This window comes from Rhamphochromis longiceps, linkage group LG19 (genome assembly GCF_057381845.1).
Source record: "Rhamphochromis longiceps isolate RC_006_pf linkage group LG19, R_longiceps_female_GT1.1, whole genome shotgun sequence".
Classification (NCBI taxonomy): domain Eukaryota; kingdom Metazoa; phylum Chordata; class Actinopteri; order Cichliformes; family Cichlidae; genus Rhamphochromis; species Rhamphochromis longiceps.
The window spans coordinates 25,116,095-25,187,496 of record NC_140575.1 but is presented as its reverse complement, the minus strand read 5'-3'; the positions used below and the strand labels follow the sequence as shown (position 1 = coordinate 25,187,496).

General features: G+C 40.5%; 2 protein-coding genes and 1 long non-coding RNA gene across 7 annotated transcripts; 1 reads left to right on the top strand and 2 right to left on the bottom strand.

Moving 5' to 3' along the window:
- Positions 1-5,713: 5,713 nt before the first annotated feature.
- LOC146646862 (uncharacterized) lies at positions 5,714-7,183 on the top strand. The gene is made up of 2 exons (XR_014908901.1): positions 5,714-6,039; positions 6,665-7,183. It is a non-coding gene; the product is annotated as an uncharacterized LOC146646862 (long non-coding RNA).
- Positions 7,184-11,451: 4,268 nt separating this feature from the next.
- On the bottom strand, positions 11,452-48,399 carry fermt2 (FERM domain containing kindlin 2). 4 transcript variants are annotated; one of them, XM_085390537.1, is made up of 17 exons: positions 48,156-48,399; positions 46,834-46,991; positions 33,953-34,186; positions 27,882-28,010; positions 24,586-24,618; positions 22,753-22,978; positions 22,521-22,623; positions 22,053-22,160; positions 19,977-20,111; positions 19,381-19,430; positions 18,695-18,819; positions 18,409-18,515; positions 18,112-18,327; positions 15,748-15,768; positions 14,399-14,523; positions 14,121-14,262; positions 11,452-13,756 (listed from the first exon to the last, which is right to left on the bottom strand). In XM_085390537.1, the coding sequence occupies exons 2-17, from the start codon at positions 46,988-46,990 to the stop codon at positions 13,583-13,585; spliced, it is 2,085 nt and encodes a 694-aa protein (XP_085246663.1). In that variant the 5' UTR covers position 46,991; positions 48,156-48,399; the 3' UTR covers positions 11,452-13,582. The 4 variants fall into 4 exon arrangements, with proteins under 4 accessions (XP_085246663.1, XP_085246664.1, XP_085246665.1 ...); XM_085390538.1 differs by lacking the exon at positions 15,748-15,768 and having other exon boundaries at positions 48,156-48,397; XM_085390539.1 differs by lacking the exon at positions 24,586-24,618 and having other exon boundaries at positions 48,156-48,396.
- Positions 48,400-51,071: 2,672 nt separating this feature from the next.
- On the bottom strand, positions 51,072-71,251 carry ddhd1a (DDHD domain containing 1a). 2 transcript variants are annotated; one of them, XM_085391168.1, is made up of 14 exons: positions 70,019-71,251; positions 68,591-68,767; positions 64,935-65,036; positions 61,832-61,960; positions 60,672-60,819; positions 58,450-58,559; positions 58,222-58,328; positions 57,873-58,135; positions 56,958-57,033; positions 56,577-56,726; positions 55,752-55,816; positions 55,479-55,651; positions 54,607-54,804; positions 51,072-53,711 (listed from the first exon to the last, which is right to left on the bottom strand). In XM_085391168.1, exons 1-14 carry the CDS (start codon positions 70,662-70,664, stop codon positions 53,527-53,529), a joined length of 2,529 nt encoding a protein of 842 aa, XP_085247294.1. In that variant the 5' UTR covers positions 70,665-71,251; the 3' UTR covers positions 51,072-53,526. The 2 variants fall into 2 exon arrangements, with proteins under 2 accessions (XP_085247294.1, XP_085247295.1); XM_085391169.1 differs by lacking the exon at positions 64,935-65,036.
- Between the last annotated feature and the right edge of the window lie 151 nt (positions 71,252-71,402).

Genomic DNA, 71,402 nt, shown 5'->3' with positions numbered 1-71,402 from the left:
TGGGAGCCACTGAGACTTTGGAACAAACACAGATCTATTAACAAACAAGCAATAAAAAATAAGGGCGAAATTGAAGGAGAACGCACCAGTGAGGTCTTTAAAAGTTATGGCTGTATAGGCTGTTTTAATGCTATTGATGCACAGGGATCGATTTATAGACACCTGATTTTTTTTTTTCAAAGGAATAGGTCATAATGCAATAAAAAGTGCTGTCGGATTGCTCTAAACTGCACATTCCCCCATTAGATTACTTCTGTTTTTTTCCTTGTTAGACAAGTCAGCAGACCTGAATAGATGTACTCTCATTATGCCTCAGGCAACCATAAGTTCTCCTACTGCCATGCAAAGTGACCTGACACTTGTCTTTTTGTTCCATATGTGCTCCCTGACCAAAACTCTGTTTTAAATTGCATGATTTAGCCACACAAAATACATTTTTGAGAGAGAGGTGATGCAAATTACCCAATTAAGTGCAACAGTGCTTAAAGCCAAAAGATCCCTGAGGGAGAAGGGAATTACTTTAAAGACTCTCACAGCAAATAGCCTGACAGCAGACTTAGGCTGAACTGTTACGTGAGCTGAAATACACAACATCTGTATCTTTAGCTATGGTTTCTAACCCTTATTGCTTACACTTGTTTGTACGCATGACCATGCAATCCTGCAGAAAGTGATGAAGCAAGCGTCTTGGCTCACCACAGGCCCATCTCATCTCAATAAACAGCATGTGACATGACCTCATCTGCTTAGAGGACACCCTCTGGATTGGCTCTGAGACTTTAATGACACACTTATATTTCTGCAAATGCATGTGAGGTGTCCTGGAATTCAAAGCAAGGCTAACAAGTTGGTGGTCAAAGGTTCACAGTGCTCATCCAACACATGAGACATAGGAATGCCTAATTTTGGTCATGGAAGGGGACTGCTTTCTGGTTTCCATCAAAACCAGAACAGGTTAAAGCAGTGATGGTATGATTGTGTAAACCAAGACCTGACCAGTGCCATTTGAATTTATGAGTAACAAAGAAAATAGGGAGGATTTAGGAAACTTATTGAATTAACTTTTTAGCCTTGGAAACAAAAGAACATGTGTTCATAAAGTCTTTAAAGTCAGGTTAGCAGCACCAGAGTGTAATGGATGACATCAAGATAAGATTCTTGGCACTCATTAGTGTTTAGCCCAGACTGAGCCTTTTCCATGGAAATATCTACACTGAACTGTCCAAGATAATGGCAATAACATATGTGAGGTTTGTCAAGGGTGGAATTCCTGTCATCTAATATGTGAAATGGAACGGTGAAGCTCACTGACTGACTGTGTGTACGCTGAAGATACTATAAGGAAATTGAAAGGGTTTGGAAAGTGTCGTGTTTTCAATAAAACATCCGTAGTAGTTAGCAAGCTTCTTTATTTTAACGTGGCTCACATCCATGTACGTAAACATAACCTGCCGCTGCTTCTACGACACAGTATATATCACAATTTGGTTAGACAGCCCCCTAGTGGTGAAGCTGAACTACCCACATAACTCCTATCAACACATCCCCTTTTCTTTAGATGTTATCTGCTGAACAACACTATGGAAACATACCTAACATTGCATAGCTTGAATAACATCACAAACACTTGTGACAGTGTAAACTACGGAACACACAATAATGCAGAAAGTTCCTTTTTGATATATGCATATATATCTAGCTATATATGTATACACCAACATATACATATATATATATGCTTAAAGGTTTAGTCTATCAGGTGGCTTGATAGAGCGTGCTGATCTTCTGACAATGGGTGACTGGTCTCTTTGCTCCACACTGTCCTTCACGGGTGTTGTTGGTTCAGGTGGTGTGTTGTTGTCATCACACTGTTCTTCCGATGGTCCCATTGTCTTTTGAGTGTACAGTAAACTCCTCCGATTTCTCCTTAATATCAGTCCATCTTCAGTTTTCACATTGTACGATCTTGGGTTTACCTCCTCCAGTACAGTTGCTCTCTTTTCCCAGATGTTTGCATCTTCCACTCTGACTGCTTCATTGGGTGCGAGTGGTTTTAGACTTTTTGAGGACTTGTCAAAGTTGACCTTTTGTCTCTTCTGCAACTGTTTCATTTTGTCTCTCACTTGTTTATGTTTCCTGGTTGTTGTGTAAGGAAGAGTGGTCCGTAGTTTTCTTCCCATTAATATTTCTGCTGGTGACTTGCCATGCTCCAGTGGTGATGCTCTGTAGCTCAGTAGTGCCAAATAAGGATCTGCCTTACCATCTTGTGCTTTCTTTAGTAACTGTTTCACAATGTGCACACCTTTCTCTGCTTTCCCATTGGACTGTGGATGCAGGGGGCTTGAGGTCACATGTTTAAAGTCATATTCCTGAGCAAATAGTTGGAATTCTCTACAACTATAGCAAGGTCCATTGTCACTATGAACAATCTGTGGTATCCCATGTCTAGCAAATATTGATTTCATGTGCGTTATGACACAAGTAGCTGACATGTTGGACAATAATGCCATCTCTGGATAGTTTGACAAGTAATCAATAACCAGCAGGTAGTTTTTTCCTCCTAGGTGGAAAATGTCTGTTCCGACTTTCTGCCATGGTTCCTCCGGTATGTCTGTTATGGTCAGAGGCTCTTTTGGTTGTTTTGCCTGGTGTTTGATACACGTATCACAAGTGGAAACCATTTGCTCAATGTCTGCATTTATACCTGGCCAATAGACTGCTGTTCTGGCTCTCCGTTTGCATTTCTCTATGCCTAGATGTCCCTCATGCAGTCTTTTCAGGATGTCTCCTCTCAGTGAGTGTGGAATTACTACTCTGTTTTGTCTTAGCAGAAGTCCATTCACAACACTTAGTTCTGCTCTTATGTTGTAGTATGTTTTGCATTCACCTCTTGGCCATTTCCCATTCAACAGTGTTATAACTCTTTGCAGACTAGAGTCCTTTTGTGTTTCAGCCTTGATCTGATGTGATTTTCTGTCTGACACAGGAAGTGACTCTGCTACCAGGTTTACATGTATATTTACATCCATCTCTGTGGAGCTTTGCTCTTTGTTTGGGGTTGTGGCCCTAGAGAGTGCATCTGCTAACACAATGTGTTTACCTGGTGTGTAGATCAAGTTGAAATCATAGCGCTGTAGTTTCATCATCAATCTTTGAATGCGTGGAGACATTTCACTTAAGTTTTTCTTGATTATGGCTATCAATGGCTTGTGGTCAGTCTCTGCCACAAATGTTGGCAAACCATAGACATAGGTGTGGAACTTTTCAAATCCAAAAACAAGCCCCAATGTCTCTTTTTCTATTTGGGCGTAGTGAGATTCTGTCTCTGTCATTGCTCTTGAGGCATATGCCACTGGCCTCCAGTGGTCTCCATAAGCCTGCAACAACACTGCGCCGATCCCGGCCTTCGATGCATCTGTTGACACTTTTGTTTTTCTTTTTGGATCAAAATACGCCAAAACTGGCTCTGTTGTAAGTGTCTTTTTCAGTTGTTGCCACTCGTTTTCCAGTTCTTCATTCCATCTGAACTCGCAGCTATTGTGTAGAAGCTGTCTCAGGTGCACTGTTTTGGCCGCCAGGCTTGGGATGAATTTTCCAATAAAGTTAACCATTCCCAGGATTCTCAACACACCTTTTTTATCTTCAGGACGTGGCATTTCCAGTATAGCTCGTAGCTTTTCCTTGTCCGGCTCGATGCCTTCGGCTGTCAGCTTGTCACCGAGAAAGGTAATGTCACCCACGCCAAACTGACATTTTACTCTGTTCAGTTTAAGTCCATAACGTTTCACCCTTTCCAAAACCTTTACTAGTCTCTCATTGTGCTGCTGTAGTGTGGATCCCCACAAAATGATGTCGTCCATATAAACTCTGACTCCCTCGATTCCCTCGATCATATGCTCCATGGTCCTGTGGAATATCTCAGGAGCTGAAGAAATTCCAAAAGGCATTCTCAAGAAGCAGTAACGCCCAAATGGCGTGTTGAACGTGCAGTATTTTGTACTGTCCTCATGAAGCTTGAGTTGCCAAAATCCTTGGGACGCATCTAGTTTGCTAAAAAATTTTGCACCAGCCATTTCACTTGTTATTTCTTCTCTTGTAGGTATCTGGTAATGCTCTCTTTGTATGTTAGCATTTAAGTCTTTCGGATCCATGCAGACTCTAAGAGCGCCGGTTGGTTTTTTAATGCACACCATGGAGTTAACCCATTCAGTAGGTTCTTCAACTTTTCTTATGACTTCCAGTGCCTCCATCCGCTCTAGTTCCTCTTTAAGCTTGTCTTTAAGAGCAGCTGGAACACGTCGAGGTGCATGAACCACAGGCTGAGCTCCTTCTTTCAGCTTTATCTTGTAGGTGAGGGGTAAGACTCCAAACCCCTTGAATATGTCTGGGTACAGATCCACGATTTCTTTCACACTTTTGGGCTCAGAGCTGTTTATACTGTATACCCGTCTGACTAGGCCGAGTCTCTCACATGCTTTATCTCCCAACAGAGATTCATGTCCCTCTGGCACAATGATAAACATCAGACTGTGATATTTTCCTTTTACTTGTACCCGGAGCCTGCATTTACCTTTGGTTTTGATTGGTTCTCCATTATATGCTTGGAGTAAACTGTTATTTTGGAATATGTGTGGTTTCGTTTTCATCGCTTTCACATCCAGCTCATTCACCAGATTAGCCTTGGCTCCTGTGTCCAGTTTGAAAGTTACCAGGGCTCCGTTCACTGGTAACATCTCTGTCCATTTGTCCTGCTTCACTGTACTGACTGCAGGTTGGTCCATGGGTGTATCTTGCTGCATTACCATTCCCACAAAAAACGTGACACTGAGAGCAGTTTCTTCTACTGTGTGTACTCTTTCTTTTTGTTTATTCTTTGAAAAACATTGCTTGGCAAAATGGTTTTGTCCATTGCATTTTTTGCATATTTTACCATAAGCTGGGCATTGTTTCCTTCCATGTTTTGTGCCACATCTTTTGCACAAGAAAGTGTCTTTTGATTCTTTCTGTTCTTTTTTGTACGTGCGCCCTGCCTGCCGTGTATTAACTGCAGCTACAGCTGTGCTTTCCGTGTCTGTTTCCCTCGGCGACCTGCTGAAGGTTTTTGCATGTTGTATGGCGAGCTCGCTGGCATGACATACTTTCACAGCACTTGCTAAAGTCAGATCCGCCTCTCTCAGAAGCCTCTCTCTTATCTTTATATCTTTTATTCCAAATACGATCTGATCTCTTATCATAGATTCTTGCAGCTGTCCAAAATTGCATGTTCTTGCCTTTAACTTGAGGTCAGTCAGAAACGTATCAAAACTCTCTGAAGGTTGTTGTATACGTGACCGAAAGACGTACCTCTCAAATGTTTCATTCTTTTTGGGCGAACAGTGTTCATCAAACTTTCTCACTACTTCGTCAAACTTTTCTTTGTCTTCTGCAGTTGCGAACACAAACGTGTTATATACTTCCACCGCTTGTGGACCTGCTACGGTAAGAAGCAGTGCAATCTTCCGTGTATCAGGCTTACTATCTAGGCCGACAGCTTGCAGGTATAGCATAAACCGCTGTTTAAAAGTTCGCCACTCACAGTCCACATTTCCGTTCCAGTTGACGGCATCTGGTGGCTTAACACTGTCCATGATGACCTGCTTTACTACCCCACTCCTGGTACCATGTCGTGTTTTCAATAAAACATCCGTAGTAGTTAGCAAGCTTCTTTATAGGGCTTCGGAGTTGACGTCACGCCGCAATGCATTGTGGGAGCGCGGCGGCATTTTCGGGGTCTACGAATCAAATCAAACACACTGTGTTGGAACGACGATTACAAGATGCTTAAAAGCAGCTTAAAAGAGAATGGACTGTATAGAGACCGATTGCGTCCAGAGGCGAAGCGGCGGTACTTGCAGAAAATAGCGTGCATTGGAAATGTGGACCCGTATGAAATACGGCCGTGGAGTAGAAACCCTGAAGACCAACCGCTATTGACGTAGCCTGATATATTTCATACCTTATCTGTGGAGTCAGCGCGTACAAGTCGTCATTCAATCAAAGGTAAGTCAGCTCGAGTACAGCGAGTGAAATGCGTTTGATTTCCCTGCAAACATTCAGATTACTGCAGCATAAATTCATTCATGAGGGGAAATTACAGTGAGAACATGTGGAGACTGTTAGGTGGATAACATAGTTCAGTGCATTGATGAGACACTGTCCTGAAGGATTTAGTTATTCTCTATGGTTAAAGAAATTGCAATGATTTATTAATGTTTATTATAAATAATTCTAATTATACATCTTGCTTCCATATTTGTATCTTGTGTCACTAAAAATACATTTTATTTTAGTTTTATACTTTGATTAATGACCTGCAGAATCTCCTTAACATATTAAGTGATTCATAATTGTCACTTTATGCTTTCTCCATCTCTAAAGTGATGACATCCTTGCATTACATACTTTAGGTTCATTTTCTGCAGAAAGGTTTCTGACAGAACAGACAGATTTAGACTATAACATGCAGCGTTCTATAGATGGACACATAAAGAAATGAAAAATTACATGTATGTGCTAACTTTCTTGACACTTTGTTACATTTATGATAAAGTAGATTAAACACATTTGTGTCGGCCTTGGCTCATAGTTCTTGTCTTTAAATGAACTTTGTCTGTGTGTGTTTCAGGTGCTGCACTCTAAGACTGAATGAACCAGCATTGCAGCCATGGGTCACTGTGAGCATCACAGGGAAGGTTGAAGCCGCCCACTGCAGCTGTATGGCCGGAGTCGCAGAGACCTGCACCCACGTCGCTGCTCTTCTGTCTAAAGTAGACGGAACAGTGTTGATCCGTGGCACAAGGACTGTTACAGATGAACCTGCATACTGGGTTTTGCCTGGTAATAATACCAAGATACACCCAGAGGTTGGCCATAAGATAGACGACTTCTCTTCAGCTGCCCAAAAAAAGGCTCTTGATCAAAACATACACAGACCATCTGTAGTGACAGGTAAAAGGAGCCGTCCTCAAAAAAGAAAAACCCCACCTGCTACTGTGGAGGAGTTGTCACTGCTATAATGCCATCATGTTTTATCTAGGGGTCTAGATGTATGCCTGTAGTGCACTGCTGTGTAAATAATTTGCATTTACTGAATATGTACTGACTGAGTCCCACTGTTCAAAAGTTGAATAAAGAAACTAAATTATTTTGCCTTTTTTTTTTTTTATTAAAACCACTTTATAGAACATCACATCAGTAACAGTGTAGAATCCATGTCATTTACAGTTTACAAATGACAAAATGTTTACACCAAATCATGAGTGTTTACATGATATCACCCACTACTAACATTATTTACTGTATCTTTTGAAAAAATAACAGCACAAGACTTAAGAACATTTAACAGGAGCAGGTTTCATTCTTCTCTGGTTTTATTATCACACTGTTCACCAAACGCAGCAAACCTTCACCATCTTATCCAGGAGGGTCACCTCTTCACCCTCACATGGAAGAAGTAATCTGATTGGCATGGTGGTTTGTTTGAAGCAGGTCCCTCGTGTAGCGCTGGAAACCAGTCATGATGTTTCATCCATTTCATCGGCTGGTTTGCTGCAATAATGCCAAATAATTAGCAACTCTATAAATAGACGGTAGTTCTGCAAAATCACTCAGTAGGATGTTTGTTCTAATTTGCTATGAGCTCAGAGTGCATCGAAAATGAAACTAATAGGCTATAAAGAGAGATATGAACATATTTAGAACTTACCGGAATGAAAATGTCTGGAGCACCAACAGATATTTGGAGATGGAAGAGAGCTGCACGTCAGCTCATCTCACAGCTGCTATCCAGGCTAGACGCCTTCGTTTGGTAACATCGATACACGAGCTGCCTCATGTTGCTTCCAGGTTGGGAAAGCATAAAAAGACAATCCAACCTTATTCCCGTGCCGGTCGTAAGATCGAACATTGCAGCCGAGCACACAGCAAGTACGAACCATGGCTATGCTATCGCTCCTAGCTTAGACCCCCAAAATGGTGAATCGGGCCAAAATCCTTTCCACGCCCACCCCCGTGACATCACGCTCCGAAGCCCTATTTTAACGTGGCTCACATCCATGTACGTAAACATAACCTGCCGCTGCTTCTACGACACAGTATATATCACAATTTGGTTAGACAGCCCCCTAGTGGTGAAGCTGAACTACCCACATAACTCCTATCAACACAGAAAGAATGATGAATCTGACATTATTTTCTTTTCATAACGAGTAGGATCTCAACTTCCAAAATTAATTGGCTTGCACAAAGAAACACTCAAATAATGCTGGAGACAAACTAGACTTTCAGGGATTATAGTCATTTGTTGTTGATTTACAAACCTAAATAAATAAGGCGATTAATTATGCTTAAAACTTTTTAAAAATTAGGTTTTGACATGAGTTGAAACATAAGAAATATATTTGTTTGCTGCTGGAGAACAAAATGGAGAAGAATTTAGGAGAATGCCAAGATTGTTTCATCATAAATCCAATGGAAATCTACTCAAGTTTTTACTTCATTGTGGCTCTTGATGGTAAAAAAGGGTAACTAAAACCATTAAGACACGGTGACTATAAAAGTCACAACAAAAAAAGCAAAATATTACAGTCAGGACCAATCCAAAATATTGGAGTACCAACCATTAGAACAGCATCGCCATCCCGAAAATCAGTTTTCGCTCTCATTATATTTACCGCTAGTAGTTGAATCGCCACACATTTTCCCCTGAAAATGACATTTTAACAGCAGGTGCCAGGAGTTTGAGGAAGATAATAAAAATATTGATCTAGATAAAAACTGGTTTGAAAAGCAAAAAAAAAAAATCTGCACATCTGCCGGCATCGCTCACATTATCTGTGGCACACTGCTCACTGCAGGCAAAGAGGGTAAATGTCAGAAAGGGTTTCCTAGAGAGAGAGAGAGCTCCATGACATTAACAATGACTTTAACTGGCTGTGAACTACAGGAAAGCGGAGCAGAACTTCCTTGTAATTGAATTATACAGCCAGGAAGCTGCTGCATTGAATGACAACAGGTGCTACTTTGCTCTCTGTATTGTGCTGCTTCTTTTATGTGTTTACTTCCTGCAAAATGCAAAAAAATGTTTGTGAGAAGCATATAGTCTATAAATGTCACCTTTAGGTCTCCTGCAACATATTCTTCTCTCACATCAAGGCAGTCTAGATGTTCAAAGAACTCCACGTCATTGGCTGGAGCCGTTATTGTGACGTCTTTACTTCCAGTGCACGCTTTGAACACAATAGGGCAAGATCCCACTGGAGTATAGGCTATATAACATCAGAGAGCTTTAGAAGAATAGCCACATTTATGCTTCCATATCTAGATCCAGTTGCCAAATGAAACTTGATTTGTTGACCGCATCAAATGGTTTCTTGGAAGTTATCGCTGCCCAACTTTCCAGTTTAACTGTTGGATTGTGACACATTTTTCAGCAAGAACAAGATGTTCTTGGAGGATTTATTATTCCCGCTGTCATGCTGCACACCTCATCTGATCGCACAAATGACCGCAGGGCTGTTAAAATACACTGTAAGATTATTAAATGAAATGTGGGAGGATAGGAGTTGAGGACTCAACGCCAATGCTGGAGAGTCTTCTTCTTCTTCTTTTTTTTAAAGGGATCATTAAAGCTGAAATCTCAGCAACCAGAGAAAAAAAATTTACTGTACTTTTTGTGAAACACATTTTTAAGGTTTCCAAGACTAAACTTCAGATGTACAACCTTCTCTATATTTTTTAACATAAGCATTGGCAGTGAGTCTATGGCCCAAAGTTTTCCACATACAAAAGTTAGTTATGGAGTTCCACAGGGTTCTATAGTAGGGCCAGTATTTTTCAACAATTAACTTAAAAAAAAAAAAAGAATATATTCATAATGATCACTGGATTTTTAAAGCAGTTTTTAATTACCACACCTAATTCTAATCATAAAATCATAATTTCATCCAACCCTGTGCTCACAGTCCCTGTCATCTTTACAGTCTCCATCAAATATCATGGTAGGAGCTCCCTGTTTAATACCTCCATCGCCCAGCATCTCTGCAGGTGACAGACATACACCGTACCCACTATAGAGGAATGGGCAAAAGCTTGCAAATAGGCAGACTGTCTGCAGGCGTTCTCTGATCTAATCTCCTCCACAATCTGGCATTTGGCTTCTGCTGGGATGCCAGGTATACCATTCAGATGTAGGCAAAAGCAGCTCTTTTTGGTTAAGAATGCACCCAGCACTGGACTGCAGGAGAAACATGGGCAGTACAGATGGCTGTAGACTGCCCTCTGGTGGAGAAATATAATCAGTACACTTGTATATGACGCTGCAACTCAAGTAGTGTTTGTTGGGTATATTATTCGGCAACTGGAAATTGTATCCTCATCACAAGGTTCAGTTTTTGTTTATGTTTCAATGGGAAACTCCGTAAGTATAATCTTTCTCAACTTCACTTAATGTATAAAAGCTTCTTTGTCTTGCAGTCTCAGCTGACTGTTCTGTCTAGTAGCTGGTGTTTTGCGCCTCTGGTATTCTTGCCAATCCCCGCTCATGTATTGACCCATGTGCCTGTTCATCTTAGCCGATATGATGCCTGACATGTACTACATTCCATGTAGTACTGAGGCAGGTTATTGGTCGGTAGTTGGATGGGACCGGTCCCTTCTTGGGGTCCTTGGGGATCAGGACCGTCCGACCTTCGGTTAGCCATTCCGGGTATCTCTCGTCAACTAGCAGCTGGTTCATTTGTGCTGCCAGACGCTCGTGGAGTGCAGTCAGCTTCTTCAGCCAATAGGCGTGAACTATGTCGGGGCCTGGTTCATGCTCTTCATACTAGAGACCCTTGCTTGGATGTCTGCCACCGTGATGGTTACTGGACCCTGTTCAGGGGGAGGAGGTTGCTATGGTCTGCCCTCAGATCCACTTGCCAACTTCTAGCCAAGCATCTCACTGCTGCCGTATTGTAGATCAGTGTCGGTAAGCGTGGCTGTAGATATCATCCGTAGTGCTGCATTAACATTATCGAGCAGACCTTCTGAGGCCACTTCTGCTACACTGCAGTAGTGATGTCGCGGTGGGAAAGCTCCACTTTACACAGTCTGCATTTGTTTACTGTGAAATGTTTTCACTTTTTAAAAAACCTGTTTCCATTTCCTTCCTTCTTCGTTTTGCCGTTCGCGCTAGTTTCTTCTTTGTAGTATTGAGTGCAGTCTTAGCAGAATATAGCTTACTGCAGTGTACTGCAAGTACAAGAAACACACTTGTGGGGTTTTTGTTTTTTTAGAATAGGACGTGTGGACAATAAAATTCCGCGTCGTCGATTATAACGACGAATTGTTGCAGCCTTAATGTCATATTTTACTTTTGTGCAAATGTTATATTGTAATGGCAAATTATGTCAAATCAAGGACAGATACAGGTAATTAAATAAAAATTATTTTATTCATTTTTTTTAAATAAATGCATTTTTACAGTCAGAAAACAGAACAGCAGGACATGCACTGCTACTCTTGACACTGAAGGCAAACAAAAAGTCAGAGAAATTAAAAATTAACAGAACAGTTTTCGCTTACCTCTGTTCTTTTTTTCTTTTTTTTTGCTGATTTGTCTCTCCTTCATATGGACATTATTTAATTGCACACTTCAATTGTGTCAAATACCAGACAAATAGTAAGTAGTGAAGTAACCTAAAATGGCATAGAGTCAAACTTGCAGCAAAAAAAGCACATCAATGACAATGTCAGTTCTTTTTTTAAATGAGCTAAAAATGACAGAGCTACAAATGGAAATGTAGAAGAGAAAGCAGAAATGGGGGGAGACAGGGCACAGTGAAAAAGGCTTGTGTATCTGTATTTTAGAAAAATATATATACTCAACAGAACTTCTTAACCAAACCTGGAGTTTGAGACTAGTGTTATCTTCATATATATTCACATATATCTTCATCTGAAACTCAGTAAGACTACAACATGAGCAGGCACATTTACTACACGTGTTGACAGATGGCTTACCTGCAAACCCCCAAAATGCAGAAAAACAAAACAAAACTGTACAATTCTATAAAAATGTTTGTGTTTTTTTTACATTAGTTACAAAAAAAATACTTCATTTACTGATCCTTCATACTGAGGACAGAACAAAAAAAGTTTGCATATTTATTTTTTAAACTCTGTGACCTTTTGCTGGTGTGTACTGATAATAACGATAACAACAACAACAATAATAATAATAGTAATAATACTATATGGTGTGACAAACAAAACAGCGTTAATGTAAAAGCCAGTACAAGGGATATGTGATAATGTCCCTCCTGTTATGTAGTGTACATGCACTACGCTATGAGACATCAGTGGTTTCAGATCTGAGGATGCCGTTCAAAGCTGACCTAAAACTGTGGTCAGAAGAAGAGCCATAAACAGATGTGTTAATGCTCTCTGGCATAAAATCTGTGCACTTTAAGCTTTGTCTAAACAGAAGACTGCTTACAGTTTGGAAAATATAAAAAGACATCATGTTTTAAAGGCATGTTAATTACCTTAGTTGAACATTCTAACTGAAAATTTTTACACCTTACTTTAAAAAAAAACTAGTAGGCGGTTGTAGTCAGCGCTACACTCTATCAACATTTCTGCAGCAAGGACATTTACATCAGCCGGAAACCAGATAACTCAAACCCACTTGATGCTCATGCTGTTGCACTGAACTGTAGTGTGCTCTCATTTTTAGCGGTCTATTAAATACAGAGTACATCTCACAATGTCAAACCTGTCAGCTAAAACATAATCAACAGAGAGACTCAACAGGAAGGACACAAGTTGTGAGGCAACGACAGAAATCAGAAGCAAAAAAATAAACGGAAAGTTCAGGACAGCTTATTCATAAACAGGACTATATACTGCACAAGTGCACTTACACGTGACTTCAAAGAAAAACCTTTCACAGAGTGGACAGGATGGACATGCAGATCTGATCGACTGACCTCTGCTGTTATAGATACTCTTGATAACCACCTTTTAGGATGAGTAACTGTAGGTCCCTGAGGCACTACAATTACATTTTTATCTACGTTGTTATGTCAGCCTCTTTAGTCCAGTTCCAAAAGAGAGAGAAAAAAGGAAAGTGAAAAAGAATAAGTGGGGAAAAAAGATTCTTTGGGATTTATTCTGATGTTTGAATGGTGTTAAAGGGTCGTCATGGACGTAAGTTGGTGGCCAGTCCAGGAGGAGAGGAGACAGGTGGTTGTAGGACAACAGACAAACTTAGCTTTCTGCTCAACCACTGGAGTTCATCTGAACTGCATCCACCACAATATTAGTGTTGCAACAAATGACCTTGTCAGCATTAATGCAAAAAAACCTCCAAAAAACTATGACCTTAAAAATAGCGTCAACCATGGCAATAGTCATGCTGCTCTGGGCTTTTCAGCGCAGACCTAAACAATTAAAAAGAAAAAGTAAAATAAATTCATATATTGAGGTTTCCCCCCCGACCTCCAGCCACTCCCCCTCCTGGCCCCTGACCTACAATCATTGAACCCTGGCAGCCTGGAACAGCTCAGACCCAGCCGCTTGTCAGCTTATAGAACATTTCCTCATCTAGAGACTCATTCTGGTCCTTGGCACGCGTGGACAGGAAGATGTAGCCACCAATGAACTCGTGGACCACCTTACAGTCCACTTCGGCGCAGATGAATGAAAGACTCGGCTCGTCTGCAAATTCCACAGTCACCTGTGCACACAGAGCACGTCACATCAGTCACATCAGTCGTTTTTTGGCTGACATAGTCGTTTTATATGTGTGATCAGCTAAGCTAACATCACAACAAGCAATGCAAAGAACTTTCACTGTTGACTTCCACCCTTTTTACTAGATTAATAGATCAACAAATTCAAGTCATTCACTTAATTATCAAACACAATTAAACAAACCAGCAAAATAAATCCAAGAAGGTTAAAAGGAAGCTAAATTTGCCTCTTCTGTTTTATAACACTGTGTTAATTTTGTATCTGATTGAATCAGTGTGCCTGTCATGTTCCAATAATGTTTTTAAGAAGGTAATACTAAAGGTAAAGCAGTTATGTGGGTTTCCTACCATCTTGATCTCCCAGTTGACGTTCCACTGTTTCATGTTACTAAAGCGCCATGTCTTGATGGCATCTCCGGTGCTGGCGTCCATCCGGATCAAACGATTATAAGTGATACCGATCAGCTCCTCCCGCTTTCCACCCTGGAACCTGCAAAGAAGAAAAGAGTTAGAATCTATTGTGGAATGAAAGTGTGTTGATACAATGACTAAATATGTGACTGTCAGTATGTATGATGAGTTTTTTTGGATGAAGACACATCTTTAGTCAGTTGTTACAAACATACTTTGCAAGGAAATGAGTGATCCCAAACTCAGGAAGGGACTGCCATGCCTGGATAAAGCGCATCTTGGCCTCAATGAGACTCATTTGGGCCACATTCTGGTGGGCTTCAAGAATCCGGGCTGAAATCTGACAGAAACAAAACCGCACTCATTACACACATGACTTTTTTTTTTTTTTTTAATGTATTTTTTATTTACTCCCACCATTTAAAGTATTCACGAACATACACACTAATGACTGTAAACAAATGCATCCCACACACCACACTCTAACAACCCAATGCACCAATTTAACACACGCTTAAAGTGTAAACAAGCTGTGGTTAACCCCATAAAGCTTTCAGAGCAGGGTGTCAATAACCAGTGAACGTTCACAGTGAATGTCTACTACGTACAGCTAGAAAACAATTATGAATCCGAGTCTGCTTTAGAACCCAGACTGAGGTTAATGAGCCAACTTAAGGAAGCTTTCAGGGTGAACTGTGTGAATTGGCATGCATGTATTCACACATGTGTGCCTCCCTCCAGTGGTGCTACATGATTCTTAAGGCTGTAACCTAAACCTTACCATGAGCACAGGAGCAGAAAGTCAAAATGACCACATAGCCCAAAACAAGGATTCTACCATTTCTGTCAGTACACTTAGAGAATGAGTAGTAAACTCCCCTAAAGATAAGTAATCCATCATGGACTGATCATTTTATACATTAAAAAGGTTGCAGTGAAGCTGCCTGAACATCACAGCTTCTCTAATGCACTTGAAAAGCTTTAGTGGTCTCTGCCGGACTGCATTACAATAAAATACGTAAATTAGATTTACCGTGATGGATCACTTATCTTCAGCAGTCTGGGCTCTGCTTTACATATATTAGAAATACATGAACTAAAATAAGCATCTAACTAAAGGCTAAACATATTATTAAAAAAAAAGAAAGAATAAAATACATTAAACTATTCATCAGTCTAAAAACATTTTCACAAGGGTCTGCTCTATTACATCAGTGAGGCTAACGTTAAATGCTGCATATGGACTGTGTGTTAAATGAGCTAAAACATGCAAAAGACCTGCATGGTCCATTTGTTTCACTCAGTCTGTATATTTATAGCCCCACACCACACAGATGCTCACTTGATACAATTATGTGTTACTTTCTTATCTTGTACACCCCAAAGAACACTGTTAGAGTTAATAACAAGTGACATACAGAAACTATACCATCTACTATGGCGGCCACTATGACTTGCTATAGTTATTGTTAGGTTTGATAACCCAGATACATAAATTGTTCAGAGTTCAAACAATCATGCAAGTATCTAAAGCTTAAAACAGCAGCCAGTGGACACAACTTACCAAGTCCCTGATATAGCCTGGCTGAGGAGGAGAGGTAGGTATGGGAAGATAGATGGGAATGAAGGAGATGCATACAGATAGAAGGAATACAACGTTTGGACAAAGAGAAGAAGACAGTAAGATCACTGTTGAGAGAGGAAAGATAAAAAAAAACAACAACAACAATGCAGGACATGACTGTAATAACAGAAAGCGGGGAGGAAGGCTGTGGAGCTAAAGGGGCATGCAGCGTTCAGCCAGGAGGAGGAAAGTACAGCTGCAATCAAGGAAATCACACATTTTCACATAAAGGAAGTGGGCAGTGTAACTGCAGATTTTAGGTCAGATCATGCCTGCCTGTTCTTTGTAAACACAATGAGCCATTAAAAAAACAAACCAAAAAACCCTGAAGTCAGTTTCTATGTAATATCTTTGTCAGCCACAAGATGGCGATGTGTGACAGCAGCAGTGAAAGGTGTTGGGCTTCTCCAAGCTGCAGGTCTTTATTTTCTGTTTAAAATAAACCCATTTATCCAGAAACCACCCTGACTCACGTAATCACAAAACTCCTGTGTGCGTGTATCTGGCTGGAGATGCAGCACAGAAGTCTACTCTGACAAATCTTGCAACAGGAAGTCCAGTTTAAGGGAGGTGGGGAGGGGCTGCAGCTGGCCAAAGAGTTAATGGGCTTATCCCAGACAGTTTTCCCGCGCAACATTCCCAAGCATGGCTCATTTCCGGATGTCCCACGCCCACTACATATATGTGTGTGTGTGTGTGTGTGTGTGTGTGTGTGTGTGTGTGTGTGTGTGTGTGTGTGTGTGTGTGAACAAGGGACTGTACACCATTACGCTTTAATGTTATGCCCAGGGAGATCATCTATTAGACTGTGTTTGAGTGCGAGACTGGATCTGTGCCAGAAAGGACCACAGACAGACACACATCCTGTGCTATTACTACTAATACTCAAAAAACAAAAAGGGGAAAAAAACCTTCCTATTTAAGCTAGCCCCAGTTCCATGCAATTATTTTGCTACAGAGTGTTTCTTTTCTGTAACCCCCCCCCCCCCAACAAAAAAAAAACCCTTATCTATTTCTACACCCCTTTTTTGTCACTGGCCACAACTGCAGCTCTGATTAAGTTATACAGCAAGCATGTAAGAAAAATGTAAAGAACTCTAAAATAGTGCAGGAAAAGATGAGCCAAAGTGAGCTAGGACTCTTCTCTGTCTCTCAGTGACATCAGGTAAACTGTAGGTTGGGCAGTGACACACATTTATGGCATTTTTACCTGACACTAAATCAACTCTTTGATTTTATTTTTTTTATCAGTAGGTTTTGTTATAGATGTGGAAGTAATTTCATATGGGTGACCCCAAATATATTTAAGGGATTTCCTGACTAAACTAAGAAGATAGCGAGTCAGGCTCAAATAGAAAGACAGAACTGAAACTTTAAATTTGAGCTGTTGTAATTTGGGATTAACTGCTGACTTTTAGTACTGCTGTGTGTTTGATCTCTTAACATGCACATTTCCTCTATGAAAGGAGCATTAAAGAGAAACACTGCTTTGTACTGTGGTAACCTATAGGAAGTTTGCAGCACAGACTAACAAAGTCTAACTTCTCCTAGAGTGTCAATAATTTCTATTTCAACTGCTTTTAATAACATTCCTGGTTTCCTATGGTTCAAACCTGCCTAGATCCTTTCCTGTTCTACGTCCATTTTTACCCCTTTATTCCCTCATTTCTTTGAGCAATTTTTTTCCAGACATCAATGATACTTAAAGTTATGCTTCAGATAATATTTGAGTCGTCACCTGCTGTACCAGCAGCAGCTTCCCAACATCATTCTAGCCTCCTAGCACCACTGTATTTTCCTACTACGATAAGAACAAATCCAGATTGAGTGAATAAGCTCCCTCACCCATCCCTGACCATGGCAGCTGTGTACTCAGCTGTTCCAGGGTACACAAACACACAAATCTACATAACACTTGAGAACATTCATCGTTAATGATTAAATGTTACACCAGATTATAACGAGGTCCATAATAACGGGTTTTCTGATCCATTGCATCTGATATGTATCCATATGACTCTCTGCTCTTTAAGTCCTTTTGTCTACAATCACAGAGCTGAGAACGTGGTGGGTAGAAATGTAGAGAGGAGGAGTAGAGGAACAGGTATTTAAACAACTCAGATGTTAGGAGGACCCCACCTGGAATGAATCAGATGCTTTTCAACCTTTCAACCATGTAATCAGCTTTTCTAAAAACACACACTAGACTAGATGATAACCCTTTTTTTCCCCTTACCAAACATTTCTACCATTTTAACCTCCACATTGCTGTAAACAGATCCTAACCTGGACTACATGGCTTACCTGTTTGTTCTTGTACTTCTTCAGGTAGCGCGGAGACACCAGGCATTCTGGGTTGATATCAGTAGCAACTGGTTCAATGGGTAGGTCAGGGTTCATGTGCTGCATCTTAAGGAAGGACAGAATGTTCTGGACCTCCAGGTTGTATGAGCTATCCGCCATGGTCTTCCCCTTGGAGGCCAAGCGGCATGCAGCCATCCAGTGGGCGTACTGTTTCTCCTGGAGATGAAAAGTCATAATTAACCAACTCTAAAAAGGAATAAGACAGCGCATTAAAGGGTGTACCAACTTCAGCCTCACCGTGTCACACCGAAGCCAGATCTCATTCATGCCATCAGCCACAGGGATTAGCAACTTGATGTTGAATTTCTGACCAGAGATGTTAACATCTGGCGTTACCTCACAGCCTACAAATAGAAAAGCATGGTGCAGGCAGGAAAAAGAGGTCAAGTGTCAGAGCCTGTTCTTTAGACATGCAACCTCAGATTTTTTTTATTTGCAGGGAAAAAATAAATGGGCATGACATTGAGGGTTTTTTTTTTGTGTGTGTGTGTGTACTCTTATGCAACTAGGGATGTCTCTGCACCTCTAAGATTCATTTGATGGGAAGGTGTCCCATGTGCCTCCTCTTTACTCTTGTAACAGGAAATTGTGATATCCTTGAATGTGCACCAGTACTGCTTGTAGCCCTTCAACGTCAGTTTCTTGGGTCTAGAGAGAAAAAAAGCAGAAGACATGTCAGAGTTCAGGTGGGAGAAAAAAAGAAAAAAGGAAAAAACAACCATTTTCTTTATTGGTGGTGAGGAGGAACAGCGGGGGAGGGGAGATCATAAGTACAAAGGAGGGGAAGGAAAAGAAGTAGAGCTTCTCAAGTGCAAAGTCAGCGAGATGAATAGGAAAGAAGCCAGCACTGTGGAAAACCATTAAAAGAGGAAATGCCTCTTGATATCATACCCCCCATTTTATGAGACAACCACCCAAGGGGCCACCTGCCTGTCAGCAAAAGCTTCAAGCCAAAAATGAATATGATTCGAAAGCTTGGTCCAACTATAATCACTCTAGATTTTTTGCCAAAGAATATTTGCAGGCTGAGCTTTCAGGTTGCCTTTTAAGCTCATAAAAAAATAGAAAAACAGGCTTACTTGGCCAGAGAATGGTCCCGCCATAGTCAACAGCTTTTGGATAAAATGTAATCTTGCATAGACTAACATGCAGTGTTTAGTGGATTTGCTAATAGTAAAGGTGCATTTAACCTCATGGCACTGGACTTACTTGAAGACTTTAACATAGTCTGCTAGCTCAGGAATAGATGTGATGTCACCCTAGGAGAAAGGGGAAAGCTATTGTTAAAATAAGCCTGGAACACTTTAACATACATACATATATGTGAATAAAAGGAAAGAAAAAAAGGGAAAGGATTAAACACAAAACAATGACCTCACACTTGACTTTGTACATTTTCAATGTCATTGCTCAGCACAGTAAGCTGGCTTCTTATGTAATATCTCAGAGGTCAGTTTCCTCTGATAAGCTAAATACATGTTTCAAGAAGTTGTTGTAACAGTAGAGACATATTTTCAGTGGGGCCTTAGAACCCCCAGCTCTTTGTTAGATGCAGAGCTTTTGAATAACTGTGAAATTTTGCACTTCCAGCAAACTGTAGTGCATTGCATTGTCTTTGTGTGTTTCCTGTCATGTTTATGAGTGCTGATGAAAGGAGACTTCGTCACAAGTAGAAACAAAAGCACCTAACTGATGCCAAGATTTCACAATTGGGAAAAACAAATTCACATAATGACGCCCATTTGGACAAAAAGGATGCAGGCAAGCCCAGTGCACACTCAAGCACCAGTGGTTTTGTCTCATACCAGTGTGTTGGAAGTCTTCCCTCCCTCCAAGGTAATCTCCAGATCTGACAGGGCTGCATCCACTTCATCCACCTCCTTCTCACTATTATTCATGTGGTTGTCTGATGACATGATTGACAGCTTGTTGATGTGGTACTGAGAATGAAACAAAGAGCGATGCTCTGGTTAAAAGCATGAAACCTGCAATCTATTACTAAAGTGTCCATTCCCTTAAAGCTTCCAGGTCTAAAATAAAACACTTGAGACACGGGGATTTAAAGAAAGTGTGAGGTGGAGATAGACTGTTAGCAGCTTGTTATCTGTTGCACCAACATGGTCAACAGTATTGCTTTTTTCTATAAAGTTTTGCTGTGTGCTACCGGTGCATAAACGCTCCAGCTACATCTTATAAAAAGGAAAAACAATCTGTGATAATTGCCATATAAATACTTTAAGATGTGATGGCATTTGTGTTAGCAAGTGCAGCCAGCATACACCACTGAGTTTACCAGCTATGCCGTTTTTTTTGGAAGAAGCTGAAGATAAAGAAGAGAAGTGTGCTAAAGTTACTGGTAAAGATTCACTGAGGTCAGGCTGTTATAGGCAATGAAATTGTTTTTACCAAGTGTATACTGAATGTAGGACTGGTGCAAGACTGTAGTAAGAGATTGTTCTCTATTACAAACCCCCCACAAACAAACCCATCAGTGAGTCACAGATACCAAATTTAGCTTGTAGATAAATGGTATTTATAATGTCACCCCATCAGCAACCCCCACCAATATATGAATGAACAGCTGTCAAGAAAGTGAGCGATACAATGCAGCGTTTGATAGAGATTTAGCTGATTTAGCTAGGATTTAGCTGGCTAAGGCTTCATATTGTAGGACAAAGAGCTTGCCATGATGTCCAATCCTCTGGCTCATCTTTAAAAAATGCAACTCTGTGAAGGAGTGTTTCCCATTTTTCTGTTTGTTTGTGTGATCATCAGAGTTACTTCTTTATCTGCTGAAGTACTGACTACAACCTGTGTCCCAAGTCCATGACTATGAGGTCAATCACTAATCTTGACCACTGATTACCTCATATTTGAGAACTACCATAGTGATACATCCGGGTGACAGCATGCTAAGTCCAGCCAGCTGCATACCAGAGTTGGACAATCATTGCTCTTTATTTAGACCTTAGTATCTGTCAACAGTGAAACCTAAGCTAAAAGCCAAGACTGAAACGCAGTAGTAGCTACTAAAGTGCTAAAAGATAGGCAGCAACAGTCTACCTACCGGCCCAAACACCCAACTTAGATTAGCATCTCTCCCAGTGCAGTGTAAGAAGAAACCAGTGAAGTGTAATTACAACTGGTCAGACGAAACAAACCTAACACCTCAGAGTGAAAGAGTGGGAAAAGGAATGTGAACAGGTCTACAAGACCTTGTCTTTCTGGGGTGGGTGGTCTGAGGTATGGGGTCCTGTGCTCCAAGATGCCCTATAATTACCCTCAGGGTGAAGACAGGGTGGCGTCCTCAGGTCTTGGCACCCACAGTTTATGGGGGTCAGAAATAGAAGGAACACCACCCCAATGGTACATGAGGAAACCTAGGGGTGTAAAAGAGCTTCAAATCTGTACATCACTCCCATTCGAGCCAATATCCATTCTAGCGACTGTCATTTCTACTGATCTACTTTGAACTTGTCTCAAAACCCAATAATCCAATGCCACCAGTGCCTTTAAAGTCCACCCAGACCAAAATTGTGTTTCTGTTTTACCGAGAGTCACGTAATAATTCTTGGGTTCAAACTGTTTGACGAGTACACTTCTGTAATAAGAACCTCTCTTTAAATCTAAAAGCCTATTTACTTTGTTATTAGTATGAACTAAATAGGAAACAATACACAATAATCAAGATTTAGCCTGCATGCTGCAACAGGGCTTTCAGCATTACAGCTTCACTCTGAGCTGCAATCCTATCCAATTCATTACCTTGAAGCTGAGAAGAAAGCGTGCCTTCCACCCAATAAAAAAAGGTCAGCGTTTCTTTAAATTTCATACCTTGCCAACTTAAACTGTATCAGTACGCAAACACTCAACCTTCTTACCTGGAGGGCAGCAAACATCATCATTTCCTCCTCTGTGCATTCAATTTCCTCCAGGAGAATGGCCCACTTGGCCTGTTCATAGAGCTGGTTCACTCGAATGGCATCATACTGTGGGCACATCAAACCATATTATTGAGCAAACTGGACAACTTTGAATACAGTGATGTCAAAGGTAAAGGTTGTATGAGATTAATGATACAAAAGTATCAAATAACTAGTCTTTCAAACGCCCCATTCAGGTCATCGGTACCAGATATAGAACGTAAGCTCTACAGGCCAGTGTTAAACAAATATTTTTACCCAAATCATGGCAACTAATGGCTGGATGTATCCCTGCTTACTTTATGATTATAATAACTTATATCTGGTGCTTTTAGGTTATGATGATACAGAGCTATTCGGCATGGCAGGGTCTCAATAATTATCTCAACTGACTACAATGTGCTGTGCTTTTTCTGTATGATTTACCTTTGGATTGAGGTCAAAGAAGCTGTGATATTTAAACCTCAGCAGCAGCACCTCATTCTCCTTTACATCCTGCTCCATGAGAGACCTGGACGAGTCCAGCCACCTGTACAAACAGGGATTACAGCTAATTAGAATATGTTATTTTTTCACACAACATGAAAGCAGTCTCTTGTAAATGTTGTCTGTTAACGACCTTTTTTTTAACTAAACCACTAGGCAAAGTTTAACTCACCCCTGATTGATTTTGGCTTTGTCCAGCAGGGACTGGGGCTTGTACAGTTTGACCAGAATGTCTGGTGAGGAGATTGGCTGGCTCACAGCAAGGATGCTGGGATTGCCCTCTGACAGGGGACTGTCTCCGAACCAGGCGGAAGTTGGTGACAAAGGGCTGCCGTCCCTTGAGTCATAGGTGGGGGTCATGGTCTTACTGTATAAGCCTGGACTAGAGTAGATGCTCCCTGAAAAAAGATAACCATCAGTTACCGTATTCCCTTGCGGAGCCAGAAATACAAACCTAACACAAAAAACTTCCAAATACTGACACTCACAATCAAGTTAAGTACACATAAGTCACTAACACAGCATTGAGGGGGAAGAGTGAAGACTTCTCAGCACACGCAAATGCAGCCTAGCCTGACCAGTTAGTGGTCAAAAACACCATGTGACTACCAGCACAAACTTTGCAGATGAGTGACTTCAACACCACCCTCCTGCTGATGGTGGGGTAGATGTTGATCAGCATGCAGGTGATGCACAACATGATCAGGTTTACCCATTTACTTACAGACCAAAAGAAAAACCAGCAGGAATGCACTGCACACAGCAAACTACAGCACAATTTACCCACGAGAAAGAGAGAGAGTACAAAAATATTGGAGGAGAATACATTGAATATCTTTTAAACATGTTAAAGGAATATAACTAAATAAAAAAAAACCTTTGATAAACTAAGTGTCTAAGCAACTTAAATGCTGAGTTATATGTATATTTGGTCTGCAGTGTTTTAATTTGGGAGTCTGGCTACAAACAAAAGCCCCCAAAGTGAAGTTATTTGCATTTCCTGTTAGTCCAAGTTCCAAAGTATTTTCATTCCCCTCCATTCCAACTCTCCCTCTGTAGGGTCAAGCAACACTGGCTAAACCATTAAACCCCTTCTGAAATGAGGAAGTGGGCTTGGTTTCTGTATGTGAGTGTGCATGTGGATGTTTATGTTTGCAAACTGAGGTCATGAGAACATGTTGCTGGCTATGGCCTCCCCTTCCTTGTGGGGGAGGGTGATCAGTGGTTCTTTCAAGGTTTTCCTCCCAATGCAAAGTTCATCAGGTCAAGAAGACTTATCCTATCACCCGTAGGGTCCCCTGGGGAATGCCAAATATCTAGGGAAAGTGTGTATAAATTGAAAGCTGGAGTTCCATTAATAACACAAAGGAGCCTCCTCCATCCTGTTTATTGAATCTCAAATGCTGGTGCAAAAACAAAGAATGCTAACATGACTTTACTCCCTAATACTCCCACACTAGTGATTCATAGAGGGCTTAGATGGAAGGAGCAGGACCACCATCAGCTGTTGAGACTACAAGTAAACCATGGGATGGTGGTCAATAAATGAACTGTCATGGATTTGGTTTTTACAGCGCTCCTGTGTGGGCTGCTATTTGAAGCATGCAGATAGGATTATAAGCATGTGATTTTAATTCTGAACACAAGTTTATGGGTAAAAACACAAATGTCCTACATATAACTTGCCCGATAACAACCATCTCATATCTGCATACTCAAGCAAGTGATTGGCTATCCTGCAGGCACAGTGAGCAGGCCCCTGGAGTAGCTTTAAGAAAAGTGAGCAATGAGCTAATTGCTAAAAGGGCGCAAAGCCTTTGTCATGACACCACCCGAATCAGCTGACTTCCTTAGGAGGACCAGTCAGGTGACTCGGTTGCTAGTCTCAAATGCTACATATGTCATGTGACCTTAACACACCAGCTGTGGGGTGTAGAGAGGAATAAGGAGGCAATGCTGAGGAAGCAGTGCTGAAAAGAAAGGACAGAGGAAGGGGAAAGCTTACCTTTCACAGGTCCGATGTATATTATCTCAGAGGCTAGGATGAAAAGAGAAAGAGTAAGAAAAAGAAAGACAGGAAAATGTAGAGGGAAGGAAACGGGTAGAAATCAACTCAAGTGGACAGATTTAAGACACAGAAAACTCTACAGGCATAGAAGGAAACAGAGGAAAAAAGACAACAGTTGAGGAATACAAGAATGGGGTATATCTTTGGCATTTCCACAGACACTGCCAACTGCTAGCCTCAGAGTGGATGACTCAGTTTACCCTCTTCACAGAGGGAGATCGCCCTGGCATGACTAGTGAAGTTCTGCAGTTTCCATCCACCCATTCATAACCATCCAACGCAGCATGACTGATTGAAAACCCAGGCAAGGCGTTGGTCAGAATGACCCAGCCTTGCATGTATAAAGTGCAGCACATTTTTACAAAGTAAAGGCCGTTCGAGGTCTGTCATTCTCAACACTGACAAGACAGACGATTACAAACAGCGGGCATGCCAAGGCGTAGCCGCTCCACTGGGAGCTGCTGAACTGGCATCACAGGCAGCGTCGTGTCTATGTTCGTGTAACAACAACAGCTGAGGATGGTTTTTCTACCAAAAATGACCAATTACGTGAGGCAGGTCAAATGAGTGTGGAGACATTTCCTAAATAGTAATTTTAAATATAGAGATTGAGGTTTTGGAAAAAGATTGCCAGTCTACAAGTGGAAATAAATGGTCATGTACCCATTATGGACTTGTTGTTTAGACAAACACCCATTTCATTTGCTTCTGAGATCAGTGTGGAGCTCACTGTACAGTACACATAGGCTATTTTGCATGTGTTTAGGTACTCTATAGGCACACATTTCTTGTATGTATTTCTTTTACCGTTCTCGGCAGTAATAAATCAGTTAAAAAGACATTGAGAAAAAGGCAAAATGATCTGTTTAAAGCTTGAGTATCTCCAAAACATTCAATCGGACTCAAATACTTCAGAAAAGTGTTAAAATAACTGTCGCGTTCTTATGAATGGTATTATAATCAAATGTGTTGTTTTATCAGCTTATTGAGAAAATATAATAATCGCATTTAAAAAGGTGGATTGTGAAAAGACTAATAAAACTGTTGCATATTAATTTCCTGTAGATTGAATAATTGGTTAACTAAGTATTGCAGTTCTAAATGTGATAAAGGTCGTTCTGTGGTACTGATTGCATCTTTTCAAAGCCTTGTGATTTCTATCAGGAGATCTGGGCCAAGAGGCCAGCCCTTCCTCACGAGGGGACGGAATAACATCTTACAACTTGGCCATAAAATGTACTTTGACTGTAGCATGTGATCTGCGATCTGATGTGTGTGTGTGCGCTCACACACACACACACACACACACACACACACACACACACACACACACACACACACACACACACACACACACACACACACACACACACACACACACACACACACACACACACACACACACGGAGACTGGTGACAGTAAACAGATTCTCCACATTCCTACCGAAACTCTGTTTCTCCTCACCACCTAATACTCTGACCACATTCACCCACTGGGAACAAAATGTATCTAAACCAAAGGCGTAGAGGAGTGTGTAGCACACCCCTTAAAATGTGGTGATGCAACTCTGGGCATGGTCGATGTGTTGGGAAGTAACTGCTTTTTGCAGTTTCAATCACTCATTACGTTTAAATATATGAGTGAATAAATACACCGTTCACTCTGATCCACATAGGTTTGTAATGATACTAGAATTTTAAACTTGATACAAAGTAATGCTCAATAGCATTCTTAGTACCATGGGAGGAAAATAAAATAAGACACATGACTCTTTTCTACAAGATAAGAACTAAACCAACAATAACATCAATGTTATTTTATATATTTAACAATATCTTATATCATTTTAAGCAGTGCAAAATTTGAGGTTGTCTGATGTAGTGCTGTGCATCTGGTGAGTTGGCACCATCCTTTCATTGTTGATCAAATCGTACTGTTAGGGGGTAGAGCAACACACTTTTTAGACACAAATAATTGTGCTAATCTAACACAATTTACACAGCCTATTAATGTCGGGCAGGTACTGATAACGATTCCTGCCTAGTTCCACCATTAGCATCATCATTAGCACCTTAATGATAACTTAACAGCAGGCTAATGTAGCTACCAGGTAAATGCTAATAGTTAAACAGCAAACTTTTATGAGTCCAGTAGCCAGGTTAATGTTTCTGATAACCGTTTAAAATGTCTTGAAATTCCTTGAAGTGTTGTCCAGTGTTGAACTTACTGTTCATGTGTTCAACTAGTGAGGGGAGGGGCTGTGTGCCTGCCTATCTGCAGCAGTGCTTTTTGAAGGTCTGTGTCAACTAGAGGAGGCAAAGACAGCACTGCCGGGTTGAGTATCTAATCTGAGAGCCATTTTTAGTATCAAATAGTATCCGAGTATCAATTTTTTTGACAACCCTAGATCCAAATCTGTATTTCAGGAGAATTTGTTTTTCACAATGAGTGTTCAGGCTGCTATCCCTGCAACTGGTGAGTCTATATAGTCATTCAGTGCACACAGAGCTGACTCTGCAGAGCAGAAAAGACTAATCGCACAAAGAGTCTCATTCACCCTGTCTGATGGTGTTAGCAGTTCTGCTTAATGCTAACTCTGTGACAGCAGTCTGTTTTGTTCTGCTCCTCCCTGCTCAGATGGTTGTAAGTCTCCCATCAGGAGGGAGGAGGGTCAGTATGACTGCACTCCTGTAGCCTGGTTTGGGTTTAAAATGGCAGCGTGACCAACTATGTGTGGAATCTCAGCCATTTTTAGTCCTCCCTGCCAAGGAATTGAGAGCGAGGGCTGTAGATCCCATGCAGGCCTCAAACTCACACATTCATATTTGGTCACGAGAAGCAGGGCGCACCAAACTCGGGTCATCTTAGTGTTTTGGGTGGGTGTTTTTTTTTTTTTTTTTTTTAAATCGCAAGTGCATGAAATACAAAAAAGAATCTAAGAAGCTTCATGGGGCCAGCACAACCTGCCATACAACCTGCTGTCCCAGGAAAATAGGAGCAATTGTTTTTCACAACAAAAGAAAGTGAAAATTCTTCCTGATTACCTAAGAACAGATCAGAATGTAAAAACCTAAATGGTTAGGTTTATACAAACTTTCAACTCATGGGTTGGGAATATGAACTCAAAAATACCCTGGCTTTATTCATCAAGAAATATTTTTGTTCCTAACAACTCCAAACTCAGTTGGAGTTCTTTAGGAAACATTGTTAACGAGCCATAGAAGCAGCTCACCTGATCCAGGTGTTAACATCGGACCCTCCAGTTCCAGATCATCTTCTTCTGTCTCCTCCAACTTTTTCTTCTTCTTTTTGGGATCACGGGGCTTGCGCAGTAGAGATAACTCCTCTGGGTGGCGGATATCTTTTGGGGAGAAACATTAAGAAGATCCATTCAATGTCACATAAGCATAAACCTTGACTAGCAACAAAGCCATTTGGACACAAAGACAGACAGGCTTGGATGTCATAGAGTCCCCAAAACCATACAGTAATTTGTGTTTTTTCAACTATAGGCTTGAAATAAAACCACATGACCTCAATGACTTTAAGCTGTATAGTAGGTGAAAATAGGGACACTAAACCAACCCAAATCTCAAAAAAAAAAAAAAAAGGTGAGAGGCAGATGGGGGGGGGGGGAAGAAGGACAAAAAAGCAAAGGGAAACAGATGCAGACAGCTGTGCACATAAAGGGTGGAATACTGTAAATCCCTTTTCTCAGGGCTCTAACAAATCTTGCTTTAACTTTAATCCCCAGCTGAGACTGAGCAGACATCCTCCATCGCCCTCCTACTCCTCTTCCTTAGACAATTCCTCCAACACACATTAATAACACAATTCAGCCGACATTGGAGAATAGTAAGGTAGCGTTACTTTTACCCCCCTGCCCGCCAAAAACCCTCCCAAAACTATTCACAACAAACAGGTAATAAAGATGAAATGAACCAAACTGTAACTGCATGTATGCAAATGGAAGAGAAGTGTGCAAGATCCAACTCGGACAGTAAGACACCCGCCATATTGAATATAATGACTAAAACAGAGCAGTCTTTATTCCCTGGCTTCTCGCTCTTTTCCCTCCTTCCCTTGGGCCTGGAGGCCAGGGAACCATCACTCAGCAGCAGCAGAAATGATGTTTTAGGATGGCTTGGGGCGGTTCTGATATAGGCGGTGAGACGGCCAGAATGTGTCAGGACTAGAATAGATGGAGCTCGGCTAGAAGCAACGCACATCTGGACCCACAGCTGGACTTGGTTTTCTCGAGGATTCCATATTAACTGACGAGCACGCAGATACTTGAGAGCAATATTTCATATTTTTATGTAATCAAGTGCATAGCTATCCATTTTCTCATATCTATTGAATCAAATCATTTTTTTCAAGTAACTGAAGAAGGTGTTGTGGAAAGCACAGGCAGAAGGGTTGAGAGAACGTCTTGGCTTGATGTGCAAGCTTGTTTGGTTTGTGTAACTAAAGCAAAAGCATTCCAGGAGTTTTAAGAACTACCAGATGGGAGCTCACCCTTTCTCTGCCTCCCTCCTCCCCCATTCTCACTCTGCTGTAACAGACGAGCACAGTCCCCGTGCCCTTATACAGCCATGTGAGTTCCAGGCCTGCTGCTGCGCTTTAGCCCCCGAGGAGGCAAATATACACAGTAAAGTGTGTATCAAACGGCAAGTAGATGGATAGGACTGTGTCTTTTTGTGAGACATTGCAGAACCATGTGGCATTTAATTACAACCTAACTCTGTTTAATTGTTATGAGCCTATCATCAACACTGGGAACTTTTCCATATTATAAATATTAGCATGACAAACTCTGGGGGAGATAATGCATCTGATGTAATCGATCTCTATTATTTCAATGAAATGAGTTAACGCCATGTTTTTCAATTGTTTACACTACTTTGAGTTTGTTGTCAAAACCAGACAGCTCAAAAACTTCATTTAATTAAGAACTATAAACATGTACACGTATGCAGCAGTGTATCTGATTTCTGGAAAAATCTGTGGCTGCTTAATAACGTGCAAATTTGTTCCACTAAAATGCACCGACATCCAGAAAAATTATCTACTCAGGAGATCATTTATGCTGCTCGTATGCATGATTACATTCTTTAGGTCACTACCCACCACAGTTAGTGGCCATAGGTGGTAGGAATGTAGATTATCTCCATAACTGTTGAAACTACATCAATCACCCTGCTGATCTTCTGCTCAGCTCTCCTCGTACTTGGCAACCAGGCTTCAAGACAGCTAAATGCCTCCATTTAAAGAAATACTTCACTCTTAACTCAGAGCAGGCAGTACACCCTTTTCTGGCTGACAACCATGGTCTTGGAAATGCCAATTCTCATCCCGGGCAAGTGTTGTAGTTAATTTTTTGCTGACATATTCATACTCCTACGCTCACCACTTTTGGCTGGTGTCAGGAGGAGGAAAGAGGAGGAGGGTGATGGTCAGAATGCTTACAAAGGCTTGGTGGATTTTCATTTGCAGAAATGACACCTAGACAATAAGATCCCAATCTTCTGTCCTGCTGACTTGTGGCAGTAACCAGGCCTGAAGCCAGAGGAAAAGGATTGACTGGGAGCCAGCAGCGCATGCAAGATTTACTCTTTGGAACAGATGATTCACTGCAGTGAGTAAGACCAGCCGCAGAAGAATCACAAACATCATCACAGTCTAATTTTACAGCACTTAAGTTTGCCGTATAAACTGATATAGACCTACATGGGCAAAAAATTACAAAGGAATCATCTGGTTCCTGTGTTTCCCTTGCATACTCCTAAATGTTAAGAATAGGTGGTCTAGTTCCCACATATAGGCTTTACTTGGGCGGGCTGCCCAGGTATGTTAACAACAGGCCTAGGATATTTGGCGACTCGTTTTTTTTTTTTTTTTTTAGTTCTGTTCTTTTTAGCTGCTCACCACCAAGCCGGGCCCTTTGCTTCACATGCTACCAGTCTGGTGCTGTAGCGGTCCTCCATATAAAATATGGAAAACCTTTCCCAGTGGAAAGGACTACAAGTGGCGAGGATAGTCCTTCAGCTCAGAAGATCTACTGAGCGCTGAAGGGCACTTCAAACCTGCACCTGTAACAGGTGGAGTGGAGAACTGGTTCATGCAGCTCCAAGCCAAGCTCACATGAGTTTCAGAACAGGCTCTGCTGTCACCACACATGGAAGCTAGATGTTGCAGTTGAGTCACAGGTCTAAAGACTCACACACACACACACACACACACCATTTGCATTATATGTTTCAAGAATTGAGCTGATTACACATAAAGGAATGATAAACTTTTGGTGTTTATATTAAGTCAAATCATACTACGAGTTCATTCAGTTCTTAAAATGGCACAAGTCTCTTGTACTATTTTTCACTCTGGCTTTGACAATCTATACCAAACGGCCTTAGTGGCTTGGGAAGAGTGACAGTTCTCTTTCTCTGTCAGACACAAGGCTAAATATGTGCTAAAAGGCAACTCAGAAAGGATAATGATGCACTTACATTTAGGAGATGGAGCTGAGGCCAAACCACAGTACTCCTGTGTTATGACAACAGTTGAGAGCACATTTGGGCCCAGTCAAGCAGGCCACAGGTTGATGGGTCATAACTCTGCTGGACCAAAATGACAGAGCTAAGGTCCATACAAAAATCAGAAAGGTTTCTTGAGGACAAAGTGGTGGGACCAAAAAATTACAGATGTCTGCTTCAAAGTCACTCTTCATGTGAGGTGCTACTGACAAATTACTCATGAATCTGTTTTGCCAGACATTATTTAATGGCTCACTGTAACATTTCATTACTGTTGCGGCCTATTAGCCATTCCATAGAAAACCCTCTGTGTTGGTTTTCAAGCGCACAGTAGTTTAAAAGAGCTTGCACAGTTGCTCTGAGTGCAGCAGCTTGACTCTTGTTAGTCTGAAATGACGCTTTTCTAAGGGAGGCAGCAGATTTGCACCACCTCAGGCTCCAATGTCCCCAGTCATGTGTTAGTCAGTTATGAAGAGTACATTCTGTCTGCTGGCTCACAGAACAAATGGTGTTAGAGGGTGTGTGTGTGTGTGTGTGGGTGGGTGGGCTGAATATATATTTAGTCAATATGAGAAACCAGGTTGTGAAGATGGCACAGTGAGCAAAAGGAGGAGCTGGAATTTTGGTGGGGTGCAAAGCAGCTTGCAGGAAAGGCAGCTAACAACAGTACACCCTACTGTGGGATGACATTAGCTGATCCATCAGGATTGGGGAGTGAGTTGGATTTCATGACTTGTCTGAACTTTAATTACACAATATACCGAAGTTATTGGTTGCATCATTAAGCAAATGAAGATTCAACAATTTCTTCTGTTCTCTAAAACTTTAAGCTGAGTATCTTTTGGTGTGAATTGGGCCAGGAAATTGTGACAGAAGTTTTCCCTGTAGCATTGTAGTTGCATTTCTTCACAAAACAGAAGACATTACAAAAAGTGGAAAAAATATAATTTTGGAGAACTCTGAATTGTTTACAGAGTTCAAAATTGTTATCTTTAAACTAATTGTGGAAAATCCCAAATGCCTCTTTTTCCTATCAACTAAGCAGTAGAGGACACGATGTAAGGTCAAAACAGGAGTGGAACTGAGTGATTTTTGTGTATTACAGTACATCAGCCTTTTGCTGAGCCCTCTTCTCTTTTCCAGTCTTACCAGATGGAGTGCATTTGTCAAGAACAAGCTGCTTTGGACATGGGAGAAGTATGTAATGACAATGAGAGTGTTATGTTGATTTCTTATGCTGGATGTTCACTGACAGAATTCAATTGCTCTAGCGAGACTAAAAACCAGACAAAACATTAGTTTGGAGGAAAGAATAATGTTTGTTAATACTGCAAAGTAAAAGACTGTTGCATGAGGTAGTTGTAAAACTGTTTTCTCTTTCTGTTTTGCAGACTTGCACAAGTAACCCAATGACTGAAGAACTAAACACGAGAACTAGATCTGGTCTTAAAGCCAAGCTCATCATCACTGGAAAAAAAGAAGAATCAAATCTGGTTTCCGTCTTTCACTATACCTGCTCCTCCCTTTCTGCTGTCTGAAACAAAGGCCAGCTGGACAGGCCTCCACTCTTCCTGTCCACTCGTATTCACTATGCAGCTCACAGGCAGGCAGGAGAAACTATGCAGAGGAAACTGTCAAATTGAAAGCTGCCCAAATAACAAAAAATGCTTCCAGGTCACTGCAACTGTAAACTGTCATACATCTACAGCAAAAGGAAAAAAAACATCCCCACTCTCTATTTTTGAAAATAAAATCTTGCAACTTGCAAAGTCAGCTAAAATAAGTTTTTCTAAAATGTATGCTTATGTAAATGTGAATATAACAGATGTCTCTGCCCCGTATTTTCAAAAAAAGCTTCTTTGTATATTTACACTAAATAAAATGCTCTGCAGAAACTAAACTAAAAGCTAAGTCAAGCGATACCAAAAGGAGACCCTGTCACTGGAGCCCCGGATCCTACTTGCCGAACACAGTTCAGTGACCAGGACACAACAGGTGTGTTATGATCCTGTCTAAGGATACACGTGCGTGGGAGTTTTTTCAAACCTTCAAACTGTACTGTAGATAGTGATTGAGAGGCAGAGGCAAGGGGCAAGGATTGAGATCTGAGCTGAAGAAAAGTGGATGTTAGTAGGTCAGGGGTTGTTGGAGTCCAGCATGTGACCTCAGTCATCTTTGGCAGATCAGCAGATATCTATAGTGTGTGCGTGTGACCTTTAGGCATTAGTTACGCCATGGAGGACACTTAAATTAGAACTGATGTTATAAGAAGGAGACTGTGACCAACAGTAGGAGTCATTTCTGTGTACCTTGTTGCACACCTTTGTTTCTGAGACAGATAAATAATCTCTGTTTACGAAACATTATTGTGAGACTGATTGGAGCCCAGGTTTCAAGGACATGACTTTAGATTGGGCTGAAAGTCAGGAGACACCACTTTGGCTCTGTGAGCTTAGACTGTGTTTAATAAACACAACAAATTGCCAGGGATAAAAACAAAGAGGGAGGAAGGGCATGATTAGCTATGTTTGATGTCGAGCATTTTAGACCTTTTCCAAAAATACTATCACCACAGGAAGTTTCCAGTTAAACAGGGTGTGCATAAGTAAACTGCATGCCCCATTTTGCAAGTGAAACAATTTCAAATACATAACTACTTGCCAACAACACCTCATCTCACACTGGCTTCATGAGAACTTTTCACATGTCCACTTAAAATAAAACTGTTCATTCTATTCCTCTGAAAAGGAGTCGATCGTTCACTCACTGAAAGTTTTGCAGATGTCCGACACGGCCTTGAAGACCCGGTCAGAGAAGTTGACCTTGACTTTCATGTGCTTCATGTTGGGGAGCTGGAGCCGTAGCAGTTTGTGCTGCGGCGTAAAGAGCAGCCTGGCGTCAGCTTGGATGCCGTACTTATCCAACGTCCAGTGGGTTTTTAACAGCCATGTCTTCTTCTTCTCCCACCAGAGAGCATGGTCCGACCAGTCCCTCTTTACATCTAAGAGAAGGCAGAAAAAGATGGAGAAGTTACAGTGATCAATATGTAAACTGAAAAGCTGCAAAGAAAACTAAGCAAAGAACGGAGCATTTATATTGCTGTATGGTAGAACACTGTATAACACTCTACTGATAACCCAACCAAGTATATCCCCTCCCAGCTGGAGGTCACACTTGATTGAAAAGGGGCACCAGCACATTATTGCAGAGATGGTGAAGTCAAAGACAGAGGAGGGGGGGAAAAGACTGAATGTGTGAAAGACGTGGCTGTTTGTGTGACGCTGAGGGAATATCAGGTTCATACCGCCCTCTTTGTTCCAGAGTCACACCGTGATCCCTTTAAAGCAGACGCACCCAAAGGCACCCAAAACCCTGCATTGCTTCCAGGCTTTTGCTCTGCAGGGGATCACCAACAATAGCGACTGACCTGTAGTCTCATGGTGTATGTGTCTCACTTCAAGGGGAAGGTGAAAACCACAGGGATTTGAGGGAACTCAAAGCATCTGTTTTGCAGATCACCTGGTTCTCGTCTGTATGTGAGCAGCTCAGCAATGTGCTGAAGCTCTATTTGAATTGCAAATCAAAGTGGTGAGCAAAACCGAATATTCACAGACATAGTGGTAGCTCTGTTAAAACCATTGTTCTCATGTATTAATGCGATTCATCAGTGACTGGGATACATTCACAAATTAGCCACGCAAGTTAAGCGGTTAGCTCAAAGGCTCATAACTTTACACGGTGTTTAAAATACCAACCGGCTATTTATGTACCCCACACTGTGCACGTGTTCCTTTATGATCAAGAGTAAAATTTAACAGTCTTGTTAGCAGACTGATAGTTGAGATGACGTGAATAAGCCTGAAGTTTTTTTTTGACTACTTTCAGATGTCCCCCGAGTAGTGATGTCATTATCCCGACATTATTTCAGGAAGGCATTTCCCAGATCGGTCTCATTTCCTCCACCCACATACCTCTTCACTGTTTCTCCAGCTTATTCTCAGTCTCACTCTGAGTCTCTCTATGCTCTTAGTGAGTCATTGCCCAGACAGAGACGTCAGTTTGCTCAGTCACCGTTTAATCAAATCATTCGATACTGATACTGCGGGGTCAGTGAGGGTGTTTGAAAAAGGTCTGTATGCTCGTCAACAACCTATTGTCAGACAGACGTTTGATATCCCTACAAAGATAAGAAACCAATAGTCAGATCACAGGAATATAGTGCAAATACAGTATATTGGCACATCATGATTCAGGTTTCAGTTAGAAAATACAAAAGCTCAGTAAAGTTTACATATGCAGACTAAGGGAAAGGTTTTACCACAAAATACCCCTATGAAGCTTCCAATTGTGCTATTTAATCTCAACTAACTCTAATTCAATGAATTATCGAGTCTGTACATTAATGGAAAAAAATATGTGCTTTCTTCCTCATTAAGGACACCGACCTAGTTTGCATTCAAGGCTGGTAGCACAGGAGAGAATACGTTGTCAGCTCATTACATCTTCTGCTGTTATGACACGAGGAAGGACACAGGTAATAATGCACAAACTGGAGCCATAATGGATTGCAATTACCTTCAAGTACACTGTGAGCAAGCAGCAGTTACACACAGAACAGCGCAAAACCTCACATCCATTTTCCCTTTATAATGTTGATGTTTGCTGGTAATTCATTCTATAAATTGAAAAGTACATCAAAGTGAAAGACTGCAAAGATGATCTTGAATGTTTCTCTTTGCGACCTTCTCTGTCAGTCAAACAGTTTGGTGCCACCATGGTGGGCTTTTGTTTCCATGTGCTGCTGTTGTTTTCCACGACCTTTACATACAGGCATCTATACACACTGTTGACACACTCCTGCGGACTCTGCCTAAAAGCTGAATGAATGGGATTAGTGGGTGAGGAAGTGAAACAACAGATTGTCTCTCCTTAGACCAAGGAAGCAAGACTGCTGAGATGTGAGTAAAGCAAACTGGGCTGAGGAAAGGATTACAAGAGATGGGGAGAACAAGTTTAAGGAAAAGAGTGGCCACCAGCATGTCAATGCAGATGGCATTGTGAAAGCCTAGGGCTCTGTGAATTCTCCTGGGGAGGGGTTGTTTGTCAGGCTGTTGGCACTGTTTACTCCAGTGGGCAAACACTTGGTACTTGAGTGAAAACATTCCAGGCTTTCTGAAGCCCTGTGAGAGTTGCTTTAGCAGCATGGGGTCTAGCTGTCATCAAGCAGTTCTGATGCCTCAGCTGTGCAGATAACAACTTCATATGCTACCTTTAGAGAAACTGCTCCCTTAAGTCTTCTACAGCTATTAAAGGCTGAAATAATGAGAGGGAGCACAGAGAGAAAATCTGAAAATAATCCTGAATGTATTTTCATAACTCTGCTCACAGTTTTTCCTCTTTCAACCTTGTAATTTCTGGTGTCTGGGAGCCCTGCAGAACAACTAGCATTAACGTTTGGCACTCAGGTCTTCACCACAGACCACATTCTATAGAAATATCCTTATACTCGGCATGCATGACCACCATACAATCTGTGGCAAGACATGAGTGCACTTTTTGGCTGGTCTCAGCTACCCTCAAGAAGCTCTCTACGGCCCCTGCTTCTGTTTCTTTGTTGCCATCTTATGCCAAAACCTTCCTGGACACGACTTTACCGTCTCGTTGCTTGTATCATTACGCAGTGGGTCGATGTGTCGTGATTGGATAAGGGCAGCTCGGGCAGGCCTCCATTGGACTCTTAAAGCTGTAACATGGTAACTCAATCCACAGATAGAGGGAGGGCCAATGGCATCTACCAGCTAAAAATGCAGTCTGCCAAGCCTGACGTAATACAGCAGCCAGAGGAATGGGGGGCCTAAGTAATTGGCTGCATTAAATGTGGACCCACAGCGCCTTAACAGAATGATGTGTGTGTGTGTGTGTGTGTGTGTGTGTGTGTGTGTGTGTGCGCGCGCGCGCACGTGCGCATGTGTACAGCTTGAATGACATGAGGAGGGGAAAGAGAATGGGAAAACCGTGTTTTATGACCTCTGCAGGATATGACAGATGATACAGAGTATGTGTGAGGAGGTGTGGGTATTAGTCTAGGGGAGGGTGGTCTTCTTATGCATGCACTAACTAAATTAGCTCCCTGTGTTATGTGCGTGTTCATGATTTAACAAGCGAAATTAATTCATAAATTGTGCCCAACCAACTTCTTTCCCCATTCGTCACCCTTACTGCCGTAGCTTTCAACCAAGACCACTTCCTCTGCTTTGTGCACCAGATACCACAACCAGAATTACTGGTTTAGAAAAAGAAGAGGACGGATTAATAATGCCATTGTTTTAGGAGGCATTTAGCAAAAAAGACAACAGACAGACAATGCTAAAATTGTACTCTAAAGGGCTTGAACTGCCACTCCCTTCTACATCCTGCCTCTTCATCCATTTTCTTTTAGTCAGCATCGGTGCAGTTTATATTAAGTGACTGTGTGTAGAGAGCCCGTCTGTGAGGGGGAGAGGACGGGACAACAGAGAAAAGCATGAGAAAAAGGGAATGAGAGAAAGGTCATGGAAAGGAGGAGTGGAAGAGGATGAGCAGAGGACGGGGAGGAGCTCTGTCTAGGGACACAATGTGAGAGGACAAGTGATAGGAAGCATCAGGAAGAGGAATTTCAAAATGAAGGTCTATCTGTGAAAAACACTAAATATACAGAAACATCTTCAATTGTCCTCATGCCTCCAAAAACTAAAACATTCATGTTTGCATCTGTTGCAGAACAATGTCATAAGCTCATAAATAAATCTTATCTGATCAATGGAAACCAATTCTCAATTGGAATAATGCTTCTATATTTCTAAAATGTACAGAATGACGACAAAAAAAACAACCAGCAGTTCTGCAATCATGTGACCATGTTTTCAGCTAACAGTTATATTTATTTTCTGAACTAATCAGCTAGTCTTTAAAATGTCACAAAGTGTCTCTCTCAGTTTCTTGAAGCTCAACCTGAAATGATGAAACGGCCAATTTTCTTCCATTAACAAACCAATTTACCAACAAATAAGACTGAAAAGAGCAGGAAAAGCCCACAAAGGACGGAATTTTAAAAACATAAATGATCTGAAAATAGCTGATTATTTTTCTATTGATCACTAGATGAACAACCTATTACCTAATTGTTGCAGCTCTACAGTAGATGGGACGCCAACAACAACAACAAAAAAAACACACAAGTCATTCTTAGATGTGGTCTCTGTGGACTCAGTGACTCATGCCCTCTCTTTATTGGGTTTCAACCAGCACAGTGACAGTCAGCTGTTGCCTAAAGCAAAATCCAGGCTCATTTCTAGCTTCACTGATGGAGATGATTTAAGAGAAGACATGGTTACAGCTCTAGACTATTTCTTGTGTTAGCAAAGAACAAAATGATTGTGGCTATCACAACAAATCTGTTAGCTGTCAGTGATATCCAAAGCCACGCAGTGCAAGATTGTATCTTTTTTTTTTTAAGCTGCTGATAAAAATTAGCTCGGTCATGCAGTTTCCTTGGTGACTTCTGGCTGACGCCACGGGGAAGTGGTGCAGGGTGACAATTTGTTTTCATACACAACAAAGACAGTGCAGCAGGTTCGTCAGCCTTATATCTCACACACACACCCACACTTTCTCCCCCTGTACAAAGAGAAAGCCCTTCTAAATATATTCCACATCTAAAGCAGGGTGAAGGTTGGTATTGACAAGCAAAGATACAGCCAACAACTGCAATGCACTAAAATAGAGTTACAGCAAATGGCTTTTAGGTTCTTTGTAGCTCGTACGGTCACGCTGGATAGCATCAACATCAGATAGCCAACATGTGCACAACAGGTTAAAAAGAGAGGTGATGACAGTATCTGTATGCAGGGCATTAGACAAAGTCACGGTGGATTGTATTTAAAGATCAAAGCGATACAATGAATTCAGCAGCTGGTGTTAAAGACAATGTATGGAGTTGTAAACAGTGTTAATCACTACACATCAGAAGACAGCCACACGATGCACATGTTCCATGTGATACACAACTAAGAAAAGTGTAAAGTTAATAAGACAAACATGCAGTGTTAATCCCTTTGCTATTCACAAAGCAACACTGTTAAAACTGCAGTGCTTTCCATTGACAGGCTAAGTTAAATTAGCTGAGATTACTTCAGCCTCTTTTGTTACGTAACACAGAATTCTTCCAATACCTCAAACATGCCATTTATCAAAGGAAAGAAATATGCAATACACACAGTGCCCAAAAACCATTTAAGTGCATTCTGATGTATTTTGGAATTTATAAATCCCCCCAACACACACACCCAGCCTAGAAGACTCCTATTTACACAACAACACTCGAAACTATACCATTACTGACGTCATCTTCATGACGGTTTCACCACGCCTTTAAAGGTCTTTAGTCTTTTGTCTTCCCACCTACATCACATGCTACAAACTACATCTTTTCAAGCATAAACAGGCCCTCTGGGTTTTCACATTAGGCTGGTATATACTTGAACGCTTGTGTACAAGGTACAGAGGTAATCTGGTTGGTTGTTTGGTCAACACCCTTTCATTCAACCAAAATTGCTAGACAATAACAAGTTTTACTTTAAAAAGGAGGAAAATGACCACAACAGTGGCCTTTAAGAACTGGTCTGTAATCACCGAAGGAAAAAGATCTACCCTGCATTTTCATGGCTGCTAGCTTTATTAAGGTTTACATTTACTGAACTCTTTTTTTATCGTTGGCTTAAAGTTTAATTGGCAGTGACACTGTCTAAAAGAACAGTACAGTAACTTGTCTCTGTTAACATGTTTTACCAGTGTTGGTGCAGAACACTTTGGACTTTCCATCTATCCATGGAAACTTACCCCACTTAGGGTCGTGGGTGTGAACACATCACAGTAATAATACTTTTATAATGAAACAGCCACAGATTCATGAGCCCCAGCATTTGTCAGCAGCAGCTAAAACCAGACCAAGCTGGTCTCTCCTGCAAACAGGAAACTGGCCGCGTCTGTTGTTATGATTTCAGTTGAAAATAACAAGTTCAAATAAGATTTCAGATACGATTTCAGCCAGGATAGTTTTTTTGCTTCAGTTAACCTTTGATTATATATAGACATGAATAGCACACCCAAGTACTTACTCCTATTGTACTTCTTTGAAGTACACTGCCTGCAGCGCGTGTGAACCATTACACAATCTATAGAAAAGACCCCAGAGTCGCATATAATTGGCAGGCATCACGGTCAGGTCTACTGATGGGAAGGATGGTGGTTCAATACCTGGCTTCGCCAACCTTAAAGTTGAAGAATCCTTGGGCGATATTGAGCCACAAATTGCCTCCAATGAAATAAAAGTGTGTGAATGTTAAGCAGCAATTATACTATCTGTGTCTGTAAGATCTTCATGATCGACTCAGGTCCCAGAGACATAAATTTTGTCATCAGACAGTCCTTGTGCCTGCCTGTTTTCTGTGACCACACCAACTCGTCCATGTAGAATTTACATTAGAATACACAAACTACGCATGTGCCCCAGGCAGTGGTCTTCGAGCGTACATCAAAAGACATATAACGCCTAGATTAGACTCCACTGCAGATGCAACAACAACGATCAAGTAGTCATTGCTGTTATACTTGTTTGACGTACGCTTGAGGTCCTCCACCTGATGAGAATGCGTAGTTGGAGCATTGTAATGTAAATTTTCTGCGAACGAGTCATGGTCACATTAAAGTCTGCATAAACCCCAGCTCGTTGATTTCAAAATTTACGCCACTGGGACCAAAGTGGACCCTAGCAGACTCCCGGATGTGGAAAGTATAATTCCTGCTTACCCAAATGGCTACTCGTCTGTCGTGTATCTAGATGTCTATCGCTGCAATGCGGTAAAACCTAGGCTTTAGGTTAAAAGTGTTTAGGCATATAGGGAAAAAGCACTTGCATGAATGTGTATGTGTAAATGGGTGAATTTCACTTAGAAAAGTGCCACGTAAGTAGCCCATTTAATATTACCCCTCGTGCTCACTGCCTAATGATGAAATTTAGGTCACTCAGAAACCAAGCAGACCCTCGTGCACTCGCTGACACATGAAGTGAAATCAAGGCCTTACAGTTTTACATCCCAGTCTCATCTCAGCAACTTACAACTCTGCAGGACAAGATCAAGCAGCTTCAACTATAAATGAAGAAGACAATATGGAGGCCTACACGTAAGATGGTAGTGTAAGAGCTGCTGAACTAGGCTTTTATAACATTGAATGAGATATCCTAACATGAAATTTACTGATAGGAGTAAAAAGGGTGTAACAGCGCTGGCTTTGATACATTAGGAAAGGCCAGAGGGCTATTAAAGGAAAACTCCTTAGAGACAGATAGTTTGTATCCATTTGTGTCATAATCCAAACACAGCAAAACAGTGAGGGTACTCCTCCTCCACCCTAACACAGCTTTATGCAATTAAGTGTTCAGGGACCCGGTGGAATAATGACATTACAAAGTTACTCTGGGACTAAGATCAGTGGAACAGATACACAATACTCATTTGTCCTCCATGTATGAAACCTACCAGACGTGCCTTCAGGACTGTGATAAGCTGGCCCGCTGATACCCCTGTGATTTGGATGGCAAAAAACTATATTGCAACATCATGAGAAATTCTCAGGAGAACAAACATACCAAAGTGAAAGTTCTAAATACTGGAGGCAGCTAAGAAACTCTTATTTCAGATGATTTGATCACTGAAACAAAACTTTTCTCTATGAATGGGAGAGCAGAGGGGAAAAAAAGAGGTGGGGACAGCTTTAAAATGAATGAATGTGGGCTGAGAAGCAGAACAAAAACTCCAGATCAGTTTACTCCATTGACACACAGGTGTGTGGTGTTACAACAACAATGTGGAGCGCTAACATTTCCTTCCACTGGATCCTTTGTGCTGTTTGTACTACAGAAAGGTCGGGGGGGGGGGGGCAAAAAAAACAACAACCTGGCATCAGTGTCGCAGAGGAGCCAATAATATTTTGTTCCGGTGCATGGTTCCGGTGCATGTTTCAGATGCCAAACATAATTAATTAAATCATCCATAACAAACAGCAGTCCTTTCATACAAGTGCTTACAGAGAGAAGGCAATGGAAAACAATGATATTAAAATCCAACTGGATAATGGTGCACTTTTCAAATCTACATTTGTAAAGGGGATCAGATTACCAGCCATTTTCAGTGGGTAAATCATAATCTTGATAGCATTAAATGAATCATTATTAATCCACTAATAGCTCAAGCTCTGAACCTAGCACTCATGAGATTCTGGTTGCATCAACTTCAGCTGTATAATCAGCTGAATATTAAAAGGAAAAAAGAAAAAAGAAGTAGCTCAGCAGACCTAATTGGGCTGCCAAACACTTCTATATATGGCCAACACAGAGTATGTATAGAATTATACTGACCAATGGCCAGCATATGATCACATTTGCAAGTCTAAGTACAGAGCAACACAATCACAGCATCTTACTGGTGAAACAGGAAAGCTCTAGCCTGGGCAGGACCACCACTTAGGATAAGTACTTCCTGCCAGAGAGATTAGACAGTAAGATGAACACACAGCCTGCCAGGCCATTTCTCACTTCATGAGGGCAGACCTTTCGAAAGGCTCCACAGCCACAATCAATGAGTCTCATTAAGTATAGCAATTTGTTTAAACCGTGTGTCGGGTCACGATGATAGAAAACAGAACACAGGTGGTTATAACCACCTATCAGTGTTGTCCTTTGTGTACTGTAATAAAAGTAAAAGATGTGAGAGATGTGTTCGCTCTCCTCGGGAAAGCTATAACTGATATTGCAGACCCATCTCTCTCTCCTCAGCCCAAGGCGAGGATGCAAGGCACACAGGCAGGAGAAGGTGCATTTAAAAAAGAAAAACCATAGCGGAAGGTCAACATCCTGTGCTAAACGGCAGCTGTTTCCCAATGAAACCTGGACACCACCGTCTTAAACCAGGGCCTTCTGGTCACCACAACCTGCAGCAGCGGCAAGATCAGTTTTATTAAAGACACCAAAGTTAAATAGCTGACCAAATAAAGTATTATCTTGAAAACCAAATTTGTTCAATGCAAACATTACAGTCACTTGCAAATCAATCCTAATTCAACACTTAACAAAAAAAGAACATGGTGATCATCACAAATGCATTGAGGACATGCAGCAAAGGTTTTCTGTGGTGGGTTTGTGGTGAGGGATCCAAAAACTGCAGGTCACTCACCGGAAACAATCACATTAACTCTCAAAAATATGCAAGCTCTATTTTTGTAACACTTAACAGTCAGTGTAAATGAACAAACCTGTGTACCTCTGTGTTTGCTATTGATTATTAAGCCTTGCTACGCCAGAGAAGTGGATGGTTTTGAATATTCAGACACAATAATCAAAATATATTTGAAAAAAGTGGAACAGAGAAAAGAGGGTGAAGTCAGAGCGAAACATGGAGAAAGGAAAAGACAGAAACAGAGCAGTAGGTGGTTGAAGCAGGCAGCAAAGACTCCAGCAATGACGGCAGCGACCAGAGCAGCATGCCAAACCTTTGGAGTCATTTCCTGCTTCGTCGAAGACTTTTATGGAATTTTAGCAGCGTAGCTAACGTCACAATGAGGACAGACAGCAACAGGAGAGACAGTTCAGGCCTATACTCTATACAACTTCCTCTCCCTCGCTTTCTACTCTAATTTCTTCTTTTTTGCGGGAAAAAGATGAAACTATATATTTTTTTCCTGCAAAGAAGAAGAAATTAGAGTAGAAAGCGAGGGAGAGGAAGTTGTATAGAGTATAGGCCTGCCACTTCTAAAACATTAATCGATTATGCACTTTACCCCAGTTTACCCAAACTAAAAGCTGCACAACTTCCTAATGTTGTTTGTACAATACTTGTTTTGCCTCCTAAATGGCGCAGAATTGCCTTTTAGAGAGGAGTGCAGCACTTTTAGAAAACATCAACAAAGTCAGAGAAAGCGCCAATGATTGAGCACAATGGCAGGATGAAAGGATTATAAGAGCAAGGGACGAGGGGTTGGTTAATCAGCTGGCTTTAAATACTGCTCTCCTGGAGTTTTGCAGGGAAATGGAAGCAGTGTCCGCTGCTGTGATCAATAGCGGAGTGCCTTCCTGGCATTTGTCTATTTAATCCATTATCGAAGGCCATCTGAGCCTGCACTGTGGATGGGAGACCTGCAGCACAGAGGAAGGGTTGAATGATGAAAGCAGGATGCATGCGGTTGACACACACACACCAACCCACACAACCATACTCGCATGTGGAAACACATGGACAAATACTACTAATAGGAACAAATGTATAGCCTGTTGTTCTTTGCATAACAGGCAGACAACACACACAAACACGCTCATAAAACTATTATACGTACTGTGTGTGCAAATATACCCTATCACACATATTAACAAATGGTGCTGACAGCAAACAAAACAGTGCTATCATCATTGTGGAAAGCAGCTGAAAAAACTGAGTCAAAAGGTGGTTCCTTCATTTTAAAATGCAAAAGACCAAAATACGAAAAGAGGAGGGAGTGTGAGACAGAGGCCTTGCTTGCAAACACTCTTACACCTGTGTTCTTTCTCAAAGCACCATGTGAGAAATGCCATCTATGTATAACCACTACGACCAAGCCACCAGCAAATCCAACAGCGAGTACCCGACAACACTTGAAGGGTGTTTAGTACGCAGCACTCTCACTACCGAGAGCTGCGAGATATGGAAACAGGTTACTGAAAACGTCTTGCTTTTCATTTCCCCCAAACTCAGAATGTAATTTGAACAAACAATTCATATTGTACACCAACACAGTAACAAAACTTCAACTAAGATAAGAAGTGCGTGTTCAAAGCAGCCAAAATTCTGTGTGACAATAATAGTGCATGCTGTCCTGCAAAGTGCAGTCATGTGGATAACTTATACTGTCTATTGGTTAATGATTACAGTGGAAAACAAACTCGTGTTTAGGGATAGAAGAAAGTCCCAACAGTCTCCATAAACATGTTAGAAAGCACAAAAACATCAAACCATCAGAAAGCAATTTAATGCTACTACACAAGCTCTGCTCTACCTTGAAGTATACTTGAGTAAGCCAAATTAACTGCAAAAAGGTTGCTTGCAACATGACAGTATGGAAAAGATTCCAATATATTTTATGAATGTAAACAAGGCTGAAGCTACAGCACTTTTTTATTGTTTGATGGGATGTGACAAAGGCACAAACAAATATGTGAACCCACCTCCTCCTATTTTACAGCCAACATCAAGCTTAACAAATCAAAACTATTTTCAGTTGTGGACGTGAAGACCTCAAGTCACTGGATTCTTTAGGAGATTAGAAGAATAAAAGAATAAGTCATCAATGACAACATCCTTACAAACAGGAAAACAGAAATTAGAGATGGTGAAAACAAAAGATAGACAATCAGCCTTGATGCGGCCTCTGATACATGATGATTTAACTGTAATAAAACTGGTCTAACCTAAAACACCTTTTATGTTACGATATAAACCTATCATATCCCATGTATGAAACGTAATGACGCACAAACACCAACAAATGTTTGATGTGCTTTCAGTACACTACATGGCCAAGAAGGTGAAGAAAAGTTAACTCAGAGAAAGTGACAAAGCCATGCCTTGAGCAGAAAGACCAATGAATTCATCTCGTCCCACGCTCGTCAGCAACACTTCCCTCTCCTAGCAGAGATGCCACTCCGCACAGTCGACCACAGCGAACAAAGACCTCAATTATGTGGAGCTCTAACAGGAGAGCTAAAAACAGTACCATGGGCAGGGAATAAAACCTTGGAGCGCTGCAGGAATTCTGAGCATTCAAGCGTCGTCAACACACAACAAACTGTCACTCCCAAATGGCACTGCAACCACCACCGCTACTGACCTTTCTGCAGACTGCATGAAACAGGGCTGTGTTCAAGTGGCTGGAACAGAAGACTCTTATGCTTACTTTCACCCAAACTTGTCAAGTGCATAACTGCAGCTACACAACAGTTCATGAAAGAGTGGGGGGAGGGAAACAGTGTATGGTTCATTTTATACCTTGGGTTACTGACCCATATATGCTGCAGGGTAACAAAGAGCAACATTAAGCCCCGTTTGAGCTGGTTGCAAGCAACTTTTATTCTCATTAAGCAATTTGCACAGGCGAACCAACAGGCTGCCCTTTATTTTCAAAAACAATAGCAAACTGTGTCCAGACTCTAAACTGATCCCCTTCCTCTGACTTTCCTTCTGATTCCTAAATCCATACTTTTAAGCTTTGCCCATATAGACTTTGTGCTTTCACAAGAAGAGCTGTGTTTCTGTGTGGATGCTCACATCTAATTTGAAGAGAAGTAGTATTTACTGCCCAGCAAACATGAACAGATAACACAAATCAGCCACACGTCAGAAATTCACCAGTGGCAGGATGACACAAGGAAAGGTTTATTACAACAGGAATACATCTAATTATGTATCTGCTTATTGACTGTGGATTGCTTTCTTGTGTTAAGACCACGCGGTGCCTGTTTATTACACTTTAGATTAGCTGATTAAAATAGTCACAACCACTCCAGCAAGCAGCACACTCGCATACCTAACTTCTCCACCAGTTTGAGCATGACTCCACCGATGTGGATTTCCCCAGTGACCCTCAGCGACACGTCCCTGTAGAGGTCGGTGACATGAATCTTCAACTCCCACGTCCCGTCGGCATAGCAGCCATCGGGCATCCGGATCCCATCCAGCGCCATCCTGCCAAACAGAGCCAAAGTTTGAGGGACTGAAAGAGAGAGGGGGGCAAAGGTCTTATCTAACCTTTGTCACACTGATGTGAAGAGAAGCATTTTGGCCACTGTAAGTAAATGCATGTGTCGCAACCCCCAATGCATGCTTTCAAGACCTTGAGTAAGAAGCCTGTTAGATGCCTCAAACAGAAGGCTGATTTCCTTAGCATGGGTACATTTACTTTAGTAGTTTACTAAAAACATGTTACTTGCTCATTTCTTGAAAGCACAAACCTACTGTGCTTTCAATTATGACATTATCATGTCATTAGGGTGAACAACACAGGCATTTACAAGGGACAGGGGGTATTTTGAGATACAATTGGTGCACATTGTGGGGAAATCCAGGATACAGTGTTTCCAGTGGAGTGTGCAAGGTCACTGTGGGAAGTGTTACCTTCTGTGATTAAATAATTTACCGATTGCCACAAACATCTGAATGTTGGTATAATAGTTAACCCCCATTCAGCCACTTTTTAATTACTTCTTGAAAACACTTCCACGCTTATGGCAAAGCTGTAGTTCTGACAGTTGTGGTGAACATTTGACCCTTGGAGAATGATTAAGTGAAGCAGGACGGAATTAACCGTTTTTCCATCGCGCCACATCTCTCGCTGGGAAGAAGACGAGCTCTGCTGTTGGAGGACCGCCAAAAAGTTACAGTATAGCCAATTTGTCATTCCTTGATCGGAGAGTGTCCGACAGATCAAAACAGCCGTCCAATCAATAAAAAACAGAACAAAGGCTATAGTCCCTAGGCTACAAGTTAACCAGAGGCCTTTGGCAGCGGTTATTTACACAAAAGTGCCGGTTCACCTGTTAAAAATAACGGTAAAAGCAGCCTTACAAATAGGCAGAGAGGGGGAAATTATGTAAGCAGAGCTCGTACAACAAACTACCCGGCCCCGTGTTGCACATTCACCGAGTCGGTCCGTAAAGCGGTAAGTTCAGAAGAAAGTGTCTCTAAAAGCAGACAAGCCTCTTAAATTAGCCGGAAAAGTTATTAATATTGAACGTTTTATTGAACGCAGCACAGGCTGTAGGAGGAAAAAGAAAAAGGTTTTCTTTTTATGTATTTCACAGCAGAGAACGGGCACAGCTTTGAGGTCAGCATTTAACTCTGAACACTCACCTTCACAAAGACGAAAAAACGCTGAAGCAGTCGTCTACACGGTAGAGAATAAGTCCCCCGTCTTTAAATCATGTAGAAAGTCTGTAAAAGGAATAAAAAAGAAGAAAGAAATCCCCGAAGAACTCGCTGAAGAAGTGAAGTATCCCAAACTGTTTTCCCGCAGGCTTCGGCTTAATGGAGTCCAGCCTTCCCCTTTCCTCCCTCCCTCTCTTTCCAGCAGTATAACGTCACCGTCACTTCTCCAATCCCACTTTTCCTTTCATACTGGGAGCTTTTCTGGTCGCGTACTGGTCCCTTTGTCGCCTCTCACACACGTAACACTCGAAGCTTTCAAATGATTTGTGTGCCTCTGTGTGTGTGAGAGAGAGTCGCCTCCCTCCCGATACTTTATGCGACGTTGTAGAAATAATAATTAGCGTGACATTTAACTATTACTTAATTAAAATGCAATAAAACAGGACATTAAAAAAGGTAAAAATAATAGCATCAAAATGAACTCAAAAGTAAAAGTGCGGTGCTGATAGATATACCAGTAATGTATATCCCCTATATATAGTACAGTATTTTAATATTTTTAGTAAATCCATGATGGAAGAAAATCGTGTGTCTATGTGATTTTCATTATGTATTTCTGCCTACTTTATATAGCTACAGATTGGAGCTTTAAGCAACAGGAATGAAAAAAAAATGTACTTCTACAAATATATCATCTTCCTTATTCTAGATCTTAAATGCAGCATATGAGACATAAAATCCAACATAATGGCTCAGGTTTTAAAAAGCTGTCTGACAAATTCATACATTTATTTGACAATCACGCCATCTAAAAATATAAGTCATGTGTGAATGTGAGCTATATGTGCAAGCTGTTTTATTACAGCTTTGCTTTCTGGAATAAGAAATTCATCCGTTTCTGGTAGTGTTATTAGACATGCAGTTAAGATCTCAAGCTACCTTTTATGGCAATCGTGCTGCTGAGCCTTGCAGCAGCATCCAGGGATCTTTGGTTCTTTATTCATGGGAGTAAGTGGACAGAATAACAGGGAATTTTGGTTTCATCACTTTTCCAATGTGTTTTTCCAAAATCCCACTTTACTGATAGCCATAAATACTGTTATTTTCTTTAAGTGAACACTATTTCAGCCAGTCGATTAATATGAAGTGCGGAAATTAGCCAAGCAATGCAGATCCCTCTGTTCTTTGCTGACATTGAAACATTTGGCTGTAAAATTTGAGCCTGTGAAGAAAACTTCCTCACAAATATTTATTTTTATCTAATAGAAAACAATATACCAGAGCATAAGACGTAAAACTCCAGACAAGAAATCTAAAAAAGAAGAAATAGGTCAGTAGTGAATAAATAATCTTAATTAGATTATCCAATTCCACATCACATATTATCTTTTGTAAACTATATTTAACTGTCTCTAAGCCACTAATTACACTGTATTAGAAACTAATTGAATTACAGAAGCATCACATGTTGAGTGCTGATAAATCATCAGTAACTGCAGAGAAAAGGGAACACTGGGAGCTTTTAGACATGCTTTCTGTGAGGTGATCAAATGAAAACTTTGTGGGGGGGGGGGGAATCAGAAAGCCAGCCATCTCCTTTCTCTCCAGAGCAGCAGAACAATACCCGCTCTCCAAGTGAGATGCAGTAAAGGGCCATGAATCATCAGTGTTTCTGGCTCTGTCTTCTGATGAACTCACTGAGCTCCAATCCTCCAGCTCAGGAATCTGGGCCTTCAGACTACGGTCGGCATCAAAGCGATTTATAACCGCTCTCCTTGCAGCTCCGACCCCCTCGTCAGTGTCTGGCAGTCGACCCATTGCCTTTTATAGGCTGTGTTTTAATTGCAGAGTAAACATTTGAGTCAGCCAGATGCAGAGCAGGAGAGTCAGATGGAGAGCTGGCTTGGCTGCTGGTGATGTGGATGAGGACAGAGGAGGTATAGTGGAGGAAGCAGAGCAGTGAAGGAGGTAAGGGTAGGAGGTAGCGGGGTGCTCAGGGATTCACATTTATTGGGTTTTTTTGGCATTTGTGGTTGTAGATGGCTGTAGTACATTCCATTTTTCCTTAAAGGTATATAAGTGAACACAACAGAGCAGTCATGAATATATTTAAGCATATTAATACTGCCAAAAATAGCTCAACTAGGTAAGAGCAATAGATGGAAATGACTTAAGAGGAAGGACACTGGACAGCTGGTCACTGTGGTCCTGTTTTTTTTGAGTATTATCATTAGATGACCAATGACTGACCTCTTGTGGTCAAACACAGAACAACAGGGCCTTTTGTGAGTCACCTCTAACTGGTCCCATCTGTGAGCCTCGCCTTTGCAGATGTTGCTAAACTGCATTAAACTCGCCCCCAGTGGAAGCCACAACAGCTTTAATACAATGCAGGCTATTCACAATCTATAAGTCGGCTTTGTTGTTCACTTCAGGGGGCGCCTCGGAAAGAATCTGGTCTGAGTTTCAGATGAACAAACGCTTCTTTTGTCCTCAGTCTGGAAATGAGAAATGAAAGCAAAAGACAGTTAAAAAGAGACAGACAAAAAAAGACAGTTAATGAAGTACTGATTACATCCAAATTGGAATACTTTATAAAAAGGACATTTATACAGTGTTTTGGATGGCAGTTAGAATCCAATACAGGCATGAGTTATTGCACAGCTCCTGGGACATTTCTCCAGATCACCATATCCCTCATCATCCCATTTCATTCAACACACCCACAGTTTAATGTACATCCATTTCCCCAAAAGCCATTTATAAAGGTCTTTAGTCTGTGGACACCTGTGCTAAACTGTTTAATTATGGCTTTAATCTGGTATTGACAAGAGTGTTGAACCTACAAAAAAAATGTACAAGCAGACATTTCCCTGATACTTGTGGTATCTTTGACAAGACAAAAAAAAAAAAAAAAAAAAATGTATTGTTGTCATTCAAAATGTTGTACATCAAAATCTCATACAGTGAAACTTACAGCATATTTTACCAAAATTATCTTTAATGCGCTCCAGTTTCTTGCCTGTGACACATTTGAAAATAAGCCTAAATATGAAAATGTGCAAATTTTCACACAAGTTTTAGAAACAATGTTATTGTTACAACTACGTATTTGCTGTGTTGAAACTCACAATGTTTGACTCAATGAATGCAAAGTAAGAACAGCACTGTGTATTTGAAATACATATCCAGATTGTTTTATGCACCGTAACAGACGGGAAGTAAAGAATAAATAAAAAGTCAAAAACGGGCTGTGTTAAAATAGTTTCTGTGCAATTTATAGCCCATGAATGTTCAAGAGCCACCAGATCAAATACAGTAACACTTAACTACCCCCCTCCCTTATTAGACCCAGCTTCTGCACTACTTCCTGGTTACCTATCAGGTGATCTCCACAAGGCAGCCTGGTTTAAGTCAGTAGGCCTTTGTACACATAACACAGAAGTTAAAGAAACGACAGTCAGCGACAGCCCTTGTGTGGCACAGTAAAGCTGCAGCTTGCACCATAACAAATTCAAAAACAGCTGATTACTACATTACAATAAGCAGAACACAAGTTAAAGTTGACAATGACAGAAAGGCTCGTCTGTCACATAAATATTTACGAGGACAGTTTCATTTCATAATCTACAGCAAATAAAATCTATTCATTAGAAAAGCCAAAAGCAATCACACGTTTTTAGTCAGAATAAAGTTTCTTGGATGTGTGTTGGCACGCAGCATTATTCTTGTCCCAACAATCCATTTACTATTAATTTGACACCATGCAAAGTGAGTAAGCACTAACTTGTGCTGAATCAGTACTTGGAATTATAGCTACAATAACCCCCATCAGTACTACTATTATATTTTTATATATAAAATTTTATGATTTTCCATCATTTGTCATCTTTCTTTTCTATTTCAACTGAATTTGTAAGTAAACGATCAAGCTAGCAAAGTGTGAACTGTGGACAAAAAAAGGCAAACAAGACATTTGTTTTTATAATGAAGGTAACGTTTAAAAATTAAATAATCTACTCTACTTTTTTAACTCCAGGCCAACCACAATTTTGCCTTAGCATTAATTGAGCAGGGCATCTAATAAAAGGTGACACATACAAGTTATTTGGCCACAAGCTCAAATCCCTTTTTTTTTTTTCTGAGGTAACATCCAGTTTAAGATCCCCAAAGTGTCCGAAAGTTACTAGGAAAAAATATTTCTGTATTTGTTTTAAGAAAAAATACATCTAGTACCAATGATTCATCAATACAAAGCCACGCGGGCAAAAATCATCTCCATAAGTTATCCCTAAAATAGAAGCTTGTATTTAGGAGGAAATAGTGATATTGTTTCGAGTGAGTATGTAAGATTTAGATTTTAGACTATGGTTTAGATCTCTACACTGTAAGAAAATAAGTAAATACAATTTAGTCACTGTGTTTGTAAGACACATCTGCCCCCTTGGTACTGCACTATTTATCAGTGACGATTAAACACAAAGGAAAATGTTATACTCTATTTGTGCAGTATAAAACTAGTGTTTTACTTGGGCTTTATTTGGTGCACTCTATTTCAAGACTCAATTGAAAATTTAAAAAAATAGAGGGGAAAAAAGTACCAAAATAATAATTATTATAATAATTTGCCAAAATAATATGATTTAATTATAATGCATTATGTGTCTTTTATGTGGGAAAGTAAAGAAATATTATATATTACACATTGCCTTTGTTTGCTCCCATGGGTTTCTTAGCATGCAGTAGCTAAATATTCAACTTGAAGAAGAGAACTTTGCCAAAAATGTTCTTTTCTTTATGTTTGTGTGTGTGCGCGCATTTGTGTAACAGAGAAAAACAAACAAACAAAAATATCAGACATAACTTGACACCTTAGTGACTGAGGCTTAGTCAAATGTGCCCCAAAGTTTCAGACAGAGTCTGTAGCTGAGCAAATTGACTTAGGTATTGTTTTACATGAAATCGATGGACATGATAGACACAGTTCAGCTGTCGAAATTCACACTGGGAATGAAGTTAGAAGTCTCTTCCTCTGGGTGCAACAATCACCTATGCATCAGTGCTTTTGTTCCTAAATAAGAGTTCCTGGTCCACCGGATCCACCATCAGGGTAAGCAATTGTGCAGAACGTAAAAAACAAACAAAAAAGATGAAAAGTTTGGAAGAAAGTTCTGAGTCTGTAAGTAATGATTCCCAAGTATTAAAAGTGCTTGATCGGGAGCCAAACAAAGACAGGATTTTCTTAGCGTATTTAAGTTTGTAAGCAAGAAAAAGTAATGAACAAAGTCACTTTATGTGTCACAAGAGATGCTTTCACTCTTTCAGTGTTGTGTTCCGTTTTAAAAAGCATGCTGCCTCACTCTGGATCCGGGGTATCTGCTGGGTTAGAGGGTGTCGCCTTCTGTTTATATATGAAGGTCAACAAGAAGAGAGCTATGTCATGTGAGCACCAGTAGCTTGTGTGTGAGGTCACTGCTGACCAGTAGCGGCTCTCAACCAGACCCTCTCTGAGCTCAAAGTCAATGCGACGCTCAAGCTCCACTGCAAGACAGAAAAACAAATGAGTAAAAACAGGAAGTATCAAGACAAATGCATAATAATACATGATTAAAAACAGACACCACATGACATCAATAGCCTGCACATAAAAGATGTCCATAGCCACACTGACATCTAGTCGACCGAGCACGTAGTGAGTGAAAGTGTGAATCTGCCTGGAAACCAAGGGCACATCATGCTGATAGTAGTGCCTTGTTCATCACACAGCAGACATGCCCTAGATTACTCTGCTTTATCCAGTATCCGTTAACTTCACTTACTACAAATAAAAAATCATTTTTATTTAGTCTAAGGAGCTTGGAAAGAAAGTGACTGGACTTCATTACATTTCTTAAAAGACATATCACCTCTCATCCGCGAAGCTTCTTCAGTTCTAAAAAGAACTACCATGACCCTGAAGACATCATTTTTATTTATGTATTTTTTCACATTTTCATATTTTTAGACTAAACTCATTAATATCACGAATCAAGAGAACAGTAGGTTTATTTTCATAGACATCTACTCTATCCTCCTTCTTTATGCAAAGAGCAGTCGCCCCCTGCTGGCTATGAGAAAGAATGCAGGTGTAGGCCATTTGTCACTTTCTCTGGAGGCTACAAACATCCTTTTCTTTTAAATAAAAACAAAAAACATTACTATATTACTACACTATACTATAACTATGTTACTGCATTATTTATTTATCTTTAAATCTAATTTAATTAGATTTAATCTAATCTTGAGTACAGTGAACCTCAGTGCCATTTCAAAAACAAAATACTTAATAAGAAAGTTAACAGATGGATGTGGATGATATACTTTTTTGCCTTATTTACAAACCAAAAAAAAAAAAAAAAAAGAATATAAACATTACTCGAGGGATAAGTGAACTTACAGGATGTGTCAGCAGTGGGTGAGGTGGGTCGAGTCAACATAGAGAGGCCGTATGCTGACTGACTTTCTGTGCGCTTTTGCTCCTCTTCTTCAACACTTGCTCCACCCTCAAGTCCCAGAGTCACTGAAGGCTGGCTGTTGGAGCGGGAAAAACGTGAGAAGAGGATTCCTCCAATGCCCTTTCCTATGCTTGCTGCTCCTGTAGTGTCGGAATAAGACAGTAGATAAAGGTAAAGTGTCTATATTATGATTTCAAAGTATAAATGCATTCATTATTATAAAAGGAGCATATTCCTCTCATTTCCACTTGATGGCACTGTGGAGCTAAAACTGTGATTTAAAAAAAAAAAAAAAAAAATCTCATCTTACCTACATACAACGACCTCTTAGGATAAAATAGATTCATTAATTACAAAGTACAAATAGCACAGGGATTTTTTTCCCAGCTCTCATTCTGAGCACATAGTTGTCATCAGAAATTAAAAGAACAGTCAACAACCTGCACTGATCAGCGACAGTATTACGAACATAGACGAGTGAAGTGTATAAAATTATCTCAGTACAATGCAAAGTTCAGCTGGAAATCCTTGGATCCTCGCATTCACATGGCTATTAATTCAACAGCGAAAACTCACTTAAGCATTTTTTCAGACTAACACATCAATTACCTTTTACCACAGTAGTCTGTTCCTTCAGGTTCATCTAATCTTATCCTGAAGTAGTGAACAACCACAGACACTTTGATCTTGAACAGTCATTACTCTAAACTTCCTTACAGACTATTTTTAAATTCTTTCAAAGTGTATAACTGATGCTGGATAATAAACACTTGTAATAACATAAACACATGTGCTCAGTTTGTGTTGGACTTACCCAATATGCTGGCCTTGCCCAAATTAGTGATTGACTCCCCATAGTGCCTCCGGGGTAGGACAGGTGATGTACTGGGGCTGGGGATGCTTTCTGTATCCGACGTGGGATCTTTAACAGGGTTGAGAAAAGTAGGCCTGATCTCATCATAAGTTGTGGGGTTAGTGGCGCTACACCTGATGAATACACAGACCACAAATAGTCAGAGAATAATTACTTATAAAATATTAAGAGTCCATTCAAGGAATAGCAGGGTGATAAAATTCAGATTGTTACCAGTGTATCTGAACAGGTGCAATGTTGCTATAATGTTTCAAGATGAGTGGCTCCAATCTGTAGGCCTAAAAAGGCAGTAAAACAGGAGTTATTGACATTGCACAGTGGAAAAAACAAAAAACCTAAACTCTTCAGAACAAAGCGCGCTCTAAATTCATGCAGACAAAACTAAATCTTGACTTAAGCAGTTACATTACATCCACCACATTTCATGTGCATTCAGAAAAAACGTGTGCTCACCAGCAGAGTTTAAGTTTGCTCTCACAGCTAACTTTTATCCTTTAAGTGCACTTTCCCAGACACAGAGCAGCCAAAGTGTCAAGATGGACTGCTGTAGGACTGTATGGAGATTGATCAACTTGAAATGTAACAATTTCATCAGCTAATATATTCACTTTAATAATTAATACAGCAAATGGAGGCCAATTCAGATTAATCGGAAGGGGAAAAATGCACCTGCTATAAAAAAAAAGCTTTATCATCACTCTGGGATTTTGGCTAGCTTAGCATTAGCATGCTGTCTGTGCAGATGCTTGCAAAGACCCAAAGTGCTGTTAGCAGCAAAATGCCGTTGTTTTTGCTCTGAATGTAAATAAAAATTAAAGTATCGTCCATATCCATGCTGTAAACTGCGCCACTAATTTCCTCCTCAGACACACGAACTGAAATCAGCTGTTTGTAGTGTAAATGGAACTGATAAGCCGACGCGATAGGTAAGCAGACCGATAATTCCAAAGAACTGAACTACTGGGAACCGGTTCTCGATTTCCTTTCCTGCTCATCTATAAAGGACAAGACAGTGATGGGTACAGTAAGGGTACTGACCACAGGGTCTGTGGGATGGAAGACATTGAAGAGCCTGCTACAGATTGAAGTGGGCAAGATGTGGTCTTGGTGAACACTGGTACCAGGGCGGATTCCTCTTAGTGCCAAAAATACTGCCAGAGGAGAACCCATGCAGAAGAAATTCTCTACCTGAGAAATGAAAGGTGCCAAGATTATTTACTGTAAATGTAGAAGTCTTTCGTATTTATACAGACAGGATTTATTTGTTGTGTAAATGCCACATTTAATTTCCGTTTTATTTCCTATATGGACATATATTCATTTATTTTAGGAGTACAGAACATATTAGTTTAACACCTAAAAGTTTGTCAAAGATTCTTACACATTACAGTAGTGATATTTTACAAAGCAATATAGTACCTTAAATTTCAGGGCTGGGGGGGCTGAGGGTTTAGAGGCCTCAAGTGTGGCGAGTTGATTTTCCAGCTCTTGTAACCTGCAACAAGAAGCAAGTAAAGAAGCCCAAACTACACCTTATAAAGAAATTTGAAACTTCTAAACTCCAGCGTGAAAATCTCTTTCAATATTGATACCCATTGCCCTATTAACAAAAGAGGCCAGTCATCAAAAAGTCCCCTTTTCAGTCAGATCAATAAACCTTATTACAGCATTTTCTTGTCTTACAAAGTTAATGGTGCACACAATAATGGCACTGTGCACACAGCGTGATGGGCAATGGCCAGCTGATGTATTACTCTGCAGCCCACACACACACACACACACACACACACACACACACTAAAAACAAACAAGTAAAAATAAAACTTTAAAATAGGGCACGAGAAGAGCAGCATGCAGCACATGGCGTATTTATTTTAAATAAATATATAACTGCTCACCCAACACACGCACACACACAAAAATATTAGGCTTGATGTTAAATTTAAGGATATAAACTGAGTGACAGTAACACTGAGCCACTGATGTTATGGCATAGATGATTAAGGGAAACATTCGGAGTAAAGTAAAGTTCAATTAATCAGATTTTTGGAGGCAAAATAAACATTTAATTATGAGCTTTTCATTAAAATTCAGTATGAGTGGCTATTTTTTAAAAATATTTTAATAAACATGTTAAATTTAACCTATCTAATTCGACTACAAAGCTGAATTGGGGAGGGGGTTGCCATTAAAGTATCAAAACTCAATTCTCAAGGCTCCTTGACATTAACCGCTTTAAACTCATATCTTTTAGGATCCAAACAGACACAACTGAACTGAACACAACTATACATACAGCGCAGGGTGTCATTAACCTACAAAGGAAAGCTCTACCTGTTCCTTGTTTGCCTCTGCTGCTCTAAAAGGTGCCTCTCTTCATAGGACATCCAGCGAAGGTCTAGGTCCTCCTCCACAACGCGATGCTCCTGCAAACAAAACCGCACGGGATCCCAGCCAGTAATGATGTCATACGCGATGACACAGCCAAGAGAGTGAGACACGATAGACACTTTGCCACCCTTTTTCTCGAAATCAGGGTTCCGTGAACAGAAAAGTGAGTAGAGCTTGTTCAGCTCCTCTGTTAGACCCTTGGTAATCTGGAGAGGGAGAGAATGTGAAATAATGAGAAGAGACGAAGAGAGAGCACCAGGGACTCTAATTACTGAATCTGTATGACTCTTACTTCATCCCGGTAAAGAGGGCTGTTGTAATACATGATATCCATGGCACTGCTGTTGAGAAGGTCTCTCAGTCCTCTCACTTTGTCTGGTGTGATCGAGTCTACCGTATCTGCAGAAACATACCCACATCTGAGCACAAAAAAAAGAGCTAACGACAACAGACTATTGTTCATATATGCAGTCATCAAAAATGTATTTCTTCCACAAAAGACAACAACATGCATGCACACCTCCGTCCAGTGTGAGTTTGGAGCGCCACTCGACAGGCAGGAACTCCACATGTTCCTCATTGTGCTCTGAGAAGTGTTTCTCCTCCATCTTCCTCACACCTTCCCGCAGCCTAAACATACAATAACAAAACAGCATATAATGTATTTAACAACAATATTGCAGATATACAACTGAAGGACTTAAGAGTGCATTTGGGAATATGCTGTTTAGTAACCATGTCATTGTCACTTTGTCTCAGGAGCAGTTTATTATAACGACAGATTCGAAGTCTAAATCTATATAGTCTTAGTCATACGACTGTCAGACAGAAAAGAATGATGCCCATTTTACTGATGCAGCTGCTTCCCTTGTGCAGCATGCATACAAAGGCTACACTGCTATTAGCCCTATATGGGACACCATTAGCTTGCAGGATACACTAAATACACAAAGAGAGAGGGGTGAGGCAGTTGTTGACATGGATAAATGGAGGTTGGGAGAGGCTTTTAAATGACTGCACTGTGAAAAGAGCACCTAATGCAGGTTTTGACAGGACTTTCAGTGCAGGGGAAATGCTCAAAGGTCTGAGTGCTGCTTTACAGCTTTCCCAAGTTTTGTAAGGTTTTCCTTGCTTTTAGATTGGCTTTAATGAAGACAGTCAGGTTTGGCATTTGAGGATTAGCAGGTTTACACTGTCTGATTTTGTTTTAGGACATTGTAACTGGAACATCTCACCACAATTTGCTTCATCAACATACATGTAAGAGACTGAAAAGACAAATACCTAATATTACTTCAGGTAAAAAGAAGCAACCAAAAATCAAACAAATACATCAGGTTTTCAGGATGATTGTTTCTCTTGGCTGAGAAAGAGTGTGCGCTATAATCTACATGAAGATAGAAGAAATGTTTACAATATGTTTACAGTAAACATTTACATTGCAGCTTGACTGTGTACTTTATCTGCTTTAACTCCTTAGTTTGTGACACAGTGACAGTTCTGCACAAGTGTAATTAAAGCTTCCACACCTATGGTCCAAGGCTATTTCAGTTATTCCTTTAGATAAAAACAGACATATGAAAGGACTGCATCTAGCTTAAGCAACATATGATCAATACTGTATACACAGCTGAACTCCAGTGAGTTTAAAAGAGAAATTGATGCTGTGATAACTTACTTTATCAGATTTCTATAGACAGAAGTGTCTATTGTGCACTGTCATTTTAAGCTCTACATAATTTACAATTTTCTAAGTTCCTCATAACCAGATGTAACTTTTGAAAGACAAAAGAAACTCAGTAGGTTTATTCAAGTAAAGTATCAACACAGCATCAAGCTGACTGTTTTGTTTTTATGTGTCGAGTGCTCTATAGAAGATCCAAATAAAAGAGATACATCTTCCCACTGGCATGAAATCTGGACAGATGAAGGTTATATAACCAATAAGTATATAAAACACTGAGACAGAATGGCACGACTTGATTAGGAACTGATTAGGACTGGAAACATGGGCAAAAACTGTAACCACATTTTTGCCTATGTTTCCAGTCCTGGAAACAGCTGGTTTTATTCTGCAACATGAATCCTGTCATTTTTCTTTACTTACTTTTATAGAACTGCATTTCCCTGTTCTGTTGTGTCTATGTGTGTTATTTTTAAGGTTTGGTACACTGTGTGATCACACATTAACAACGCAAGTGTAAATTAACAGAACGGCATGAGCAGACCAAGAGTGAGAAAGATGGGTAGAGAAAATCAGGCAGGAGAAGAAAACAGAGTCTGCAGGAGTGGAGGGGGGAAAACTGAATGATTTAGTGGATACTGTTGTATGAGCAGTGCTTCAGTTATGCACTCTGACACTTCAGAAATGCACTAGCTACATAATTGGCAACAAAAGAAGACAGACAGGTATGTGTCAGGTTTATGTCAAATCCATCATATCACATTGCAAAAAAACCACAACAAAATGATGTAAGCTTAGTTAGGAGCACAGAAACGTTAACACACAGAGAAACTATGAATCTACAAAAGAGGAACAAGAAGTGAGACTGTTTGTTTTTAGCAGAGAGAACATGAACTGTGACAGTTCCAACATTACACCACAGTATGTCCCAGGAAGACTTTTCTTACATTGCCTTTGACTTCATCTATACTAGGTTTTAATTTTATTCCGGATTCCATTGGAATGAAATTGAAAGTACTGCTATCATAAAAAGAACAAACATACAGGTATCAACTCACATTCCAGTGTTTTTAATAATGCGCCCCTGGTCCATCTTCTGTCCAATGCCATGAACCACAAAGACAATGTGCGTAGTCTGAGGCGGTCTGTCCTCGGGTGAGGCCTCCTCAACATAACCCCGATGGAGCCGCGTACCGCTGCTTGAGGCTAAAAGACAAGTAAGGACGGGGTTGGAGTTTCATTTTACAAAAGGAAGCTTTAAAAAGAAAAAAAAAACCCAGCTATTTAAACTTAGTGTTTTCTGTAGAATTTATGTATTTAAAAACACATTACAACTATGTTCACCAGAAAGCTATAAAAAGCTGCAGTGATGGAGTCCAAAGAGGCCAGTAGGTGAAACCTGGGAACCCTGCTGTGATTGTGGCTGCCAATGTGTCAATGGGGCCAAGTGTGTCACCTTATTTAGAATCTATAATCTAGTCTAGTCATGTGTTACACAGCAGGGTAATAGAATCTACTGGACTGCTGCCTGGTTAGCACTAAATGAACATCTCAGGTAAAATTGAAATAACCAGGTCCATTTTGTCCAATAACCTGAAAGCAGGAGAGATTAATGTGCTGTAGGGCTTGAAGACTGTAGATCAGAATAGAGTCATCCATCCGGATCAAACATCAATTGCTTTTTGTTATCTTTTCAGTAGCACATGGGCCCTTTAAGCACTTGGCAGATGGACACAGAGTGACCTCCTGGGCTAATCCAGTTAGGACACTGCGTTTAAATACCTGATGCAAACTACAAATGCATTAATATACAGGTCGTTGTGTGCACTGGACGCTTGTTCAAGCTCACGAAATAGGAAATCAATTCGATTTTCTGACTAAACACTTGGCTTCACACATTTTATAGGCATATCCTTAGCAAAGAGGATAAACTTTATTGAAATAAAATTTTTCTCCACCTATGCAAGTGTGCATGTCGAAATCTGTAAGGCTTGAGTCAGTTACTTCATGCTAACCTTTAGCAGATATGCTTACCATAACAATGTGTTAGCAAGCTGGTGTCGGCTGAATACTACACAGTAGAACACATGCATGTAAAGTCAAGGGATGCTAGTAATTGTAGTTTGAAATCATTTAAGCAGATATGATGCGTTTCTGTACCGTGCTTTCATCAGAAATGCTAGTAAATAAATAAAGGAAACCTTAAGTGGTTACAGACCTTTGGAGAAGCCCAGTTTCTGGGTGACTGTTCTTGCAATTTTGGAAGTTGTGGCATCACTGTAGAGGTAGATCTCGTCCACGCTGTGCCAATCCACATGTGATCGACTCAGCTTTAGACTATGGATGGCTGCAGGGGGCAGTGAGAGAGAGGAGTGAGTACATGAACAGTTAGAGGAAAGACAGGACACAAGGAGATTGGTCTTGGGGGGGATAGAAGGAAAACTTAGGTAACAGGAAAAATCAAAATAAATCAAATTTACAAAGCAGTAATTAGGAATGTGGTGCAAATTAGCAAAAGTAGGAACAAACTAGTCTAACGGCTTGATGAAATGCAGCACAGAGCATTGATCTGCAGACAGAAAAACACATCAAACCAACACAAATTATGTTTGCAGATTTCAGCTCTGGCTTGTTGCCCTCCTTGTGCATCATCAGCTGTAGATATATTTGGTACTGATATCTACATTTAGTTCTCTTACTGTTATTTTTTTTCCTCCTGGTTCTCAATTCAAAGTGTAATGCAGTGACTAGAGCAAGTAAGAGCAGAGGTAGACTAGAGAGCAGGCACCATTTGCTACAGAAGCTAAGAGCAATAGGTGAGACTGGTTCACTCAACAGTTATTTATGTCTCTGTCCTTTAAGTGCATTGTGCAATCAAATTAATTTGAACAAGACTGGTGGAAAACTCATGCACTGGTCCAGTGCACAGTCTATTGTCTGGTTCACACACTATTGTACAGCAGCTGAAGGTCACATTTCTTCACATTGCTCGGAACCAAACTGGGAATTAAAACCCTTAAGAACAAAAAAGTATAGTACTTGGAAAAATGCCATTTTCCAGATTGTGTTCTCTAGTTTCAAACTCTTTAATATGGTCACACAAACCCTGGGGAAAAAATGGAACTGCATTACTATTACGCAGAGAATCTAATTTCTTAAAGTTTAAATGCAGTTTTTACTTAATAACAGAGTACTGAAAAAAATGAACATGTGTCACAACTATGCATCATTTCCATATTTTTATTAATTAAACATTCCTAACAAAATGGAAAGATAAATAGTAAATAAGACATCTGTCAATAAATTTGAGAATTTACCAGCTCCCTCTAATACACCTGAATTTAAAATGTGCTGATGCATCTGTTAAACTGGTCTACTGTTGCTTGGCAGGATACTTTCACTGTGGGTAGGTTTGCTTTATGGGTAATGTGATGACAAGCCCTTATTAAACTGTACTAAAGACCTGTTCACTTTGAATGTAACCAGTCCCAAGCTGAATGACTGCCTCTAAGAAATGAGGATAACTTGTAGAGATTGAAAAAAGAAACGTTTGTTGAAAAGAACAGGCAAAGTGACAGGTTGTCACTTTTATTTGGCAGATAAAAAAATAGTTTGTTGTGACATTCTTTCCATTTGAGGCAATTCTTAGAAAGTTTTCTCTGTCACATATATTTCCGGTCATTTTAAAATTGCATCACCAAATACTGACAGTAATCAACAAGAAAGGGAAACGAGCAGTTCTTCTTAGAAGAGCGCCTTTTGCCAACCAGGCTGGTTTCATCTCAAACAGACTCCTTACCTCATATCTCTGTACCCAGAAGACACCATACAGGTGAAAAGGAGGGTGGCATTTGCTATAAGAGCTGCACAGTTCTAAACAAACTAGTTTGAGGCCAACTCAAACTGTTGAGACTTATCTGTAGCCAAATCCACAGTAAAACAGGAGATACTTAATAACAGGAAAAAACTAGGAAGTATGCCTAACTTCTCCACTTTACTGGTTTTATTAATATCAAAAGTTTGAGTGAAAATTGTTGACTGATGTTTAGTGCTGTAAAATAACACTTCCTGTTTTACAGTGAAAGGCAGCAGGTAAGGAAATGAAGGTAAAAGAGGAGGGGATCAAAATGTACACAGGGACAGACAGACAACCCAAAAAAAGAACTCACTGAGCTAGATCTCTAACAGCCTGTCAAGAATGACCAAGAAACACAGGATGAGAGTATTTGTTATACAGGGATGGGCAAGGAGTGAAGGAACTGGGGAAACTCTTGAAGAAAGAAACTTCATGTATGCAAGAATCTCAAATCTGGAGAGAGGTAAAAAATAAATATTGGGAATAAGAATAAAAGGCAAAATTGAAATAAAATGAAATAAACTGGCCTGGGACTGTGACATTTGTTCCTGACGAAAAGTTTCAACTTTTTTTCTTGACTATGTCTTGACAAAAATAACAGATTCCTTTCATCCAGGGCCACCTCAGAGCAGCAAAGACAATCCAATTTTCATGTAATATAGCAGCTAGGCTTTAGATCGGCTGCTTCAGATTTACTAGAAGATGAGGACACAGACCCCAGGACTTCTCTATTCAATAAATCCAGAACTAGGACAGTGATGGACTTGAAAGAAGCTGTTAAGGGTTATAATAGTAACTGTTCATAAATGGCTTCTCTGTTTGGCTCATCAATTGTGCTTGGGTCTCAACAAAGAGCTTTGTTCATGGCCCTTAAAGTGGGAGCTTATGATGGTGGTTCATTAATGGTACAGTCATACTGCCAGAGGACTGAGATAAAGAGAGCAAAGAAAGAGTGAGTAAGAAATGGAGAGGAAAGGAGTTTTTTCGTTTTTTGTTTTTTTTTTTAAGACAGCAGAAGCCTTCAAAAGGCTTTTTTGAAGACTAGCTTATTTATTCCATGTCTACTGGCATTAGGGATCTTGCTCTGGTAGTTGAGTGAACCCTGTTGTCTACTCACTATTCCAGCAAGGAGATGAAAGACACATATGCAGGATTCCCCAAAAAGCAGCAATGCTAACAACTATAGCACAAAACTCTTAAGTATATGCACAAAGGAAGATGTTCTAGCAACTAGGCCCAGTTAAGGCTGCAGCACAGAAAGCAGCCTAAATTCCCTTTAAAACAACTGCTAACTGAGCCTAGGTCTAGTTTTTAAATAGTCAAATTATTTCAAAAGTTTGAACCACACAAGAAAGAAAACTCAAGTTTCAAAGAGACCAAGCTGCTATAAGAAGGGGATACAAGCTAGATCTAATACACCAGATTTTTTAGGGAGAAGAAAAAATAAAATTGTATTTTACAGTACCTTGGCAGCGTTTGCGCTTGTGACATGTAGGTTTAGTACTCGTCTGATATCCACTCCATTTGAACAGAAAAGGGAGGTAGAAAGGGGGCAGGTGGGAGAGAACTAACAACCAACAGTGAGTGAGTAATGGCCATTACCCTGGTGTCACACAGACTACTGCTGTCATCACTCTTGAACAAGTAGCTCTATCAAGTAGTGCTGCAGTCAGGTTACCACTTTAACCAGGACAGACTAAGAGTCTGCGCTGGTTACCGCAGCGACCTGGTGGCTATAGGAAATGTCCTGATACAACGCGAACTTATTGTGAGCCTTCAGGCCGAAAATGCAGCACTGTTTGACATGTGCTATAGACGACATTTTTACACTTATCAAAGAAATACAGAGAATATCTACACATGGCATGACTCTGACTATACAGGCTACAAATCCCCATTATTTCTTTTTGTTTACGTGTACTACATAAGTTCATGTCTAACAGCATTAACAGTACTTATTTTTCCATTTCACTTAATGAATAATTCATATGTTCCTATTTATAACCATTTTGAGGAGGTGATGCTGAAACCAACCTACTGACTACATTTTTACAAAGAGCTCTGAATAAGTATCTGGGAGATTATCTCCAATGCCTCTCTTACCTGGAGCACAGATTAGAAGATGTATTTCTTTCCACTGTGAATAATCTAATTGCTTTGTATATGATTTAATTAGTTAGAGATAAGTAGGTGTTTTAGTTTAATTGCAAGCGCTTAGAAGTGGTGAGAATGAGGATAATTTACTGCCATATCTTATTGGATGACTGATCTAATTTCATTTTCTCCTTCAATAAATGAGTGTCAGCTTGTGAAAACAGCCATGTAAAACCACACACATATGTCCACTGTTCGATAGAAACTAAAACTTGGTTATTCATAATATTTTATCATGACTGGGTAATTTTTTCTCTATTGATTTTATTACTAAATTTATGCTAGTATTTTAATTAGTAAGAAAAATGCTACGTGACAAAATCAGTTCCACAAACATGTAGGCTTTCTCAAATTTGTTAATCAAATCAGCAAGTGCACAAGACATGTCTCACTAAAACATTCAATCAAAGACAACACAGACATCAGACTTGCAAATACTGGTAGAGGTGAAAAGCTGTGGAGGACAGAACTGCTGAGTGTATGGGAGGGTTTTGTTATAAAAGCTACCAGTAATGTGCATTTGGGTATTACAGCACTGATGGATCCATTCATAACTAAGTGGTTCCTTATGATTGAGATACCGAGTATGAGAGGAAGCAGTCCAAACAGGTCACAGTGAACTGATAACCTTCATCTGTTCTGCATCATATAATATAAAACTATCTTTGCGGATAAGATAAAACAAATCCCTTTACCAACTCTTTGTTACAGTAGGCTGTGAATGTAAACACTGTAAACCTGACTCTTCCTGCCAAATGACTTCTTTGTTTGTATCCTAAGCACAAGTCAGTATCATACATCTGTCAAATGTACGCTATGTTATTAAGTGTGAATTTTCTGTTTCTTTTAAGTATGTATCAGTCATCAATTATCCCATGGTGTTCCTACACTCTGGTGTTTAATAAAATGTAGCAGAATATGCAGCACACAAACTAACTTATGAGGCTTGCCTACGTCAAACGACACACACTGCATTGCTCAAAGATGACACAGTGTCCAGCCTGCACGCTTTGTTTTTTCCCTGACGTCTTTTAAGGCTGACATACTGGACACGCCCTATAGTTTTTACTACTGGCTTACACCAGTGATCACCATCTGCGATTCCTGTCAGCTTAAGACTCAAATGACAGCAGGCATTCCTTGAAGAAAGTGTCAAACGATAACAATAAAAAAATTTAAAAAAAAGGAAATAGGGGGTGACGCCATTGTTTAATTTTCTATAACAGTAAAAATCACAATGAATCTTCACTTCATAAAATACACCATATCACGCATGGGTGACACATCAGATTTAACTCTTCCTTGTTTATTATTTAAGAAGAACCAGCAGAAGCAGTATATCAGCCCATATTTTGCACTTGCACCACACTGATGACGATGTACCTGCAGAGCATACTGGTATGCCTACCATGTCTTCTGCTGCACTAACATTTAGTCTACGCTAGGGAACACAATAAAAATAGTAGCAATAGGTAAAGGAGACAGCGATATCTTGGGGAATGTATTTACTGCAGTACTGTCAGGGATTGCTGCCTTATTGAATGACGCATTTATAGATCGTGGTGCTAGCCCTTATTGTTGTCAGGGCTTCAAATGATTAGTTTCAAGATAAAACATATTTCTTTAAAAGCTGCCTGAAGGAGGAACTCAAACAAGGTGAATTATCAGGAGCTACCATTCACTTTCCCTTCATGCTTTTACAAATATAAGAGGAAAATACTTTTTTTTTTCCCATGCAGATCTTGAACGTTGCCAAGATACGCACTACATGAATGCACATGCAAATGATGGTTCTTTAGGTTTTATTAACATATATATCTTACGTATGGCTTTCAAAGGGTGAGTAGGTTATTCTCCCTTGCAATAGTACATTAGACAAGTTAAAGTCTTATGATCTGCGCATTGAGTAATGGAGAGTCTGCCAAGTGTCACAAAACCAATTTGTGTGGCCTTGTACATTATTTCTCTCACCTTGCAAATAACTGGACTTTGAGCCTTCTTTCCACTAAGACTTTATACACTTGCATCCATATACTTCTAAATCTCTTAGCGTCCGTGTACACAATGCGTGTCAAACATGAGCGACTTTATATCGTTTTCTCTTATATGTCTTGAGATTAAATAAAAATTGAAGAAAAATAGTGACATGTAATGTCACTAAGATTGAAGCAAGGTATGCAATGTAGTACACAAGTCCCAGATTACCTTGGTGATATTGTGAGTCTTGTTTTTACAATAAAGACTAAACTTTTCCCACCATCTTTATCAGCTGCTGCATGCTTTTCTCTCTGCTTTTGCTCTATTTATCACACACCCACACACTTATCACCAGTGAAGGTCCTGTAGATTTGGCTGCGTAAAGGAGACTGCTGAATCAAAGAACCCCTTTCTTATTGCCTTTCACAGCTAAATGCTGCTACATTTCGCTTGAGCCAGCCCTCAGAGGAGGACCAGCCAGAACGTACGAGTTGCACCTGCTATATACTAGAAGGGTGACATGACAAAACCTACACCCACATGAATGGACACACCTGCCTCATTCATTTCAACTGAACGTGCATCTACACTAGCAATTTTGAGCTGTCTCAAAATTGCTCATTTATGACTCTGGTTACTTTTATTCTAGTTTCACTGTTTCACAGATTTGGTGCGTTTTTCACTGACTTACTTTTTAAAGGAATTTATAACCAGCAATGGCTATGAGAGCATTTAATCTTCTCACTTGCATTCGCAGTCATCAGTAGATGCATTGGAAGGTTATTACTCAAAGACATTCTGGCTAATGCAACAATCAGCATCAGATTAAGCTATGATCTAGTTAATAAGTTCATTTATTGTGTTAGTTATAAGAATGGATGCTTCAGTGCTGTGTTCTTTAACGCATTTTTGTCTTTAAACGCTTTATATTACAGAATTTACTGCACCAAGGTTAAGGCTGTCCTGCCCTTGCCCTTCCCCAGAGCTCACCATCTTTACTATCAATGGTCCTGGGAACCAAATCCATCTCAAAGGTATCCTGCACGTGTTGCCCACGGAAATGGTTAAGGTGCTCCCGTTCGATGAGGTCGCTTTCGTCTTCATCTAATGGCAACCAAGTACCATCGATAAACCACTGGCCTCTCATCACTGGGATATGGTCTTGTTCTGTAGGACAACAGCCATTATCTAGTATCAAATCCAAAACAAAACAAATAGCTCCTGCATGGATGGGAATCATGAAATTTCAATTTTTGGCAAGGAATAAATATATTGTTTTATTTAGCAAGTAGAAATGAAAGTAAGTCGGTTTCTGGAAACTGAATCCTTTCGTTGTAACTCAACAAGTCTGACAAATCCTGGGGGGCAAAGTCTCAGTGGTTAATGCAGAGAGGCCATGTTTGATTACAGTCTTGAGTGACATCATTAAGTAATTCTCTGGTGGTGAATAAGAGTGTAGGATCTTAAATTAGGCTGCCTTAGAAAGAGAACTTCTCTCTCTCTACAGAGTGAGCCTGTTCAAAGTCTGTCTATATCTATTTAAAGACAAAGTGTTCTAAAGCTAATGTAGACACATAGACTGACAGTAGGTACAGTTCAGTCAAGTAAGTTTGTTAGGCTTGTCAGCAATATGCCAAACTAAAGCTAAGAACTATTTAACACAACCTTGATTTTTATTTTTTTATTTTCTAAATATTCTGATGTTTTCTATCTTATAGTATATCAATGACCTTTATACATGTTCCATTGTGTAAACTAATCTCTCACTTGTGAACTGATATGCTTTGGATGACTATTCAAACGTCCTCCTTTAGTATCTATTTCACATTCTTAACTGTTAACGTAGCCGTCAGACCACACTGAAAGAGTACAGAGAGGGTCTCAATGCATCCACAGCATCAACAACTGTGAAAATAACCTCTTCTGTAAATGTCATTTGAAATTAAGCTTCAAAAGACCCAGTTAACCATGAACCCTATTCATTCAGGTCAGGTTTTCCGAAGCTCTATAGCAACTGCCTTCCTTTGTTCCCTGCCTTTTCCTGGAAATATCCACGAATTAGTTAATGCAGATCAGCTGAGCTCAATACACTGACATCCAGAAAAAAAGGCCAGATGAAGTACTTAGCTTGCAAGAAAAAAAAAGAAAAAAAAAGAAAAGACAACTATGCAGTCTACAGTAAAAGTCTACAGAAAATGTATACTCAGCTACAGGTTTAACATTTAAACTAGAACCTTTTACAGAACAGTGTGAAGTGTTTTGTAAGCTAATATATTGCAGATCTCTGTAGTTTTCATAACATCTACGTGAGGTTTGACTAATAGAAGTTGTGTTTCTTATTCTCTACCAGGAGCTACTTTACATGTGACTGATGCAGAGGTGATTTAATTTGGGTTGCATTGGGGTGATTATACTTACGTTTCCAGTAGACAGGATAGCATTGTCTCTGTATTATATCAACCTGATAGAGTCCTCCTCGCACACACACTGACTCTACATTGAGTTCAATGCTTTCAGCGTCCCTCTCATCAGAGGACACGGTGGATGTGTCCAAGGACCCGCGGCCTCCGTGCACACTGCTGGTCCTCGTTTCTGCTGGCACTGCACCGTTCATCCCTGTGCTCTCCAGCTCTCTAGACCCGCTCTCCTCCTCTCTTCCACTGGCCTGGGGGCATGCTGCACCGGGGTTCAGCTCGCAGTGTTTCCGAAACATTAGCTCAATATTAAGTGAATCGTGGCCCAAAAAGGGCTTCCAAGTTTTTTTGTCCTCTTTGTAAAACCACCGCACTTCCTCCGGACCGAGCTCCGTGACCACCTCGTTGAATCTATGTCTGGAGCTGTTGGATCTAGATCTCTTTCTTCTCTCGAACAGAGGACCGGTGTTATTCCCATAGTTGTCATACTCAGGAGAGCTACTGCTGAGGTAGTCTTCCTGGGAGTTCAGATCCAACACCAGACCGCCTTGAGCGCTGTGATGTCTGGCGTGTAAAAGCGGCAGCTGCCCTTCCAGTCCCGACTGGACTGAGGACATCCCAGCCTGCAGTGTTTCATCGTCGAGACTCATCTCGTGACAGCACGAAAACACATCGCTTCTCAAAACTCACTCTTTGTTGCCGGTAGTGTCAGCGCTGACCTTTTAGTATAAAAATAGCTTAATTGAGGGATTTTGGTTGTAATGTTGATGCTGCTCATAACTATCCAAGAAACCCGACCTCAGCGCTGTGCTCACTGCACCTTCAGAAAGCGGTTACTGCTCCGCGGCAGCTATCGTCAGGCTTCATATTAGTCCAAAAATGAAACTTTCATAAAGAAACACGCCTAGACCAACTTCCATCACATTTCCTGAGCGCACCACAGCGGTCGCTACATCACCTTGTTAGCCCAGCTTGCTAGCTGGCTAAGCTAATACCGGCTGGAGAACTCGGAGAATTGCGTATTAGCGAATCTGCAGCGATAAAACGAGAAACGAGTTTTCTTGCCCTTTAAGTGAAATAAAAACATGTCAAACCACTTTCCTGTTATCGACTTGCTGTAACGCTGCTTGACAAGAGTAAATATTACCGTCACTATACTTTGAGTGTTCCGGGTCACTGTGGAATTTCCGATTCATTCGTTGACAAACAAATCTCGCGTAGTGCGCTAGCATGCGTGTGCTTGACAGCAGGTCACGGGATCCATGAACGCGCACGTAGAAACTGTGAGAACATTACGTCACTCCGCCCTCTGTTTAAAAACTGAATTGTTCTTATCGTGCACTAGATGGAGATAGAAACCTATAATAGCCGTTGGGCACGAGTCTATT

Bases quoted from the DNA above. Each gene is read 5' to 3' on its own strand.
- fermt2 (XM_085390537.1), bottom strand. From the start codon at position 46,990: ATGGCGCTGGATGGGATCCGGATGCCCGATGGCTGCTATGCCGACGGG. The intron at 22,161-22,520 runs GTAAATCATACA...ATGTGCCCACAG, and splicing joins TCTTTGACCTCAATCCAAAG to TATGATGCCATTCGAGTGAA. The intron at 19,431-19,976 runs GTATGAGACAAA...CCTTTCTCCTAG, and splicing joins GGAAGACTTCCAACACACTG to GGTGACATCACATCTATTCC.
- ddhd1a (XM_085391168.1), bottom strand. From the start codon at position 70,664: ATGAGTCTCGACGATGAAACACTGCAGGCTGGGATGTCCTCAGTCCAG. The intron at 65,037-68,590 runs GTGAGCTCTGGG...GTTGGTTGTTAG, and splicing joins GACCATTGATAGTAAAGATG to TTCTCTCCCACCTGCCCCCT. The intron at 60,820-61,831 runs GTCTGTAACCAC...CTTGTCTTTTAG, and splicing joins GAAACTGGGCTTCTCCAAAG to CCTCAAGCAGCGGTACGCGG.